The following is a 63,702-nucleotide window of genomic DNA, read 5'->3' on the forward strand; positions in this document are numbered from 1 at the left end:
TATGACAATATTAATTGTGCAACTGTTGTCATCTGTTTTGCCTAATATCTACACCCAATAATAACACAGCAGTCTCTTCCTATCCTTTGGGAAATTCCTCTTCCCAGACTTTTAATCAAATTAACAGAGTTCCTTGCTCCCTGTTCAGCAGCAAACGTGTCAATGGCTCATCACCATAGTATCCTGAGCCACACACTGAAATCAGTTCAATGAGTCCCACCCCCGGACATATGTACCTATTTTTATCATATTGCCTTCCAATAAATTCATACGGTCACTAGCCATATCTGAAAGTACCTACCAAGGATATGTTATGAGGTTAATTATTGTTTAGCTGTTTGACAAGGGTATTTTCCCCTATCATATTTATCTCATCTGATGATGTCCCGCATTTCCTTGTTATTTCTTCTCCATAACTGGAAAACATAAACTGTCTTTTAGTCCTAAAAATAACTTTTATTGCCATCTGGAATGTACTGCATTGTTGAATAAAGTATGGTTTATTTCAAAAAATCATTAAGCAGTACTTATTTCCAGGAACTGTGCTAGGAGGCACCGTGCATTCAGAATGGAGTAAGACATGTTCTTTTTATGAGGAACAGAACAGAGTGAGGGGAAAGTCATGCTGATAAATGTGTGCAATGGGGTTATGGGCATGTGGGCAGTGGGAGGCAATGCACTCAACCAATGGCAGGCAGTCAGGAAGGCTTCACAGAGGAGGTGACATTTGAGTTGCATCTGAAATATATACTAAGAAAAGCGTATTCCAGGAGGGGCAAAAAGCATCTGCAGAGAAGACAAATGATTCCTCACACATTAAACTTTCAAAGTGATTTTTACTCTTTTTCTTTTTGCTGCTATATTTCCATTTCTTCTTCACATTCTAATCAGGGTTTATAAATACATGGTACCTGCACCGCCACTCTCCCCCTTCTCCCTGCCATTGGCAGGCATCCATAACTTAAGACAGAATTCTTTCCTAAAGAGTCTACTTGGCCGGGCGCGGTGGCTCACGCCTGTAATCCCAGCACTTTGGGTGGCCGAGGGGGACGGATCACGAGGTGAGGAGATCGAGACCATCCTGGCTAACACGGTGAAACCCCACCTCTACTAAAAATACAAAAAAATGAGCCGGGCATGGTGGTGGCGGGTGCCTGTAGTCCCAGCTACTCGGGAGGCTGAGGCAGGAGAATGGCGTGAACCCGGGAGGCGGAGCTTGCAGTGAGCCGAGATCCAAAAAAAAAGGAAAAAAAAGAAAAAGAAAAAAAAGAGTCAACACTAGGTGCCATTAGAAATAATGTAGAAATTAATAATCATGATTAATAAAGTGTACATGACAGACATTTGCTTACCATTCCTACTTTGGGTGGAGATGTTATTCAGAGGTGAAGTAGGGAGGGCAAGTTCTAAAATGTTAGCCCTAGGGCACTAGAATCACTGGGGATTTAAACAAATTCCAAATCTCAGGCCACACATCTCTAGGGGTGGGAAAAAGGCTTCAGGATTTTTTGAAGCTAGCTCCCCAAGTAATTCCAATGTGCAGAGAAGTTTGAGAATTACTGCCATAGAAGTCTTTGTTCAAAAAAGTCAAATTCGTTACCCATGTAAAGGGCTCAAGGAATTACCAAATGGTACTCTTCCGGGAAGAGAATTTTCCAGAGCAAGAGGGAGGCCTCTGAACCTGAAGTCTGGTCACTAAGCGGATACCAGAGTAAAGACCTGAGGAGCCTGGCCAAAGAGCAGGATATCAGCAGCAGGGGGCAGAGCCAGAGGTGGCCTGCGGGCATCTTTCTGTCCCAGTTTTCATGACATGATGCCAAATCGACTTAGCAATGGTCATTTCTTATTTTCATTTCTATTTTTCAGAAATGCATAAGGACTAAGGGTGTCAGTGTAATCAGCATAACAACCACACGAGCTGAAGTTTGCTCAAGTCAACTCCCCCTGCCAAGATACTAAATTTGCCTACAGGAAAAAAGCCCACCAGGTACTTAAAAAATCAACGAAATGGTATTATGCTGCATTAAAAGAACATGCCCATGACACAGAATACCAGGTAGTGCTACCATGTATTTGAAAGTCATTTTGATGACACTGTGCATAGAGTTTTGGGTTAAAGATAATTGAGTATAGAAAACTATAGAAAACCTTGCTTTGGAAGTGGAGCCAATATCAATGTTATCCTAATCTCTTTGCAAAAAAAGAAAACTGTCTCTTAATTACACTACAATCGAATCGAGTCTTCAACTCTTATATATTCATTCAGAATTTTACAATCTCTCTCATGGGAGGAAATGTAAAAGGGAAGTTTTCAAGACCTTTTTATACCTTAATATCCTTTTCAACTTCTAATGTAAAATGTATTTGTCCTGACACAATGCTGTGAAATAAAGACCAATTCAGGAAGTAATGAAGTTTAAAAGTAGCTCCTCTTTTTCTGCATTGAGGACAATTTTATTGATTCAAATTAGAAAGTTCTAGTTGGGAGCAGGAGAAAAAGGAGGAAGAAGAGAGAAGCAAGCGATCTGTGACCTAGCGCTGATTATTGGCTGACCTCTAATAAAGGAAGAAGATTCGGATTTCTGGTGCCAAAACAAAAGTAATAAAGTGGAAAATGAATTTTTGCAATCCCCACACATCACTGAATTTATCTATTATCTTCTAGACAAAGTAATCCTACAAAAGGAAGTTCTATATCAAGGATTTTCACTCCCTTTTCATCTCTGAACTGAAAAGAAGGTGCAGTTTGCAGCTTCAAAATATGTAGATGATCTATAACTCATATTAGTGCTCCGATTAAAAATTATCTAATCTGTTCTTTGCTCCTTGCAAGTTTCATTGAAGCAGCGCCCCCTAACAGGCAAAGGCACGTGGTAAAATTCAGCTGCTGGTAGATTGTCCATCAACCAGCTCTGGGGATGTGCTGTCAGGAATGGAGCGCCCCCTGGAGGCCAGTCATCCAGCCAGTCTGTTCCCATCCATTAGAGCAGAGGCTCTCAAGTATGGTCCCTGGACGAACAGCATCGACACCACTTGAGAACTGTTAAGAAATCCAAGTTCTGGGCCCCACCATAGGCCAACTGAATCAGAAACCCCTGTGATGGGGCCCAGCAATTTACAGGCCTTCCAGGTGCTGCTGATGCCTGCTAATTTTGAGAACCACTGTATTAGAACACCTCATTCCCCAAATATGTCAGAATCAAGGTGTCATTGTGTTAAGAAATTAATTACACAGGAATGAACAGAGCTGAAATGTCTTACCTACACAGAGAATGAGCCAAGAAGTTGATATTTGTATTAAGTAAAAACACTGAACTACAATTTAGAAAATGTTGATACCAATGTATTTTTTAAAATACATTAAGGCAACTTTTAGCAACTCTTTAATTATTTCCAATATATAGTTTGAATTACTGTGTCCCTTAATGAAAAGGATAAAGGAATGTAAGTGACTCTACCATAAACACAGGAAAAGTTTGGATAATCTCAGTACCTACCACTACCAACAAGACCAATGATCCCTCCCCCTCTCTTCTCAGGACTGCCATCTGACTCAAACCAGTTCATGGCTGTTTGACTACAAAATGAGGCCGAAGTTGATCACAATCAAGGTGGAAATGAAAATAACAACCAAGAAAAACACTTCCTTCATTTTTAATGATTTTTTTATTTAACATATATAGTATATGTAAACAACTGGCATAAAATTCATAAAAATACAATACTCCTATGCAATATCACTTTATTCCTGACACATATTTTCATTTTCTCATTAATATCACTGCCTATTTTAACATTATACTTTTTTTGCTAAGCATTTTTAGAGGCTTATCTTTTCAAAGAAATACAGTCCCACTTTGTTTTCGAAAATGTCATAGCGATAGCTATTTTGATCGCCTCTTTGCCCATCCTTACCTTCCTCACACTAAAGCAAAAATCTTTTTAAATGCTAAAAGTATGCAAAACGCTGAGCTTTAATACTGTTTTGTCACGCCTATGGAGCCTGCTACCACCCTGCATTGCCATCAAAGGTGCGGGTGCTCCACAGCACTGGTGCTGTGAGCTGTGGCCACGGCTGCATAGCAGGGACCTTCAGGCCTCTGCTCCAAACTGGCTCCCCTAATATATAGCCACATTTTTCTGGGAGTTACATTCATAAACACTGCTACAAAGGATCCTTGTGGAAAAAGCTAATTTACACTACTTTTAATGGTTCCCAGCAAATGAAGCAGTTATAATAGTATTTTTAATGCTTTTGTCCTATACAGTATTTCTACTTATTACATGTGAACTTATTTGGAAGGAAATGACTGGGGGTGAGAAAAATATAAAATAACTGTAAAATTTTTAAAAGTTGTAACTGCTGGATGTATACAATCAGCCACACTCAGGTGAGCAACAATCACAGATAAGCAGAGCGCACCTCCCTCTCCCGACCCATGTCGACTCCCATCCTCAGCCTCAAGTGTCCACTGCCCCTTTTCCTGGACTGTTGTGCATCATCGCTCAAATGTTGCTTTTAATTCACAAATCATGGGCTGCTTCCCTATTTTCTAAAACTAGCAAAAGCCTAAGAAATAAAAACAGTCAACCAGCAAATGAGAAACAGTGGCCACAAATCTGAAGAACACTGCCAGAGTCCCTCTCCTGGGCCACTCCCAGGGAAGGAGCATCCCTGGGAGCTGCGACTCTGGGCTCTCGGCAGGGCTGGGGGCGGTGCTTCTCGGAGGGCACACTCCTCAGGCTTTGCAGCTGACTCAGGTCGGCAAGCTGCTGCTTTCCAGAGACCAGGCCTGACCTTGGGCTCTGGTAAGAATGTAGAAAGGGAACAGTGGCTTCCAGGAGTGGGCACCAGAAACCATCCCTGAGGACTAAGGTCTCAAGGACAATCCACAATGAGGTTAATCTGCCTGTGGTTAAGAAAGAGAAGCTGGATAATTAAATGTGTAGTCGGCCATAGTCACAGTTTGCTTAGAATTTAAAAGCCTAAAACCTTTTCTCAGAGCTATGAGATGTCATTGTTCTGAAGAATCTCATTTCACACAAATTAACTTTTAAGAAACAAAAATTCATACAAGGAATTCAAAGAAGGTGTAGAAATTTTTCAAAATAAAAATAAATAGAAAGAAAAAAACTAAAGAGGAAGACAAAATATACTCATTCTGTCAGGCCTCTGAGCCCAAGCCAAGCCATCGCATCCCCTGTGACTTGCACATATACGCCCAGATGGCCTGAAGTAACTGAAGAATCACAAAAGAAGTGCAAATACATGGCCGGGCGCGGTGGCTCAAGCCTGTAATCCCAGCACTTTGGGAGGCCGAGACGGGCGGATCACGAGGTCAGGAGATCGAGACCATCCTGGCTAATACGGTGAAACCCTGTCTCTACTTAAAAATACAAAAAACTAGCCGGGCGACGAGGCGGGCGCCTGTAGTCCCAGCTACTCGGGAGGCTGAGGCAGGAGAATGGCGTAAACCCGGGAGGCGGAGCTTGCAGTGAGCTGAGATCCGGCCACTGCACTCCAGCCTGGGTGGCAGAGCAAGACTCCGTCTCAAAAAAAAAAAAAAAAAAAGAAGTGCAAATGCACTGCCTCACCTTAACCGAGGACATTCCACCACAAAAGAAGTGAAAATGGCCGGTCCTTGCCTTAAGCGATGATATTATCTTGTGAAATTCCTTTTCCTGGTTCAGCGTGGCTCAAAAAGCTCCCCCACTGAGCACCTTGCGACCCTCACTCCTGCCGGCCAGAGAACAACCCCCCTTCGACTGTAATTTTCCTTTACCTACCCAAATGCTATAAAACGGCCCCACCCTTATCTCCCTTTGCTGACTCTCTTTTCAGACTCAGCCCGCCTGCACCCAGGTGATTAAAAAGCTTTATTGCTCACACAACGCCTGTTTGGTGGTCTCTTCACACGGACGCGCATGACACATTCCTCATACTGAAACGATGGTTTTTAGAACCAAAATTGTAACATAAAGCTTAAGGCTTTGTCTTATTAAAGACAGGCAATCTTAAAAGTAAAATATAAAAACTCCATTTATTATTATTCTTTACCTTTTTGACAGCAAAATTAGTCATGTTTTGTTGTATCTTAATAGTAAAAGAAAAATTACCATGTACTACAGTCTACTGTTCCACTATAAATGATGTCTACTCTAATATACATTAGTTTCTAGATGCACTATATTTGGGGTTGTTCAAAATAGTTTTTCTTTTTTTTTTTTTTTTTTTTTTTTTGAGACGGAGTCTTGCTCTGTCGCCCGGGCTGGAGTGCAGTGGCCGGATCTCAGCTCACTGCAAGCTCCGCCTCCCGGGTTTACGCCATTCTCCTGCCTCAGCCTCCCGAGTAGCTGGGACTACAGGCGCCCGCCACCTTGCCCGGCTAGTTTTTTGTATTTTTTAGTAGAGACGGGGTTTCACCGTGTTAGCCAGGATGGTCTCGATCTCCTGACCTCGTGATCCGCCCGTCTCGGCCTCCCAAAGTGCTGGGATTACAGGCTTGAGCCACCGCGCCCGGCCTAGTTTTTCTTAAAACTGTAAGTAAACATGAAAAAATTTTAAAGTGGTTTCAAGATATTAAAATATAAACATTTGAATAATGCTAAAAAATGAGAAAAATACAATTACCATTAATTTTTTTAAAACCAAATACCTGATAAGCAACTAAATGAGTAAACAGTACTTATTTGACAGAAAATGTGGGGAGGAGGAGAAGAGAGAGAGCAAGAGAGAGAGAGAGAGACATGGTAATGCCACATGGCTGGAAGTTAAGGGAATTTCCTAACCACAAGGTCCAAGAGTTTGGATTAATAATGGTCAGGAAAAGCTTCATTAACAAGAGAACAGAGAACAAAAAGAGCACAAGGAAGGAAAACAGACAGACAGTTCTACACAGCAAACATTCCAAGTCTGCCCCATCTACTGTAACTCAAGCTGATGACAGGGGCTGACGTGACTGAAGAACTTACAATAATCACTGAAATGTCCAAAAGACAACAGCGAGAGGCAGAAAAAAAGAAGCATTAAAAGTTCTTACACTATAAAATCAGCCCCTACATAGTCAGAATTGTCCTGTATTTTCATGTCACCCTTATCTCAACCCATTGTGTTTTCTTTATACAGGTAGCTTTGCTCACCTTAGCACAAATATCAAAGTCAAGTACAAGCATATACTATTTGCACAGCAAATTTAAAGGGTGCATTGAAACGGTAACCAATTGATGAAGGTAAAAGTCATTTTTATAATTAAAATGACATTCAAATTGACCAAATAAAACATTTTCTATTTGAAAACAGTTACCTACAAACGTTTTTGGGATATGAACAACACATGACTTAGCAAAACATTAAACCATTACTGATGTAGTTCTCCATAGGCAGCAGTTCATGTAGCAGTCATTCTTTTACAACTTCTAGGACTTTGTAAACACTGTTCTGGAATACAGTGGTGAAGTGAGGTTTGGAATCCTTCACTAAGAGGTTACATAAGGGAGTTTTCCCAGCATTGGCAGGATCTTCTACATCCCAAATTTCAGGCATACTGCAACCAGGCCTAGAAAAATGAATGTACACATTAAAAATCAATGTGCATTATATAACTGCAGATAAAGCAGGGCACTTCTTATATTCCTGACCTCATTTCCTTTTCTCCACTTAAATTACTTTAGTTTTTAAACAATCCTGTCATATAGCTATTTTATTTTATTTTATTTATTTATTTTTTTTTTGAGGCGGAGTCTTGCTCTGTCGCCCAGGCTGGAGTGCAGTGGCCGGATCTCAGCTCACTGCAAGCTCCGCCTCCCGGGTTCACGCTATTCTCCTGCCTCAGCCTCCGGAGTAGCTGGGACTACAGGCGCCCGCCACCTCGCCCGGCTAGTTTTTTTGTATTTTTTAGTAGAGACGGGGTTTCACCGTGTTAGCCAGGATGGTCTCGATCTCCTGACCTCGTGATCCGCCCATCTTGGCCTCCCAAAGTGCTGGGATTACAGGCTTGAGCCACCGCGCCCGGCCGCTATTTTAAGTTTTTATAAGCTGCCATGACTCACTTTAGGACAAGGTGAATGCAGCAAAGGTGACTGTAAGGAAAGAAACAGACCTGCAGATACATATATCCAGGTGTTGGGGAAAGAGACACCTCAGTTAAACTCTGCCACAGCTACTTACCAAGAATGTGGTTCTGGGCAGGTAGCTGCCCTTGGTCTTAGTTTTCACATTTGTAAAATGAGGAAATAAACACTCATGACATAGGTTTGTTGTGAGGATTATGAGAGATCAGGTATCTAGCGCCATGCCCAGCACACAGAAAAAAGTTATATTGATTTAAAAAATTATAATGAACAAATATGCTTAGTTCACAGGGAAGCTGCATTAATTGTACAGATACTCCTCAACTTAGAATGGGGTACGTTCCAATACACCCATTATAAGTTGAAATGCATTTAATACACCTAATCCACCCAGCATCACAGCTTAGCCGAGCTCACCTGAAACATGCTAGGAACATTTGCATTAGCTGACAGCTGAACAAAATCATCTAATGCAAATGCTATTTTATGACGAAATGTTGAATATCTCATGTAATTTACTGAATGCTGTACTGAAACTGAAAAACAGATGGTTGTATGGGTATTTGAAGTATGCTTTCTACTGAATGCATACAGCCTTAACACTGTCACAAAGTCAAAAAATCAGTAGGTCAAACCATCTTAAACTCGACAGTGGATATTCTAGAATGAATCAATTTAAAGAAATTCTGGTAGTGTTGAGCATACATCTTAAACACATAATTAAATCTCAAAAGCAATATATCTTTATAAAGAACAGAATAAGTAAAATTGGCATCATATGACATTTGCCTAAATAAGTCCTTCAAAATAACAGTACCATTTATTTTAAATCAATAACAGTTTTATAGATATAACTGTTGGATACTGCTATCTACCTTTTGAGGAATTTTTTTTTTTTTTTTTTTTTTTTTTTGAGACGGAGTCTTGCTCTGTCACCCAGGCTGGAGTGCTGTGGCCGGATCTCAGCTCACTGCAAGCTCCGCTTCCCGGGTTCACACCATTCTCCTGCCTCAGCCTCCCGGGTAGCTGGGACTACAGGCGCCGCCACCTCGCCCGGCTAGTTTTTTGTAGTTTTTAGTAGAGACGGGGTTTCACCATGTTAGCCAGGATGGTCTCGATCTCCTGTCCTCGTGATCCGCCCGTCTCGGCCTCCCAAAGTGCTGGGATTACAGGCTTGAGCCACCGCGCCCAGCCGAGGAATTTTAAAAAACAGAAAAATATATTGGAAAATTAGAGAGAATTGACAACTGCTCAAGTTTTGTCATAATTGCTTCCCCCCCTTTTTTTTATTTTTAAGTAAGAGAAAAAAAATTCCCAACAAGTCCCTCTTAGGTTTAGTAGCAGTCCCTCCCTCACTCTCCACCATGAGGCAAACACTGTACCTGGGTGTACATCATTTTCCCTTTTTAAATAACATCTTTAATTTAGAAGTAATCAGTCATTATAGAAGTATTAAAATATAGACCTACATACATTTTAAGAAGTGAAAGTCACCATCATCTCCAATAGCACTTCTCAGAGGTGACTTCTATAAACAATCCAGCATATATCCTGCTGGACCTTTTTTTAAAAAAATTATTTCAATAGCTTTTGCGAAACAGGTGGTTTTTGGTGACATGGATAAGTTCTTCAGCAGCAGTTACTGAGATTTTGGTGCACCCATCACCAGAGCAGTGTCAAGTGTACCCAATGTGTAGTCTTTTATCCCTCACCCCACCCCTTGCTTCCCCCGAGTCCCCACAGTCCATGGCATTCTTATGCTTCGCATCCTGGTAGCTTAGTTCCCACTTATAAGTGAGAACATACAATATTTGGCGTCTACTGGATCTTTTGTTATCCAATGTCAGACACATATACAGACACGGATATCATTATATACATAGATACCATGATGGTCAGTATTGAGTGTCAACTTGATTTGGATTGAAGGAGGCAAAGTATTATTTCTGGGTGTGTCTGTGAGGGTGTTGCCAAGGGAGATTAACATTTGAGTCAGTGGACTGGGAGAGGGCAACCCGCCCTCAATCTGTGTGGGTACCATCTAATCAGCTGCCAGCAAGCTAGAATAAAAGCAGGCAAAAGAATGTGAAAGGACTAGACTGGCTGAGTCTTCTGGCCTCCATCTTTCTCCTGGCTGGATGCTTCCTGCCCTTGAATGTCGGACTCCAAGTTCTTCAGTTTCTGGACTCTTGGGTCTACACCAGTGGTTTGCCAGGGGACCTTGGGCCTTCAGCCACAGATTGAAGGCTGCACTGTCAGCTCTCCTACTTTTGAGGTTTTGGGACTCTGACTGGCTTCCTTGTTCCTCAGCTTGCAGATGGCCTATTGTGGGGCCTCACCTTGTGATTGTGTGTCAGTACTCCTTCATCAACTCCCTTTCATATATACATCTATCCTATTAGTTCTGTCCCTCTGGAAAACCCTGACAGATGCTCTTGAGTTGTTTTTACAAAAATGGAATTATTCTGGGACTCTACTGAACAATAAAATGTGGCACTATTTTTCCATCTCAGTGCATAAAGACCTACTCTATTGTTCTAAAAACTGCTAGTTCTCATATGTATTAACCAGTTCTTTACAGACAGATACTTTGTTTCCCATCTTGCCATTATAAAGCAATGCAGCTACAAGCAGTCTTGTACCAAGCTCCCTTCTACAAGCTAAACCTCTAGAGCAATGGTCCCCAACCTTTTTGGCACCAGGGACTGGTTTAGTGCAAGACAATTTTTCCATGAACTGGAGAGTGGGGGCGATGGTTTTGGGATGAAACTGTTTCACCTCAGATCATCAGGCATTAGATTCTCACAAGGAGCATGTGCCTTAGATCCCTGGCATGTGCAGTTCTCAATAGGGTTCGTGCTCCTATGAGAATCGAATGCTGCCACTGATCTGACAGGAGCCGGAGCTCAGGCTGTAATGCTCACTCCCCCTGCACTCACGTCCTGCTGTGGGGCTGGGTTCCTAACAGGCCACAGCCCAGCACTGGTCCATGGCCGGGGGCTTGGGGACCCGTGCTCCAGAGGCAGCATGATCACTCTGCCAAAGGACTGCACAATGTTTTCTTACCTTCCCTTCATCAAACTATCCCCTAGAAATGTTTTGCCAATGCGAGGTCCCATGAAGAGGGTTCAAGTGCACACTTTTTGCACCCCCTTGCTGACACTGGTTTCTGCTGACATGGAACACCTATGATCATATGGCTGGACATGGGTTTCCTACCTTTTTTCTCATACACGTCAAGGCTGAACTGTTACAACACTGAGGGCCCATGGTGGCAGAGAGTGAGACACACAGAAACTAGAGAACGACCCACAGTTTTCCTGAGTTCAACAGCTTTTAGGAAAAAGAGAGGGCAAACAGCTGTCTTGAGGAGCTCTGGGTGCCTTGTGCAACACTACTTAGTCCTCATCTGAGTTTCCCAAAGTTTCCCCAGGCCAGCCATCTGCAAATAGCATTGGTGAAAATGTGAATAATTTCCTTCTAAATACATGTATTTTATGTCAACTCTATTATTGGAGTAAAAGAAAACAGAACTGTAGTTAATTAAAAACTAATCTACAACTTGCATGCAAATATATTTCAGTGTTTAAATATAAACACAGTGTCAAATATTTAAGGAATAATCAAGCTATACAATTAAGCCACTTGTAAATGAGATCATTTAAACATAGTGCTCACCAACTGCCAGGCACAGATTAAGCACTAGATGAATATTGATCCCTCTTTCCCTTCCTCCCCTATCTGAGTTCCCCATCTGCTTCCCCCATTCCGACAGACTTTCATGTCCCAGCAGTCTACAGGGGTTTCAGGCTGATCACAACTGAAATGGAGAGTGAAGGCCAAGGAGATAAGGAAGGTCCCAAACCTGGCAGAAAGCTTTGTCAAGACACTTCCTACTCTAAATGTAAACACTAGGTAAATATTAGTCATTCTTCACTTTCCCCTCCTATCTGAACTCCCCATTTGCTTCCCTGTCGGGACAGAAAGCACAGCTTCTGTTTTGTGTCAAGGTTGAAGCAGAGTGGCCCTGTCCGAGGTTTCCTGCCAGTGCATCATCAGCCTGGCTTAGATCTTGTACTAGATGGAGAGTGTTGTTTTGATGAGTGGGAAAACAGATGAGAGAGTCACTTTCGTAACTTCCTCCCACTCAACTCCTGCTGTGACAGACACAATAAATGGCAAGTCAAGGTCCAGACGGGGAAATCCAGCACCCCCTCTTCTGCACCCCACCTCTCAGTCTGAGTGCTCATAAGTGACCTGAAGTCAGTTCAATGTCTGCTATTTTGTTTAGTGTGCAAAGTTTATTGCCATACTTCCTGAATTTGCCTTCGTATCCCTTCTTGTGTGGGTAAAACAGTGCTCTGCCTACTCTGCAAACAGCATGAACCCGAATATGACACTGTTAGAGCTATGCAAATCCAGGGAGCTCTCCCAACACTCTACATCACAAAGCCTCTGCAACTTTCACATATTCAGGCTCTACGCGGTGGTCTAGGGAAAAATGAACTCTCGCATCAAGGCTCATTGTTAGCTTGGAGAAAAAAGGTTATGAAAATTATTTTTATGTTCCAGCAACTTACAGTTGTTTCAAGAGAGTGAAACCCACAGAAATAAAGAAGATCCCAATTCTGGTAGAAAGCTATGCTAAGAACTGAGTTCTTCCTATTGCAAATGTCAGCCTACCATTCATTTCATATAATTTCCTGATAAGATCGTCATAAGATGCTTAGAACTTTTCTGTCCTAAATTTATATAACAATGTAAAAGGTGAGTATGTGAATTTCATATATATTCACAAACGATTAAACCATTTTCTGAATTATTACAAAATAACATTTTCTATAAATCCTGACTGAATTCAAACCACGTAGCACACATTCATAGGAAAATCATTCTATAATCAATTATTTTAGTTTCCTTGTGAGCAAAGCTGTAAATACTATGTCACAGAACTATTTTTCACTCACTACTCAGTATTTAACAATGTTGTCTTAATACCATATGTGTCATTGAAATATGTGGTGGGCAAGTATGATCAAGCCACAAATATAACAATCTCTTGAACACTTTTGTTTAGTTACAGAGTAGTAAGAATTTAAAAAATATTATTATTCCACAAAATAGTGTTTATTTCTGATAAAATTCTTCCTATACTGTGCCCTTCATGAAGTGAATGTTTTGGTACTTTAAAAGCAGGCTACTGTCACCTGCTGTCCCGTCACTTATGTGCCACATTTCTAGATAGCTTTAGACTCATATCTGCTTTGAAGATCTTACTGTCACTTGCAGCTATACTCAGCTTAGTAAACATCTCTGTGGAAATAGAAACTTTTAAAAACTATAAACCCAAGAGAATGTGGGTTGCAGTAAAGTTATTTTCCCATTCAAATAAGATGTGAAACACCAGGAAAGAAAAGTTTCATTCTGAGTTGATGCCGACAGAGTATCCCATCCATCCACAGGACATGGTGTAGCACAGAGACCCAGTACGGATAATGAGGCCCCTGGTGCTCAGCTGCCTGACTTCACCAAAAGAGACTCCCTATTACTTGGTTTCAGACCCTGGAAGTCTTTTGAAATAAAATACATCCAATTTTAAATAGAATTTTTTTTTTTAAACATCAAAAGCAAATATGAACAATTTGGGAGATTATCAACTAGTGCCAATAAAAATCTCTTTAAGGTAGTATACACATACAAATCATTATTTAAAAAAAAATTTATAAAGACTAAAAAAGAAAGTCTCCAAATCACTATCTAAAAGGTTTTTTTCAGGCCAGGCATGGTGGCTCACGCCTATAGTCCCAGCACTTTAGGAGGCCAAGGCAGGAGTAGCACTTGAGGCCAGGAGTTTGAGACCAGCCTGGCCAACACGGCAAAACCCCATCTCCACTAAAAATACAAAAATTAGGCAGAGGCTGCAGTGAGCCCAGATCATGCGAGTGCACTCCAGCCTGGGCGACAGAGTGAGAGCCTGTTTAAAAAAAAAGTTTTTTCCACGTATACTTTATGTTATATACACACCCCCGTCAACAGCAAAGTATTTGCCATGTGCTTGAATTAACCTTCGTGTCTTCTGATTATAAAATGTTAACTGTGTTGATACTCACTTGGATCTTCTTACACACCATGACTCTTCTAGAATGTAATAGTTCACTTTTAACTTTATCAGTTCTCGCTTCACTTCTTCAGCTGCTTTCCGACTATACATTGAGTATACTATTTTCGTTCTGGCTCTTTAAAGAAGAATAATTGGGCACAAAATTTTCAAGATTAAAACGATATAATCAACACATTTGGAAGAAAGCACTGAATTAGACTAGATGACGATGAAGAGGAATCCAGTCAGGAGGAAATTCCCCATGGAAGTTCTGGCTAATGACATCAGTGAGGTCAAAAGCAGAAAGAGGACAAGTCGTGGGAGATGAGGGTCACCTTTAACGCACCCCTACATTTCCAAACTTGGTCATCTTTGTGTTTGTTCACCTATTTATTTGTCTTAAATTCTTCACTACTCCATCATATGTAAGAGCGAGGTACCCTGTGTGTGAACAGGGATGAACTACAGCAAACACAACTACAGGACTACTCTGAAGCTGCAACAGTACCAACTTCGACATCAACAGTAATTCACATTAAATACTTCTTCATTTAATTTCTAGATTTAAGAAAAACTAAACTTACAGGCCGGGCGCGGTGGCTCAAGCCTGTAATCCTAGCACTTTGGGAGGCCGAGACGGGCGGATCACGAGGTCAGGAGATCGAGACCATCCTGACTAACACGGTGAAACCCCGTCTCTACTAAAAACTACAAAAAACTAGCCGGGCGAGGTGGCGGCGCCTGTAGTCCCAGCTACTCGGGAGGCTGAGGCAGGAGAATGGCATGAACCCGGGAGGCGGAGCTTGCAGTGAGCTGAGATCCGGCCACTGCACTCCAGCCTGGGTGACAGCGCGAGACTCCGTCTCAAAAAAAAAAAAAAAAAAAAAAAAAAGAAAAACTAAACTTACTTAACAAAATTTTGTCTGTAAATTAGCTTGATGAGATTGATTTTTCAATGAAAAAGCTTATTTGTAAATGTACATGCTATTGTCATGCAAAAGAAGATGCTAATACGATTCACCTAATCAGGAGGGTGGAGCAAGATGGCCGAATAGGAACAGCTCCAGTCTCCAGCTCCCAGCGCGAGTGACACAGGAGACAGGTGATTTCTGCATTTTCAACTGAGGTACTGGGTTCATCTCACTAAGGAGTGCTGGACAATTGGTGCTGGTCAGCTGCTGCAGCCTGACCAGCGAGAGCTGAAGCAGGGCGAGGCATCGCCTCACCTGGGAAGCGCAAGGGAGAAGGGAATCCCTTTTCCTAGCCAGGGGAACTGAGACACACAACACCTGGAAAATCGGGTAACTCCCACCCCAATACTGCGCTGTACCAAGGGTCTTAGCAAACGGGCACACCAGGAGATTATATCCCACACCTGGCCGGGAGGGTCCCACGCCCGCCCATGGAGCCTCCCTCATTGCTAGCACAGCAGTCTGCGATCTACCTGCAAGGCAGCAGCGAGGCTGGGGGAGGGCCGCCCGCCATTGCTGAGGCTTAAGTACGTAAACAAAGCCACTGGGAAGCTCGAACTGGGTGGAGCTCAGAGCAGCTCAAGGAGCCCTGCCTGTCTCTGTAGACTCCACCTCTGGGGACAGGGCACAGCTAAACAACAACAACAACAACAACAACAACAAAGCAGTAGAAACCTCTGCAGATGCAAACGACTCTGTCTGATAGCTTTGAAGAGAGCAGTGGATCTCCTAACATGGAGGTTGAGATCTGAGAAGGGACAGACTGCCTGCTCAAGTGGGTCCCTGACCCCTGAGTAGCCTAACTGGGAGACATCCCCCACTAGGGGCAGACCAACACCCCACACCTCACACGGTGGAGTACACCCCTGAGAAGAAGCTTCCAAAGCAAGAATCAGACAGGTACACTCGCTGTTCAGCAATATTCTATCTTCTGCAACCTCTGCTGCTGACACCCAGGCAAACAGGGTCGGGAGTGGACCTCAACCAATCTCCAACAGACCTACGGCTGAGGGTCCTGACAATTAGAAGGAAAACTAACAAACAGGAAGGACACCCACACCAAAACCCCATCAATACGTCACCATCATCAAAGACTAGAGGCAGATAAAACCATAGAGATGGGGAAAAAGCAGGGCAGAAAAGCTGGAAATTCAAAAAATAAGAGCGCATCTCCCCCTGCAAAGGAACGCAGCTCATCACCAGCAATGGATCAAAGTTGGACGGAGAATGACTTTGACGAAATGAGAGAAGAAGGCTTCAGTCCATCAAACTTCTCAGAGCTAAAGGAGGAATTACGTACCCAGCGCAAAGAAACTAAAAATCTTGACAAAAGAGTGGAAGAATTCATAACTAGAATAATTAATGCACAGAAGGCCATAAACGAACTGACAGAGATGAAAACCATGACACGAGAAATACGTGAGAAATGCACAAGCTTCAGTAACCGACTCGATCAACTGGAAGAAAGAGTATCAGCGATTGAGGATCAAATGCATGAAATGAAGCGAGAAAAGAAATCTAAAGAAAAAAGAAGAAAAAGAAATGAACAAAGCCTGCAAGAAGTATGGGATTATGTAAAAAGATCAAATCTATGTCTGACTGGAGTGCCTGAAAGTGAGGGGGAAAATGGAACCAAGTTGGAAAACACTCTTCAGGATATCATCCAGGAGAACTTCCCCAACCTAGTAGGGCAGGCCAACATTCAAATTCAGGAAACACAGAGAACGCCACAAAGATACTCCTCCAGAAGAGCAACTCCAAGACACATAATTGCCAGATTCATCAAAGTTGAAATGAAGGAAAAAATCTTAAGGGCAGCCAGAGAAAAAGGTCGGGTTACCCACAAAGGGAAGCCCATCAGACTAACAGCAGATCTCTCGGCAGAAACTCTACAAGCCAGAAGAGAGTGGGGGCCAATATTCAACGTTCTTAAAGAAAAGAATTTTAAACCCAGAATTTCATATCCAGCCAAACTAAGTTTCATCAGTGAAGGAGAAATAAAATCCTTTACAGACAAGCAAATGCTTAGAGATTTTGTCACCACCAGGCCTGCCTTACAAGAGACCCTGAAGGAAGCACTAAACATGGAAAGGAACAACCGGTACCAGCCATTGCAAAAACATGCCAAAATGTAAAGACCATCGAGGCTAGGAAGAAACTGCATGAACTAACAAGCAAAATAACCAGTTAATATCATAATGGCAGAATCAAGTTCACACATAACAACATTAACTTTAAATGTAAGTGGACTAAATGTTCCAATTAAAAGACACAGACTGGCAAACTGGATAAAGAGTCAGGACCCATCAGTTTGCTGTATTCAGGAGACCCATCTCCCATGCAGAGACATACATAGGCTCAAAATAAAGGGACGGAGGAAGATCTACCAAGCAAATGGAGAACAAAAAAAGGCAGGTGTTGCAATCCTAGTCTCTGATAAAACAGACTTTAAACCATCAAGGATCAACAGAGACAAAGAAGGCCATTACATAATGGTAAAGGGATCAATTCAGCAGGAAGAGCTAACTCTCCTAAATATATATGCACCCAATACAGGAGCACCCAGATTCATAAAGCAAGTCCTTCGAGACTTACAAAGAGACTTAGACTCCCATACGATATAATGGGAGACTTCAAAACCCCACTGTCAACATTAGACAGATCAACGAGACAGAAAGTTAACAAGGATATCCAGGACTTGAACTCAGCTCTGCAGCAAGCAGACCTAATAGACATCTACAGAACTTTCCACCCCAAATCAACAGAATATACATTCTTCTCAGCACCACATCACACTTATTCCAAAATTGACCACATAATTGGAAGTAAAGCACTCCTCAGCAAATGTACAAGAACAGAAATTTTAACGAACTGTCTCTCAGACCACAGTGCAAACAAACTAGAACTCAGGACTAAGAAACTCAATCAAAATTGCTCAACTACATGGAAACTGAATAACCTGCTCCTGAATGACTACTGGGTACATAACAAAATGAAGGCAGAAATAAAGACGTTCTTTGAAACCAATGAGAACAAAGATACAACATACCAGAATTTCTGGGACACATTTACAGCAGTGTGTAGAGGGAAATTTATAGCACTAAATGCCCACAAGAGAAAGCTGGAAAGATCTAAAATTGACACTCTAACATCACAATTAAAAGAACTAGAGAAGCAAGAGCAAACACATTCAAAAGCTAGCAGAAGGCAAGAAATAACTAAGATCAGAGCAGAACTGAAGGAGATAGAGACACAAAAAACCCTCCAAAAAATCAATGAATCCAGGAGTTGGTTTTTTGTAAAGATTAACAAAATTGATAGACCGCTAGCAAGACTAATAAAGAAGAAAAGAGAGAAGAATCAAATAGATGCAATAAAAAATGATAAAGGGGATATCACCACCGACCCCACAGAAATACAAACTAACATCAGAGAATACTATAAACACCTCTACACAAATCAACTAGAAAATCTAGAAGAAATGGATAATTTCCTGGACACTGACACTCTCCTAAGACTAAACCAGGAAGAAGCTGAATCCCTGAATAGACCAATAGCAGGCTCTGAAATTGAGGTAATAATTAATAGCCTACCAACCAAAAAAAGTCCAGGACCAGATGGATTCACAGCTGAATTCTACGAGAGGTACAAGGAGGAGTTGGTACCATTCCTTCTGAAACTATTCCAATCAATAGAAAAAGAGGGAATCCTCCCTAACTCATTTTATGAGGCCAACATCATCTTGACACCAAAGCCTGGCAGAGACACAACAAAAAAAGAGAATTTTAGACCAATATCCCTGATGAACATCGATGCAAAAATCCTCAATAAAATACTGGCAAACCGGATCCAGCAGCACATCAAAAAGCTTATCCACCATGATCAAGTGGGCTACATCCCTGGGATGCAAGGCTGGTTCAACATACGCAAATCAATAAATGTAATCCAGCATATAAACAGAACGAAAGACAAAAACCACATGATTATCTCAATAGATGCAGAAAAGGCCTTTGATAAAATTCAACAGCCGTTCATGCTAAAAACGCTCAATAAATTCGGTATTCATGGAACATATCTCAAAATAATAAGAGCTATTTATGACAAACCCACAGCCAATATCATACTGAATGGGCAAAAACTAGAAAAATTACCTTTGAAAACTGGCACAAGACAGGGATGCCCTCTCTCACCACTCCTATTCAACATAGTGTTGGAAGTTCTCGCTAGGGCAATCAGGCAAGAGAAAGAAATCAAGGGTATTCAGTTAGGAAAAGAAGAAGTCAAATTGTCCCTGTTTGCAGATGACATGATTGTATATTTAGAAAACCCCATTGTCTCAGCCCCAAATCTCCTTAAGCTGATAAGAAACTTCAGCAAAGTCTCAGGATACAAAATTAATGTGCAAAAGTCACAAGCATTCTTATATACCAGTAACAGACAAACAGAAAGCCAAATCATGAATGAACTTCCATTCACAATTGCTTCAAAGAGAATAAAATACCTAGGAATCCAACTTATAAGGGATGTAAAGGACCTCTTCAAGGAGAACTACAAACCACTGCTCAGCGAAATAAAAGAGGACACAAACAAATGGAAGAGCATACCATGTTCATGGACAGGAAGAATCAGTATCGTGAAAATGGCCATACTGCCCAAGGTAATTTATAGATTCAATGCCATCCCCATCAAGCTACCAATGACTTTCTTCACAGAATTGGAAAAAATTGCTTTAAAGTTCATATGGAACCAAAAAAGAGCCGCATTGCCAAGACAATCCGAAGTCAAAAGAACAAAGCTGGAGGCATCACGCTACCTGACTTCAAACTATACTACAAGGCTACAGTAACCAAAACAGCATGGTACTGGTACCAAAACAGAGATATAGACCAATGGAATAGAACAGAGTCCTCAGAAATAATACCACACATCTACAGCCATCTGATCTTTGACAAACTTGAGAAAAACAAGAAATGGGGAAATGATTCCCTGTTTAATAAATGGTGCTGGGAAAATTGGCTAGCCATAAGTAGAAAGCTAAAACTGGATCCTCTCCTTACTCCTTATACGAAAATTAATTCAAGATGGATTAGAGACTTAAATGTTAGACCTAATACCATAAAAACCCTAGAAGAAAACCTAGGTAATACCATTCAGGACATAGGCATGGGCAAGGACTTCATGTCTAAAACACCAAAAGCAACGGCAACAAATGCCAAAATTGACAAATGGTATCTAATTAAACTGAAGAGCTTCTGCACAGCAAAAGAAACTACCATCAGAGTGAACAGGCAACCTACAGAATGGGAGAAAATTTTTGCAATCTACTCATCTGACAAAGGGCTAATATTCAGAACCTACAAAGAAGTCAAACAAATTTACAAGAAAAAAAAAAAAAACCCCATCAAAAAGTGGGCAAAGGATATGAACAGACATTTCTCAAAAGAAGACATTCATACAGCCAACAGACACATGAAAAAATGCTCATCATCACTCGCCATCAGAGAAATGCAAATCAAAACCACAATGAGATACCATCTCACACCAGTTAGAATGGCAATCATTCAAAAGTCAGGAAACAACAGGTGCTGGAGAGGATGTGGAGAAATAGGAACACTTTTACACTGTTGGTGGGATTGTAAACTAGTTCAACCATTATGGAAAACAGTATGGCGATTCCTCAAGGATCTAGAACTAGACGTACCATATGACCCAGCCATCCCACTACTGGGTATATACCCAGAGGATTATAAATCATGCTGCTATAAAGACACATGAACACGTATGTTTATTGCGGCACTATTCACAATAGCAAAGACTTAGAATCAACCCAAATGTCCATCAGTGACAGACTGGATTAAGAAAATGTGGTACATGAACACCATGGAACACTATGCAGCCATAAAAAAGGATCAGTTTGCGTCCTTTGTAGGGACATGGATGCAGCTGGAAACCATCATTCTCAGCAAACTATCGCAAGAACAGAAAACCAAACACCGCATGTTCTCACTCATAGGTGGGAACTGAACAATGAGAACCCTTGGACCCAGGAAGGGGAACATCACACACCGGGGCGTATCATGGGGAGGGGAGAGGGGAGAGGGATTGCATTGGGAGTTATACCTGATGTAAATGACGAGTTGATGGGTGCAGCACACCAACATGGCACAAGTATATATATGTAGCAAACCTGCACGTTATGCACATGTATCCTAGAACTTAAAGTACAATCATAACAAAAAAAAAGAATAATAACTGAGCTACTAAAAAAAAAAAAAGATTCACCTAATTACTTAGAAAATGAATAGCTTCACCTGCCTTAGAAACTGCATGAAAAATTAAATTAAAAAAAAGATAATTTAGACCACACGTCTCTAAATTATATTCTAAAGTCTCAAAAAAATCTAAAAAAAAAGAAAACACCCAAGATCATTCTAACAGTCTATACTGGTGAAAACCAGAATAAACTCCTCTTTGAATGGGATTCTATTTCAAATCATTTCTCCAAACTCAAGAAAAATCACCTATGAGAAAACCTTAATAAACACCCTAAGCTAAACTCTTCAGGGAGTTACAGGATGAAAAGAACTTAGACATTTTAGAGCCCTGTTAACCTGTGGGAAAGTGCTATCGTATGACTTCTTTTTTCTGCCTGGTAGAGAAGATGGCCCCCAATGTTGTTGCTTTCCTGCCCTGTGAAGCCTTAACGGATTTGTTTAGAGCTTAGCAGTCTTATTTCAGCCTTCTGCTCCCCGATTCGATAAGCCTCAGTTCATCATATCCTTTTGGAACATTCCTCATTCCTTTGCTGGCGTCCTCCACTCACTGTCTGTTTGCATCGAAGGTTTGTTTTGATGATGCAAGACTGTGCACTGACCTCAAGCCTGCGTCTTCATAATGTGGATGATTCACAATGGGCCGAAGTGCAGAGAGCTTAACACTTGCCATCGTGGGCATGGCACCCGCAAACACTGCATCTGGAAAGCAAGAGGAAGGTCTCAGGAAGACACTCAGTAAGGGTGAGAAGGGGTCTCCTTCAAGTTTAAATCAATTATTTCACAGGTAACAGAGTGGAGGCCCAGCAGGTTCATGACTTCAAGATTCAATGGCAGAACTAGAATGAAGTCAGATGGCTGATAAAGTAGCAGTTGGCAGCCAGGTCTGGGTAAACTATTTTCCTTGCAAAATAGAGCTTCATCATCTCATTATTAAAGATTTCTTTCTTTCTTTCAAGAAAAAAATCTTAGAAATCTTTCCTGAATCTAGAAAAGAAGTATCAAATGGACTACGAAAGCTTTATAGTAACAAGAAATTCTAGAAGATGATTTAGCATTCAAAAATTTGACACTCAGATGACAACAAAGACTCCCTTTCCACACGAGTAAAATAACACATTCTAGGAGTTTATTTCAAGAAGGAATGTGAAGGACTAATATTAAAAATTCATTAAGAAAATAAGCACAGTAAAAATTATTTTAAATGTGGCATTTATGACTGTGAATAAATTTTGAAAAAATTAAAATCTATAAAAAACGGCACAATAAATTACTAAGAACATACGTATAACATTTCCCCAGAAAACCATTTAAACAGGATTGATATTTCCTTTGTTTTAGATATTCTAAACGCAACATTGCTTAGAAAGAGTAAGATCAGTGGAAGTAACTAGGGTTTAAGAGTTTGCAGTGGTATACAAAATTGTGGGAAAAACAGCTAAAAAATATGGCTTTTTTTTTTTTACCTGGTTTAGTACTATATTTGATCCACTCTATAAGTTCTTCTTGTGGCAAATTGCTGAACTCCCCTACAATATTCCACTGGGTTTGCAGATTTGCTGAACCTTGTATTGACATTGCTGCTAATATAGCAAAAACAACAGCACCAGGATGTACTTTGCAAAAGAGCCATCCAAATAGCTGAAACCAAAGTAAGAATACATTGGTAATTGTTAGTATAAAGTAGTATGCATCTGTTATGCAAAACTTCTTCCCAGAGAAGAATGTGGCCTCTGCTGGAGTCCCAAAAAAGGGATTAATTATTCTAAAGAAAAAGCCCCAAAATAATAATCTTTGGGATCAAAAGAATTCTACCATCAGCCTCATATAAGTGGAACACAATGTAGGAAGCTCTTTTCTCAACCTGCTTTCTCTACTCCCAGATTCAAGTAAAGCCACAACCACCAACGCAATTTACAAGGCCCAGTGCAAAACAAAAATGTGGGGTCTCCTGTTAAAAAATTACTAAGACGTTCAAAACAGCAGCAGCAAATATTCAACCAAGTTCAGGGTCCTTCTGAATGCAAGGTCCTGTGTGACCAGCAGGAACCCCACATTTGCAAAACCTGCCCTAGTGACACTTTCCATTAGGTTGCTGCAAAAGTAATTGCGTGTTTTGCTATTTTGACAAAACCTGCAATTACTTTTGCACCAACCTATATCATCAGTCATGCTGTGGGATAAAGACTCAAAATTAAAGGCTTCCAACCAGCCTCCTCTCCTGTGCCAGCCTAAAGGGGTCAGAAAGGAGGAAAGTAGTGCCTTTCTAACAGAATCAACATTCTGCTTGGGAACCTCGAGGCTGGCTACTTTTTTCCACATTTAAATAGTCCACACTCCTTAACAACACTTTGTTCTCTTGATCTTTCTCTACATGTCTACAGAGCTAGATTTCAAGTTTTTGAGGGCTTATAAACACTGGCTTTTGACTTTTCTGTCCTCTACTCTATCCTCCATCCCCAGAGTGCACAGTGTAGGTGCTTAGTGACTATCTGCTACGTTTAAGGGAGGTGCTGCTGTTGTACGTAGGCTGGTTGACTGATGGAAAGGTGACACTATGAAGAAGCATAAATCTATGAATACAGATCAAGGAGGCAGTTATCCAGGAAAAATTAGCAGCAAACCACCAAGGAAGGCTTAAACTAAATTTTAAAAAGCACAAGTCAAGAATGTACATACAAATGTGTACCAAATGAAAAAAAAAAGTTTAAGTTTGATACAAAAAAATACCATATAATTTTCAAGCACTTATAACTTGAAATTGTTAGAATTCTTTGCGATATGAATGCCAAAACAAAAAAAAAAGTTACTATTTGTACAATTAAGCTTTGCTTTCTATCAGCACCTGCAGTAATCACCCATGAACTCAGTCTGTACTAAATCAGTGTTTGTTGTACACCAACAACTATTTTAAAGTCTTCAGAAAGATAGAAAATGATCAGCTTTGGCCCTTACCCTTTAAGAAAGATAAGTACAAAACCATGAAGAGCTTTAACTATAATCACTTAAAAGACTTTGTAATTCATTATTTTAGGGCTCAAAAATAAAGGCTAAAATTATTATAGTAGCTATACTCCAACATAACATGTTACCTGTCTTGAGCAGATCAGTGCTGCCATAACACACATGTGTGGTGTCAAGAAGAATTTTAGTCTCATAATTAAAATACCAAGGGCTGTATATGCTAACAATTGCAATGCATGATAAACCAGCTGAAAGAAAGAAGAAAATATTTTTTACTCCTACTGTTAGTGAAGTTTAAGAATACTAAGCTGGCAATATGTAGAAAGGGGTATGTTCTCCTTAGTAACAAAAAGGACTACTACTTAGGTTTCTGAAATTTCTAAATCAATTCTTAAAATTCACTTTCAAACTGTTCCATTTTAGTGGAAGGCTAAAATTATAAAGTCATTAAGGCAAGTGCTTCTGTGATTCTCAGAGTCAAACCTGTGGTTAATAAAGCCCACATTTTTGAATCTACCTTGATGCTACCATCAGACCAAGAAAAGACAGTGGTAAAAGAAATGACTGCTGCCTCAAGATTTGAGGGCTCCATTTTGGAACTGCCCTTAAAACCAGACTGGACCACCAGGAGATGGGAGCAGTAACCAACCACATCTCTGAGGCCTCCAGCAAGGTGAGCAGAGAGGAAAGTGATTTCCAATTGTGCAACAGACATCTCATATGTATGTCTAAATGGGCTCCAGAAATCAACTGTCAGAGCAGAACAAATGAGTTTCCTAGTTAATTTTAACAAATGAATGGTCAGTGAATCTGCATGTAGCATTCTCACAAAAAACACATACCTCGAGGCCGGGCACAGTGGCTCATGCCTGTAATCCCAGCACTTTGGGAGGCCAAGACGAGCGGACACGAGGTCAGGAGATCGAGACCATCCTGGCTAACACGGTGAAACCCCGTCTCAGCTAAAAATACAAAAAATTAGCCGGGTGCTGTGGCGGGCGCCTGTAGTCCCAGCTACTTGGGAGGCTGAGACAGGAGAATGGTGTGAACCCGAGAGGCAGAGCTTGCAGTGAGCCGAGATCACGTCACTGCACTCCAGCCTGGGCGATGAGCAAGACTCCATCTCAAAAAAAAAAAAAAAATGCCAGGGTATCTGCAAGATGATTGCTGACAATTGCCAACCAAGTTAGAAACTGGAACTAGAAAGGAAAGTACAAATGCATGCAACTTTAAGATAAGTAAAATTATAGTGATATTAAGTCTTTACCTCTCCATGATCAAACTGGTGTTTTCTGGAACAGAAAACAATGTATTTCTATCAATTCATTATTGAAGCACTTACTTCATATATTTGCATTTCAGCTTGCAAATAGGAGTTTTACAACTTCTGTAACATTCTCTCAGGACACATAGAGGCAAATCAAAATAACTAAAAGTCACATGCCAAAACTAGTGCTATACTCTTTTAAGAAAGTTAATGAAGAATGATAATGTTGTGTTATATCCTAACTATTTGACTAGATGGGTATTTATTAGGACAACAAAGGCACACTGTGCTGTCCCAGCTCCCTCACTAGTGATACCCCAGAAAAGCATGGAATGAAAAAAATCTTCGAGATTTTCACTAGGCAACCAAGCACAGATGACAAATAAGTGATTATATGTGTAAATCTGAGTTCAAGGGAGAAGTCTGGGTCAGAGACGGGAATGTGTGAGTTGACAACACACACCTTCTCTTTCTTAAGCACTGATATGTTCCCAAGACCCAGAGTAAGACCTGGCACTTAGAGCTCAACATTCAATAAACTGCTAATCCAGGTAGCATATAATCTAATTTGAGACTCTGGCCTCAAAAAGACTGATATATTAGCAAACTCAGGACACATAAGGGGGTAGTGAAGGAGATGAAACAGTTCTTTCTTTATTCTTTTTTCACACCAAGTAAAAACTATCCGTTACCATTTGTTGAGTACTTACAATGTTAATATGCTTAGTACATTCCATTCACTCTAATCCTACAACCATTTATTACCCCAATTTACAGCTGAGGAAAGGAAGTCACAGAGCTACTAAGTAGCAGCCAGGACTATATTCGGACTGACTTCAGAACCAATATACTTTTTACTACATCATGCTGCCTCTATCCCACTTTACTTCCTGGGTCTTTGAGTAAAGAGAATATTGGTATTCATGTCTTTGATAGTTAAAATTTATGTCCTACTCTTCCCCTTTTTACACGGGCTTTCGTAGTTATGCAAAATAAAATGTCAACATGCCACTCCTCTTCCAAAAAAGAGCTCTGATCCTATTTGAACTGAAAACCCCATGAAACTCAATGGTTCCCTGTCATTATTTCTATAGGTAAGTTATTCCTGAAGGGACAGCTGTGTTTCTGTGAAAAGTTCTGCCTTCCTCTTCCAGAGCTGCATACTAGAGCTGACACTTCGTAGCTTCTTCCTCAGCTCTTCAAAAATAATTGCACCTCAAATGAAGAAAAATTTTGGCATTGTAAACCAGAACCTTTTCTCTCCCCCTCAGTCCTCCACTCAAATGTTACAGGTATAAACAAGGGCATAGTTACAGCAAATTGTTTCTAAATGAGAAAAAGGATTCTCTCAGGAGTATGTGCAATAATTTATCATTATGTTGGCAGAGACTTGGAGGTGAGGGAATAAGGGTGTGTATATTCAAATTATAAAATATAGGGTCATGCCTATAATCCCAGAACTTTGGGAAGCTAAGACAGGCAGGTCACGAGGTCAGGAGTTCAAGACCAGCCTGGCCAATATGGTGAAATCCCGTCTCTACTAAAAATACAAAAATTAGCCAGGCGTGGTGGTGGTCACCTAGCTATTCAGGAGGCTGAGGCAGATGAATCGCCTGAACCCGGGAGGCGGAGGTTGCGGTGAGCCGAGATTGTGCCACTGCACTCCTCCAGCCGGTGCAACACAGCGAGGATCTGTCTCAAAAAAAAAAAAAAATATATATATATATACACACACACACACAACACACACACACACACACACATATAGATACATACACTGAACAATCCTTGTCCTCCAAAAATCCCACAAAAGAATAAAAGCAGAGTTAAAACTACCTTCACTCCATCCTCCAATCCCACACTCTTAATAACAGGATTTATCTTTCCAGATCACTTCTATGCACAAACACACAAAAATCTCCAAATTTTAAACAGAAGTATAATTATCCTATACACACACACACACACACTGGCAATTTTAAAAATTCAATAATGTATACTGGACCTATTTCCATAAAGATGGCCTAACATTCCACTCTATGATTGGATCATAGGAGATATTTTGGATGTTTCCATTTCTCACATTACACACAGTACTATCAAAGGCATTTCTCCCCATCATCTCTGTATTTCTGTGAGCATCTCTAGAGGGTAGACTTGCACTGGTGGAACTGCAGGGCTGAAGGACAGGGCCACCATATGTTTTACTGTGTACTGCCAAACTTCCCTCCCATCCACCACCTCCCACTCTGGCAAGCATTGGCTATACTATTAATTTTTAGAAATACGAGAAGCGAAAAGGTCTTCACTTTAACCTGAATGTCTTTACCACAGGATCAAGACTACCTTTTCGTGTTCATTAGTCATATGTAAATACTCATTCAACTACTATTTTTTACTATCTTGCAGGCACTGTATATAAACTGTTGAACAAAAATGATGCTATCGGCCTCTCTAACTCTCAGATTATAAACATACTCTCTTGGTTAATTTTGGGGTTTTATTTTTTTCCTATACCTAATTCTCTGCTTCATCTGAAATTTATTTTCTGTGAAAAGTGAGAAGTATGAATCCAGTTTTATATTTCCCTGCTCATTTCCCAAAAGGCAGTCCACTGGCCCTAAAATCACTCACATAATAATTTACTTTCCCTGCTGAACTGAAGTACAAAACTGTGTCCTTCGAGTGTAGATTATGTGCAGGGCTACTGTCAGATTGTACTGGATGACATCTGAAGGATGAATAAGTGATGTGCTGTGTTCTACACAGATAGGAAATAAGAAGAAATGCCAAGAAGGGAATGGACCACAAAAAAATATATATTATCAAATATTAGGTACACAACATGTAAGTATAAAATTAATACACTGTAAATATCTATTTAATAAATGAACAGAGGAGGTAATAAAATTCTTCATAGCATATTTACCTTGCATGTGTCTGTTGTTTAGCTAAGACACCCCACATATCACTAATAACCTGTAAACAGATTTTGAAACACTTTAAAAAGGCTGTGTTGGGAAAAACAATATTTTAACTAAAGTATCTTCTAAACTGTAAAACTTCTAATGAAAATATAAGTATAGAGATAAGAGAGAACTCAGAAAATAATAATCACAACAACATAATCTTATATTTGTGTAGTATCTGATCAAAGCTAATATTCAATAGCCCTGTTGGGTAGATGATATCATCCTCATTTTGTAAATGAGCAACAAGCTCAGATGGATTAAACGATTGCCCTGTAGGCAGACAACTACTAAGAAGCACTGCAGTCTTGAAACCAGATCTTCTGGCTTCAAATTCACATTCAGTGCTACTTCCACCATGCCAACATTGTTGGCAACACCTCTCCTTAACAGTACACACAGAAAACTGGAGAGTTGGCTCAAAGGTTGATAATCACCGCTAGAAGCATTCAAAACACAGTCACTGTGCTTTCATACTTAGCAATAACAGGAGGTCATCTAATCTAAAATCCTATCTCCAGTAAATATTCTCTAAAACACTGCTGACAGGTTGTAATCCAGCCCTTAGAAGAACTACTCAGCTGCTGCTTGAATCTATAACACTTTCCTTATTAGTCGAGATCAGTTCTGGTCAAAAGTCCTACTGCCTGGAATTGGCCATGATCCTAAGGAGCCAGATTGTGTGTAACCTTATTTTCAAGGGGCAGGCTTTTAACACATTTCAAAATAATTATCCGCTTTCCATCTGAATCTTTTCTTCTTTAAACGAAACAGCCTAGCTAATGGTTTTCATCATCTTTCACCACTCAGGATCCTGTCTTTTGCATATGTTCTGGATGGCCAATGCTTAGTATTTTTTGAGTACCCAGTAGGTGCACATCCACATAAAGTGTATAAAAGTGCAAAGCACACACAAAGCCTGGCGCACAGCAGGAACTGACTATTAACTGATTAGAGATGAAAAGTGCTGTTGGAGTACACAGCTGAATACCACATGTAGCCCTATGACAGGGAAGGTGCAGAGCCCGAGTCTCACTCTTCCCTAGATTTTAAGTGGACATGATGTGAGGCTCCTAACAACATCTTTGATCTTTCAGTTCCGTATGTTAAAATGGGGATAACATTTGTCTACCCGACAGGGCTGTCGAATAACCAATTTAAATACTTAGGTGAAAATGTTCCATACAAAGCAGAGTACAAATACATAATATGAACAATTGTTATCATACAGAATAGTCTACAAATAAATGAAATTGTGTTAACACAGAAATCACTGGCTACAGATCAGGAAACTTTTAAGGTCTGTCATTTCTTTTTCCATCACAGATTAACTTCTACTCATTCTCTTAAGACACATTTGGTTACAGAGTGCACAATTCTTGAAAGAAAAAAAGAAAGGGAAAATCACACTTCCTTTGACCTTATTTATATCTGGGCTTAGAATTTTATTATCAAAGCCAAGTTGGGGACCTAAACATTTTATCTAGTTCATCAACACATTGCAAATACTCCGTTTTTTTCTTTCTGATTAATAATAAACACAGGAGTTACTGCACACTGCACAAATCACTTAGAAAGGTATATATTCAATATTTTAGGGAAATATTACATTAAAGGTAGAAGCCAGTAATAATTTACACACGCAAGTTGTATCTGGGTCAATGTGGTCTCTGATCATGTCTTCCAAAATACATGACTATCTAAACTGGAGCCATCCTTTTCTGATGTCTGTTTTATGCTAGCAGATAGAATATTTTGAAGATATATAAATGTCTATCAAAAACTATCATTAAGAAAACACAGAACATGTTATAGTAAGCCCATACAAAACATTGTATCATATTAATATGTGGCCAAGTATATGCAAGTACTATGTAAAAACAAGAAAATACTCTATTATAAGAAAGAGCTCTTAAGTGATAGACATACCTTTCTAACAATAGCAATAAACACTACAAGAACAACCGGAAGCAATAATGTCTTTGTGTATCTCAGTGGAGTCTGAAATTCAAAGAGATGTTTTGTTGAAAGAAATATTTTAACCAAACAAAATTTCATTTCAAATAATGAAATAGGTACATTTCTGAAAGTAGAGAAATATGAACATTCACCAATCTACCCACTGCCTGCCATCATAAAAAGGAAGGTGCATTTCCACAGAAATGAACTGCCCCAAAATGCTGAGTTGAAATACTAAAAACACGGTACCTAAACCCCTGTAAATGTGACATGTGACTGAAGAGATTACTGTTTGCATGCTACTTATCGAACTAGAGAGACCAACTTAATAGTCATCTAAGGTACGTAAAGCTCCTTTAAATGGAATAAGCTTTTCCTGTATATTTTGTGGGGGATAAAAGTATTATCCTTGAAACACACGCGCACACACATTCTCTTTTTCTCTCTCATGCATAAACAAAATAATGATCGACGTTTGAGGGGAACAAAAGACTTTTACATTTTCTTTAGTAGCAGAAAAAAATAGAAATAAGTTTAATAACAAAGCCCTACACATTGTGATCTTGTGCACCTCTCAGTTATCTCTCCACCCAAAAAAACCACTGTTAAAATTTTGCTCTTTTACACTTTACTTTTATGTGTGTTAATTATGGCTTAATAAGACTATATCATTTTGTTTACTCCATTATATATCTTAAGCATCTTTCCATGTCAGTATGATACCATGTTAGCAAATAGCACGCTATGGGTATTGTATGGGTGTACCACACAATACACTGTATGGGTGTACTATAATTGGAACACATGTGGGTATTGTATGGGTGTACCACACAATACACTGTATGGGTGTACTATAATTGGAACATATGTGGGTATTGTATGGGTGTACCACACAATACACTGTATGGGTGTACTATAATTGGAACATATGTGGGTATTGTATGGGTGTACCACACAATACACTGTATGGGTGTACTATAATTGGAACATATGTTCCCTGAACTGACACTGCTCTGTCTCTACAGCACAGTCCCGATGAATTCAGATACATACAGTGATGCGGAATGGCATGCTGGAAACAGCTTTGCTATTTTCTTCAAATTAGCTGAAATCATGCTATGCCTCAATAAATTATTTCTCTCATCACATAACTTATGTTTAATACTCTCAGGCTGTAGCAGTATGTATGATGTTCTCAGTAATGTTAAAGAACCTTCACCACATCCTAACTCTCTAATATTTGAAGGAGTCTTGATCCCCTATGAACACGCATTTCAATGTCTTACAAGATATGCTTCGCTTGTTTGTTTCGGCAGGTGTAACACTAAAACTCATATATCTTTGTCAGTCATTGTGTGTCAAAACCATTTGCCGGAACACAATAAATGAAGACTGACAGGCCACTGGAGCAAAGAGTACCTCTGCAGAACACACTCAACTCCGAACGGCTGGTAGATAAAAGTTTCCTGTGTGGTGCCCTGGCATCCACTGGTCTGGAACTCTGGACACTGGGCTAACACGGTGGGATCATGAGGGAAACTAACATGTCAAGAGAGTATTGTTGGCCAGTTTTATATACACACACACCACTCTGAAGGAGTGACACAGATAATGTAATTCATCAGTACACATTGATGGTGTTAAAAATGCACATATATACATGTCTGTTGAACTAAACCAGCTCATAAAGTATTGCAAATTAATATTTTATTTATTTAAATATTTATATATTAAAATATCAAAGTACTTTCCTATGTATTATCTCATTTTGTCTTCACAATATCTGTTTATGGCATGCTACTAGAAACTAGTAAACTATAACACGAGGAATGAGAGTTGCTTGTTCAAGAACATCAAGCAAAATTGCAGGCTTCTGTCTCACAATCCACTAAACTACTCTCTGCTTTCCTTCTAAATCTCTGAATACAGTTTTAGAAAGAAAAATGCTGTTGGAATGAAAAGCCTGGACTTGATGTTTCAAAACAAATATCTATTTAAATAACCACAAAATGAGTGGAAATGTAAGAGTTTGAGAGCTTGACTAAATTAATGCTATCACAGAAAAATGGCAACTTGAAATGCCTCTGTGTTTACTCACCTAGAAAACCACTGCTCGTCTGAATGTGTTATTTCTAAATTATCAAAATGAGTAAAGGCCATATATTCCAGGGAGCTGCACTAATGTAAATAGAAAAATCTTCCTCTAAGCTGCCAGATTTTCCTTTTCCATCAAACTGAGATAACAGCACATAAAGAGTCTGATATAAGACGAGCACCCTTTATGAAAAATGTATGGACCAAAACCTTAGGAAACAGAACTAGAAATCACATCTTACCTCTTTTTCCATAAAGTCAAACTCCGCTGCACAAGTATACAACAAAGTATCAAAATCCTTATAACTGAAGAATTTTGATGTTAATAAGTTGCCAATATGAGCCTGGTAAGAAATAAAGTTACCATTACATTAAGCCATACACTGCAATAATATATTTTAATTTCAATAGTATCTGAAAATAGTTTTCATTACATTACACAGTCTACTGTTCCCATACCAAGGTTGCTTTTGTTAAAGAAGGAAATGCTATACCCTCCACCTTCACAGTTCCCTTCTTTTGCTGAATAGTGATAGCTCCAACGACACCCTACCTTCCACACTCATCAACATCCCAAAAGCTTTTTCCTTTGGGTTTTCCCAGTTTACTGTGCTAAACCTGGTGTAACAGGCTACACAGTATCTCCCTTGCTGGAGCCTACCAGCAGCTCTGGGCTTGAGAACACATACTGACATCTCTTAATCATAAAAGCACAATGGGCTATGGGGTAAAGAAAAGGAAATACTAATTCTGAAAAGGAGATTGAAAAGAGTACTTGAGTGAAGTAGAAATGGGCAGGTATTGGAATAAAAGGTTCTTTTTGACTGATAATCACCTCTCACATAATTATTCACGTTATCAAGCATTCTCACTCACACTGCCACATTACCTCCCACAAAAAGCCATGTGAGGAAGGTGGAATTATTTTCACTTTATAAACAAGAAAACTAGGGCACAAAGACAGAATACATTTGCCAAATGTTCAAGTTCACTATAGTCTACAAAAGCAATGACCAAAGAAAAGAGGAGAAATTATATCTAGGACAAACCATGACTAAATTCTATATGATATCTACATGAAGCAGAAGGAACAGGGTAAGAGTAGGAACTAGATGGTGGCAGGTATGTGATGAAGCATTTCAAAATACTGTGTCTTCTTGGGAGAAGAAATGTATGCTGATAAGTTTAAGAAATATAAGAATATACGGCACCTAAAATAGCAGAAGAAAACAAATCCCCAAACAAAATGAACGAAATAAGTCCTAGTATTATAACAATTAGCATATATGTAAAGAGCATAAATTCACTAATTAAGGGGCAGATGCTCAAATTGGACTTAAGGGGAAAAAATCTAATATTATGTTGTCACCAAAAGAAATACTTAAAAGTATACTGAAAGGTTGAAAACAGAAGAATGGAAGAAGATATACCATGTATGTTTAAAACAAATCTGTTAGCAATTATAATGTCTCACAAAACTGAATTCAGGCAAAAAATACATGAAAAGAAACAACTATATTATTTATAATATTATATTATATATTTATTAAAAAGCAAGATTATACATATTGCCAACAAAAAAGCAAGATTATACATATTGCCAACATATCTGCAGTTAAAAACATAGATGCAAAGTACACAGAATAAGAACTGACAAAAACTAAAGGAAGAAATAGAAAAGTTGACAGTGTTCATTGAAAATGTTAAACACTGCCTCCTTGAATAAAAAAGTTGACAAAAGTTAACATAAAAGGTAAATACAATCAACTAGCTCACAAACAGAGAATATAAACTTCACAAAGAGAATACACATTATCCTTGAACACAAGTGAAATATTTTTGAATATTCACATACCATGCAACAATAAATTCCAAATATATACATATATTTGATTATAAATGCAATAAAACTAGAAAATAACTAAAAATTGCTTTAAATTTTTTTTGATTAGAAATTAAATATCATAAAACTTAACTTTAAAAAAAATCACAAATAGCCAATGTATAAGATACATAAAGAAGTACTACACACTTATAAGAAAATTTTAGCTTTAAAAGCATTGATCAGAAAATAAGAGAGGTGAAAACAACAGAGCTAAGCATTTCCCTTGGGCATCAGAAGAGAGGAAACAAAAAGATCTAAGAATAAGGACAGGAATTGGTGACAAAGAGAAACACAACAAAACCACAGAGGACTTGAAAAAGGTATAACTTTAAAAATATTAAAACAACAGACCTCTAGAGCAAGTCCAATGAAGGAAATAAAAGATGCAAACAAAAAGCAAAACGAAAAAGGGAGAAATAACTATGGACTCAACATAATTAAAATAAGAAGAGTAGGCTACACAATTTGCTAATAAATTGTAAAACCTAAGTAAAATGGATACATTTCTGGAAAACCATAAAACACCAACAAAAATAAATAGAAAACTTAAATAGAACAAAAAGCATTCAAATATCTGAAAGAGAAATCAAGTATTTTCCCTCCCAAAAAGCCCTAGACTGAGATGGTTAACATAGATGAATTATTAAACTTTCAAAAAAAAAACTTTCCCAAGTTGCCAGAAAGTAGGAAAGAAAAGAAAACAAAACAAAACAAAAAACACAAAAAACAAAAACCACAACAGCTCTTAATGGGAGACCAATATTAATTCCAAATCCAAACAAGGAGAAGCCAACCAAAGAACAAAAAGATCACTTCCCATATATGCATATACACAAAAATTCCAGTAAGAATTTTAACTGACTAAACTCAAAAAGCATTATCCATTTGATGACATATATAAAATGGGCAAAATTCCTCTAAGGACATAAACTACCAAAGTTCACTCCAGATGAACTGGAGAGCTTCCTAATGAAATTGAATTTGTAGTAAAAAAACTACACAAAAAGAAAGCTCCAGGTCGTGAGGGCTTCACTGTCAAATTCTACCAAACATTTAAGGAAGAGATAATACCAATTCTACACAAAAATCTCTCTGAAAACAGGAGACAGAACACTTGCAAATAATTTTAGGAGATGACATTACCCTGAAGCCAAAACCAGACAAAATCATTACAAGAAAACTACAACGAATATTCCTCATGAATAACAGACGAATATCCTTAAAAATATTAGCCAACCAAATCCAGCAATATAGAAAAGAAATACTACATTTGAGCAGGTGAGGTTTATCCCAGGATATAAGCTAGATCAACACTCGTATATCAAAAAATGTGTCAACTTCCAAATACCGCAGAGTGAAGAAACTGGTATTTCCCATTCTCCAAAACAACCTTAAAATTGGACAAAATTATAAAAAAAAAACAACTCGTATCGGGTTCTAGAGATTAATCAAAAGGAAGCAACGACATGGGAAGCATTCATTCATAAAAAACTGATAAACTCTGGGTAAAAACAGTGGGAGTCTGCGGCATTTTTAGCTAGGTTGCTCCCATCCACCTCGGTACCACCCCCATCTCCCCCATACTGTTAGTGCAACAATTCTTTTGAAGGGGGCAGGACAGAGTATGGCTGGTCATAAAAAGAACCTTCACTACTGGAGCAGGCTGACCCGATTTGGGGCAGACAGCTAAAAGCCTATGCTCAGAGGCACTGTCAGTAAAAGTAGAGAACTCAGTAGGAAATGAAAGGCTGGGTAGTAGCCTTGCCACTCTCTTCCTTTAACCAATGTCAAAGTTAAGAACTTATGAGCCAATGCCCTTGATCAATGTTACATATTTCTAAAAAGACTAAAGTTACAACTAAGTTATTTCTAATTTGCAAATAACATAGTTTTCAGCATCTTTTTCTTGGCCCTGGCATAATTTTAGGCTATGACAGAAAATGACAATAATTGCTTTAACCTGAATTAATACCTTAACTGGTTCATTTTCCCCCAGTGAGGTAAAGAGATTCCATAAATGCAGGACTAGGGTTATTTCACTTTTCTTTCTGCTCATGCTCTGCATACTGGCTGTCACCCACCTTTCAGCTCTCATCCTCAGATGACTTCCAGGATCCTTCCCTAATGCTCCTCCTGTGTATTCTTGCAGTACTCTGTACTTAATTTTTCATCATAGCCTTTATTATGCTGTATTATAACTGCTAGAAATTGTCCCTATTTTCTGAATTTTCTGCTAGACCATACCTTACTCAGTTTTGTATCTCTAGGATACCTTCCATTGTCAGGCACACAGGAGGTACTAAATGAATGAATGAATGAATGAATGAATACATTTTCAACTATAGTTTTAAAGTTTTAAAAATCTTTCCACAGATTGTAGACCACCCATTTAATGGTCCACGTGCTTTCAATCTTTTAAGCAAAAACAACCCTTGTTCTTACGAAAACCTATATGAAAGAGATTAAGGTTAAAGTGCCCTGGGTAAGAGAGGCTAGGAGATGGGGGAGTACACAGCTCTCAGGGAAGAGTCCTGGGAAGTCCTAGGACTTCACATAACCCAGTTTCAAAACCGTAACATTAATCTAGTACAGAAAGAAGAAAATCACCAATAAAAATAAATTATAGGAAAAAAAGTAGTTTATTTTTTCCATGTTGGTTCTTGTGCTGCTTTTTTAAATTAAATCTTTGACAGCCTCCTGACTGAGGATGTGCTGATTAAAACACCAAAATAGAATAGGCAAAGCAATTATGGACAGGGAGAATTCTTAAATTTATAAGACAGACTTCTCCATTTTATCTTCCCTTCAACCCTAATACCAAAAGCAAACAAACATCTCCTCTAAATAAGACTAACTTGGATTAAATTATCTATAAAGGCTTATAAAAGACTTTTACAAGTAATGACTTGAAAACTGGGGAGAAAAAAGAATGAGACTATAATACGATCTCCAGCTAAGGCTCTGAAGATGGTGTCTTTACCAGTTAAAAAGAAGCTAGAGAAAAATATCTGCATAGACCTTAAAATTCGATCTTTAATCTGTAGAGTTTTCCTGCTTTAAAATTTTAGTGTCATAGAAGGACCAATACAATAAGAGATTGTTTTAAGAAACTAATTTTGGAGAATGAAAATCTATATACAATTACATTTACTTTCTATTATATTAAATAGATAAAATAATAGGTGAACAGACTTCACCCTAGAATTTCATTTTAATAGTAATACTTGAATAACTCAATTTATTCTTAGGCTATTCGATTCAAGTCAAGTTTAAGCAAAAAATGCACTTACGTCATCTGCAATACCAAAAATTTTAGATGTCAAGTATTTAAGTATGACAGTTCCAAATAACCAAAAACATCCTTGAATAACCTAAAAAAAGAAAACAAAAATAACTCTGATGCTTCATATTCCATAGACACAGGCTAGGAAGAAAAAAATAAATGCTTTAATCATACATGAAATATATATTGCTGTCTACAAGAGAAAATGCTAAAAAATGCATCTCAATTTAAAATCAAGCGTGTTGCTCAAAATCAAGGGGCAATAACTAAAAATAAAAATATAATCATACAATCTTATCAAAATTAATATATTTTATAGGAGATTTATACAACCACTGCAGTTAAATTCCCTTTAACAGATTTTCATACATGCACTGTTTCTCAGATGAAACATGAGTAATAAATAAAACTGGAATTTTTTAACTACATACCCAGGATTAACTTTAACTTGCTTCATAAAAAGGGCAGTTTGGTACATTAAAATTGAGCCCTAATACACTATGAAACTGTTGGATCCCCTGAATTACACAGATCATTTTCTTAAAAGTAAAACATAAAACCAATGATATATTTTAGAGAAGAAAAAACATAAGCATTAAAACAGATTTATTCTTACCCATAAACTAAGTTCAGATACATTTATTTTCAGGAAATGTGGTTTCATTGCCAGAATACCCTGAGTAGAGAAAATAACATAATATACATAGTTAATACTTATAGACATAAATTCAAGTACCAAAAAATTCTAAATAATACAGATTCTCAAGTATATAAAATTTAGCACATGGTCACCTTTCCACATACCATCCACATGCTCATTTCTATAGTCAGTGACTTCAAGGTACAGCCCTATTATCCAAAGTCAATTAGGTGAGTGCATGACTTTTTAAAGTTGAAAAAAGAATCACCATATGTAAATGTCTATGACTGATTTGACATACCTGATTTATCTCTGAGCCAAGAGGTATATAATATTTTCAGAATTTTGGACAACAGTCATACAGGGATAAGATTTTCCTTTAGCTAAAAATTACTGACTCTTAGGATAAACAACAAATGAAATTTTAATGGATCAACTAAATACTTCTCTGAAGTATTTTTCAGGTGGTAATGCTCCCAAACTGTATTACCCTTGGGGAGCTAAAACTACTTCAAACATGGCAAAAATATGATTAGAGATCCAGACATAAATACTTGAAACCAAATTAAATCTTTTTGGAAGTTTCTAAATACCTGAAAATACAAAAGGTAATACAATTCAGGTTTCAAAGTGATTAATTATAAATATATACAAATGTGTTTATAGTTAAATATGCACAAACATGCTGTATTTCCTGTTATCATTTATTTTAATGCACCAAAATATATGGAATACACATAAATATACTTAATTCACACCTAAGATGCACCTCAGTGTGAAGCATGTAGCAGCATACCTGACATACAGAACTGAAATGTCCTACAAAATGTACTTAAATTAGATTTTATTTATATGTAGTATTTGATTCAATGGTTTCCCTGTCCATAGTACCAAGATTCATGTATTTTATCCTGGGTGATAGCAGTACATGACAAAGTACATATGTAAAACATACAACTGCGTACTTTGTCATCTTTCCTAATAATAAACAGAGTACACAGAAGTGAAGAACTATACTTATTAATCCCAAAGTTATGATTTTTCTTGTTGTTGTTGAAAATATAGCATCTGGCCGGGCGCGGTGGCTCAAGCCTGTAATCCCAGCACTTTGGGAGGCCGAGACGGGCGGATCACGAGGTCAGGAGATCGAGACCATCCTGGCTAACACGGTGAAACCCCATCTCTACTAAAAAATCCAAAAAACTAGCCGGGCGAGGTGGCGGGCGCCTGTAGTCCCAGCTATTCGGGAGGCTGAGGCAGGAGAATAGCGTGAACCCGGGAGGCGGAGCTTGCAGTGAGCTGAGATCTGGCCACTGCACTCCAGCCTGGGCGACAGAGCAAGACTCCGTCTCAAAAAAAAAAAAAAATATAGCATCATGCTAATTGCTGATTTCTGCAGCTAAGTATACTCAAGGCACAACCTGAAAAGGGTGGTGGCCCAGACTGGGAAGAGGCATATTTTTGAGAAATGCGTTTTTTTTTTCTTGAGATAGAGTCTTGCTCTGTCACCCATGCTGGAGTGCAGTGGCGCGATCTCGGCACACTGCAAGCTCTGCCTCCTGGGTTCACGCCATTGTCCTGCCTCAGCTTCCCAAGTAGCTGGGACTATAGGCGCCCGCCACCACGCCCAGCTAATTTCGTGTATTTTTAGTAGAGATGGGGTTTCACCTTGTTAGCCAGGATGGTCTTGATCTCCTGACCTTGTGATCCGCCCACCTCAGACTCCCAAAGTGCTGGGATTACAGGAACGAACCACTGCACTCGGTCAAGAAATGGGTTTTTTAAAAAAATATTATTTGTAAAATAAATGAAAACGGAGGTTTCAAATGTAATGGGTTCTAGAAATTAAGAAACCCCAAATGATCTAAGTAACTTAATTACTCAAGAAGTAGAATATATTCCAATTATGACAGTGCAATAAGCTTTTAAAGTCATTGGGAAACTAAAGCACATACACTTTAAACATAAGGAATAATAAGTTTGCAAAACATTTTAATGGAAACACACCAAAAATGAGGCAGTCTGTAAATTTCAGAAGACTTTTAGACTTACAAAGTCAATCTGCCAGCTGGGCGCAGTGGCTCACACCTAATCCCAGCACTTTGGGAGGCCGAGGTGGGCAGATGACCTGAGGTCAGGAGTTCGAGACCAGCCTGACCAACATGGAGAAACCCTGTCTCTACTAAAAATACAAAATTAGCCGCGCATATGCCTGTAATCCCAGCCACTCGGAAGGCTGATGCAGGAGAATCGCTTGAACCCAGGAGGCGGAGTGAGCCAAGATTGCGCCATTGCACTCCAGCATAGGCAACAAGAGCGAAACTCTGTCAAAACACACACACACAGACACACACACACAACAAAACAAACAAAAAAATAAAGTCATCCTGCCAAATGTGATAGAAGGAATTAGATGACCTTCCATCAATTTGTTCTAATTCTGTAAAATAATCTCTCCATAATCTAAAGATGTTCTTGGTAGTGATTTAGCAAAATAAAATTGAATCATCACCGTATTTAAACCATCTGAACAGTCCATACAAGTAGACAAGGGGCAAAAAACAAACCAAAAAAACCCAAAAAACAAAAAACAAAGTAACCAAGGCCTTGATCTTCTGATCACAGTGGAATGTAGAGGGGTGGCTGTTACAAAGATTGCAATGATAGGAAAGGGGTTCAAAAAGTGGAGCAGTAGTAGGATAAAAATGGCAAGGAGGAAGGGAGAAGAAAGCATAGAAACCTTTCTGGAATGTTACTAATTTTTCCTTTTTTTTTTTCTCCCTGTTTTAGGAGTACTTGAACACCATCACATCTAGAATATTCAGTAAGACACCTAAGATGGTTCCTACAGAAAACCCTCATGAATCCTAAGTCAGTGAAGAAAAAATTGCTAAACCACTAGTTTCAAAAATAGCCATATAAGTGTTAATACTTACCCAAATAATTACCAAAGAAGCAGCATAATAATAATAACATTGAGTTCCCAAACATCAAAACAAAGCAAAGTGCAAGAGAAATCTGGAAAAATCCAAGAAAAAAATATAAGTAGTGCACATAAAACAAAAAACCTTTGTTTTTTATTGTGAAAACTGCACATGCCCATAATAAACAGAATTCCAACTGTTCAAAAGGGACTATAAGATTAAAACAGCCCATTCTCCATACCACACTTCACACTCCCAGAGATAACCATCAACAGTTTCCTGTGCCTCCTTCCAGATAACATGTATAAATTCTAGTTTATATATTTTGTTAAACCACAAATGGACACTTACCCCATAAGCTATACTATTTCTTGCTTTTATTCATAGTATGTTTCACAGAGCTTTCCATATGCATGCAAGCCAATCTAATAACACATTCTGCTTCATAACTGGAAAAAGCATTCTATTCTATAGATGTACCCTAATTTATTTAACTAGTCCTCTGAATACTGCTAAACACTTAAGTGCTTTCCACTTCTATTTTGTTTTGTTTGGATCTTCCTAATACAAACACGGCTATGATAGACATCCTTATGTGTATACCTTATGTACATGTCAGTACATTTACAAATAAATTACTAGAAGTGAAAATTGATGGATCAAGGATATACACATTTTTAAATTCAATACAAATATTGACAAATTGACTTATGAAAAGATTGTGCCAATTCACTTTCCCACCAACTGGGCAGGAGAGAGTTCCTATGGATAGATATTCCGGCAGCATTTGATTATTCTTTTAGATATTTGCCAATCCAGTAGGGAAAAAATGTTACTTCATTATTTCACTTTTCCATTCTTTTAATAGTCGATGAAACACAGCACCTTTTATTCTATTTGCTGGTTATGTTGTTTTGTGTGTATGTGTGAACTGCTTATTCCCACTGCTTATCTGTCTATTGGGCTTTCATTATTTTCCTTAACAGGTCTCTTCAGATATTACAGAACATAGCCCCAATATCCAGAATCTAAAAGGAACTTAAACAAATTTACAAGAAAAAAAACAAACAATCCCATCAAAAAGTTGGCAAAGGATCTGAACACACACTTCTCAAAAGAAGACATTTATGCAGTGAACAAACACATGAAAAAAAAAGCTCATCATAAGTGGTCATCAGAGAAATGCAAATCAAAACCACAATGAGATACCATCTCACGCCAGTTAGAATGATGATCATTAAAAAGTCAGGAGACAACCGATGCTGGAGATGATGTGGAGAAATAGGAACGCTTTTACACTGCTGGTGGGAGTGCAAATTAGTTCAACTATTGTGGAAGATAGTGTGACAATTCCTCAAGGATCTAGAACCAGAAATACCATTTGACCCAGCAATCTCATTACTGGGTATATACTCAAAGGATTATAAATCATTCTACTACAAAGACACATGCACACATATGTTTATTGCAGCACTGTTTACAACAGCAAAGACTTGGAACCGACCCAAATGCCCACCAATGATAGACTGGATAAAGAAAATGTGGTACACATACACCATAGAATACTATGCAGCTATAAAAAAATGATGAGTTCATGTCCTTTGCAGGGACATTGATGAAGCTGGAAACCATCATTGTCAGCAAACTAACACAGGAACAGGACACCAAACACCGCATGTGCTCACTCTTAAGTGTCAGTTGAACAATGAGAACACATGGACACAGGGAGGGGAACATCACACAGCGGGGCCTGTTGTTGGGGGGGGTTGCCTAGGGGAGGGATAGCATTAGGAGAAACACCTAATGTAGAAAGATTGATGGATGCAGCAAACCACCATGGCACGTGTTTACCTATGTCACAAACCTCCACTTGCTGCATATGTATCCCAGAACTTAAAGTATATGTATATATATGAACCTAGCCCCTTATCAAGTAAATATATTGTAAATATTTTTCTCAGTTCATTTTTGACCTTTGGGGTATTTTTTGTATTATGGTTAATCTTTATGTTAGCAAATTTATCTTTCATTTCCTTTAGGTCTTTGGATTTACCTGTCATTTAAAAAGGCACTAAAAATAAAATAATCCACATTTTCTTCTAGAAGTTTTATTTTTGATCCATCTATATCAATTTCCATGTGAATTTCAGAATCAGCTTATCAAGCTTCAAAAACTAAAATTTTTATTACAATTACTTTATTCAATAACATATGTTATTTATAGTTATATCTGTTCAACATTGAATCTTTAGATCCCAAAGCAATACATGTTCCTTCCATTTCTTTAAATCTTCTTTTACATGCATTAGCAAGTACAGTTTTCTTTATATAGATCCTGCATACTTTCTTGAGTTTATTCTAAAGCATACTATTTTTGCTGCTGTTGATAGAATCTTCATATTTTCTGATTGTATATAGAAATGTTATATTAAATATGCATCAATGAATATGATTTCATTGTTTCCAGTAGTAGTTTATTTGGATTTCTCAAGTATTCAAAATGATATCAACTACAAACAATGATATTTTTACATTTTCCTTTGAATTATCTTTTAGTCAATCGTATTAGCTGACATTTCTGCAATAATGTTAAGTAATAAGAGAGGCAGTAGGCATATTTATCATGCTTCTGGCATTAATGGAAATAGGAAATTGTTCTATTGTTTCATCATTTTATGTGATATTCGTTTTTATTTTGAGGTGTGGGTATCTTAAATTTCAATGAAATATCCATCACTTGATTATGGTCCTAAACACCAAAAATAGATGTTGACTTTTATCAAACACTTATAGTATCAAAGGCAATTACTACATTATGGATTTTTTAAACTTCTTAAAGTGATAAATAATATTAATAGAATTTCTAATATCAGCACGTTTCTGCATTCCTGGAATGAGGCACTTAGATACAAATTTAATTATATAAAAAATCTATCTGAGAAAAACTACACAACTTCAATGAAAGTAATCAAAGAACTTTATAAATACATGAAGCATTTTTCCACGTACAGGAAGATTCCATATTGTCTAGATGTCAGTTCTTCCCAACTTGATCTAGAGATTCAACACAATCCCAAAAATGAGCCTAGCAAGTTATCAGTAAAGTGATTCTGAAGTCTATATGGATATATAAAAAACCCAGTATAGAGCCAACTCAATACCAAAGAAGAGCAAAGTCAGAGGACTGACACTACCCCACTTCAAGACTTATTATAAAGTGACTGTAAACAAGACAGTGTGGTATTGGTGAAAGAAGACACAAACAGATCAAGGGAACAAAATAGAGTCCAGAAATAGACTCATATATAGAGTCAACTGATATTTGATGAAGGAGCAAAGGCAATACAGTGGAGCAAAAATAGCCCTTTCACAAAAGGTGCTGGAACTAGAGATCTACATACAAAAAAACAAATCTAGACTTACACTTTACACTCTTCACGAAAATTAACTCAAAACAGACAATAGATCTAAATGCACATTGCAAAACTATAATGCTCCTAGAAGATAAAATTGGAGGAAACCTAGATGATCTTAGGTATGGTGATGACTTCTCACATAAAACAACAAAGGTATAATTTATGAAAGAAATGACTGATAAAAGCTGAACTTCATTAAAATTAAAAACGTATGCTCTGTGAAAGACAGGACAATGACTGAGAGAAGGTATTTGCAAAAGACACATCTGATAAGGGACTGTTATCTAAAATGTACAAAGAATTTTTAAAACTTGACAATAAGAAAATTAACAACCCAAGGAAATACGAGCAAAAGATCTTAATAGACACTTCACCAAAAAAGATACACAGATGGCCAAAAAAAGCATATTAAAAGATGTTCTACCAAATTAAAACAATGAGATACCAATAAACATCTATTAGAATGGCCAAAAAAGCATATTAAAAGACGTTCAACCAAATTAAAACAATGAGATACCATTACACATCTATTAAAATGGCCAAAATCCACTGTGACACCATCAAATGCTGACAAGGATGTGGAGCAGCAGGAACTCTCATTTATTGCTGGTGGTAATGCAAAATGGTTTGGCCACTTTGGAAGACAGTTTGACAATTTCCTAAAAACTAAGCATACTCTCACCATACTATCCAAATATCACCTTCCTCAGTATTTACTCAAATGAACTAAAACATCCATGTAAAAACCTGCACACAGATGTTTACAGCAGCTTTATTCATAATTGCCCAAACTTGGGAGTTAACCAACATGTCCTTTGATAGGTGAAAAAATAAACAGTGGTACATCCATATAATGTTAACAATAATCAAGATCGAAATGAGCTATCAAGCCATGAAAAGACTTGGAGGAAACTTATTTGCTTTTTACTAAGTGAAAGAAGCCAGTATGAAAAGGCTACATACTGTATGGTTTCAAACACATGACACTATACAAAAGGCAAAACTATGGAGACAGTAAAAAGATCAGTGGTTGCCATGGTTAGGGGGATGGAGGGATGAACAGGTGGAGCACAGAGGAACTTTATGGCTGTGAAACTGTTCTACAAGATACTACATGGTTGACAGATGTCATTATACATTTGTCAAAACCCAGGCCAATTGTGGTGGCTCACATCTGCAATCCTAGCACTTTGGGAGGCCAAGGCAAAAAGATCCCTTGAGCCCAGGAGATTGAGGCTGTGGTGAGCCATGTTTGCACCACTGAACTCCAGCCTGGGTAACAGAGTAAGACCCTGTCTCAAAAAACAAAAAACAACAACCACCCATAGAAAAGTGAAGCCTAACGTAAACTACAGACTTTGGGTGATTATGATGTGTGATATAGGTTTATCAATTGTAACAAATGCACCACTCTGGTGCGGGATGTCAATAGAGGGCTAGGTTGTGCATGGTTGGTGGCAGGGGGTATATGGTAACTCTGTACTTTCTGCTTAATTTTGCTATAAATCTGGCTGGGTGCGGTGGCTCATGCCTGTAATCCCAGCACTTTGGGAGGCCAAGGTGGGCAGATCACATGAGGTCAGGAGTTTGAGACCAGCCTGGCCAACATGGTTAAACTCCATCTCTATTAAAAATACAAAAATTAGCCGAGTGTGGTGGCACATGCCTGTAATCCCAGCTGCTCGGAAGGCTGAGGCAGGAGAATCGCTTGAACCCGGGAGGCAGAGGTTGCAGTGAGCTGAGATCGTGCCACTGCACTCCAGCCTGGGCGACAGAGTGAGATCCGTCTCAAAAAAAAAAAAAAATTTTGCTATAAACCTAAAACTTCTCTGAAAAATAAAGATTTTTAATTATGAAACAAAAACTACTGAGAGATATCACTTTATACCTATTATGATGGCTACCATGACAAGAGCAGAAAATAAATGTTGGTGATTACAGGGAGAAAACAGAACCTCGTGCACTGTTCATAGGAATGTAAAATACACAGCTACTATGGAAAAGTTTGGCAGTTCCTAAAAAAAATAAAAATAGATTTACCATATGATCAGTCCAGCAATTCCACTTCTGGGTACATACTCAAAATAATTGAAAACAAGATCTCAAAAAATATTTGTTCATAGCAGCATTATTTACTATAGCTGAAACATCGAAGTAACCCAAGTATCCGTTGACAGACTGAACAGATAAGCAAAATCGTGTGTGTGTGTGTGTGTGTGTGTGTGTGTGTGTACACACAATGGAATCCAAGTATCCATGGACAGGTTGAATGGATAAGCAAGATCTAGAGTGTGTGTGTGTGTGTGTGTGTGTGTACACACACAATGGATTATTTTTTAGCATTAAAAAGGAAGGAAATTCTGACATGTTTCGACATAGAAGAAACTTGGAGACAGTAGGCTAATTGAAGTAGGCTAGTCACAAAAAGCCAAAAATTCTATCATTTCACTTACATGACATACATAAAGTAGTCAAAATCACAAAGACAGAAAGTAGATCTTCCCAGCGACTGGGAAGATGAAAGAATAAGGACTTTAATGGGTATAGAGTTTCAGTTTTGCAAGATGAAAAATGTTCTGGAAATAGATGGTGGTGATGGTTGTAAAACAATGTGAATGTACTTAATATCACTAAACTGTATAATTAAAAATGCTTAAGGTGGTAAATTTTAAGTTACATGTATTTTACCACAATAAAAAATGGAAAAATAATTTTTTGGAAATAATTCTATATTTTTCTTTTTATAACTATAAGAATTTAGGAATTTATAAAGTGATAATGGCAGCTGACAGAAAATAGTAAGTCATATAATAAAGTATGTATCATTTACCCATGGTAGGTTTTACTACAAACTATGCTGGGTAATTTTATAATTTTATAACTATAACTTTTAGTCAAGGCCCTCAGCCATAGTTGCCTATGTGACCAGCCAACTCTGAAGGCTTAACATTTAATCTGATTTATACTACAAAATAAAAAACTATTTTAAATAGTTTGGGAAAAAAATAAGCCAAGTCTAAAAAATATATAATTATTGTCTAACTCATTCATGAACAAGGATGTAAAAATCCATCAAAATAACAGCAAACTGAATCCAGCAACATGCAAAAATTGTGTTTAGTCCAGAAAAGCAAGTTTATTTAATGCCAGAAAATTAATTAATGTTAATTCATTACAGTAACAGATTAAAGAGGGGGAAATACACAGAATCATCTAAACAGATGTAGAAAAGCATTTCATGAAACTTAACATTTATTAATTTCTTTTTAAAAGTGCTCAAAGCATGATAAGGACATGTTAAAAGGAAAGAGAAGTCAGCTTGAATAGTTGGACAAGTGTGGAACAATTTGAGCATCAACACAAATAACAAAAATAATGGATTACACTGCACTGACTAAAATAGATGTCATTTTCTTTTGGACGCAAGACAAACTGGTAAAAGATCTCAATAAGAATTTACAACAATGGAAACATGAAGGGCGTATAAACATACCAAAAGATGCTCAGCTTCATTATGAATCAGAGCAAATGCAAATTAAGGTTACAAGAGACCATTTTACATGAACCAGATTGATAAAATAAAAAAGGATGTAGAATAACATAAGCTGCTATTGGAATCATACATTGCTGTTGGAAGTAGTCCAATCAACGTTAGAAAAACAATTTGGTATTTATAAAGTCGAATATGTACCTAATTTACCACCCAACAAGTTTACTACTAGGTAAAACACCCTAGAGATACTCTCAATGTAGGTGCCCTAGGAGATAAGTGAAGAATCTACAGCATTATTTAAAACTAAAAAAAGAAATTGGGGGGAGAGGAGAGAACCTAAACGTCCTTCAACAAGAAAATGAACAAATGAATTATACTTTATTTATATGATGGAAAATATATAGCAGTGAAAATATTTGAATTCTAGTTACATATAAGTAGCAGAAATCTGAGTGAAAAATAGTATTTATAAAATGCCACTTGTATAAACCTTACAAAGAATGTGAACATTTAATAAAAATATGTATTATTTAGTAATCCACATATAGTAAACTTATAAAGAAAAGCAAATTGATTACAATTCAAAAAGTCAGAGTAGTGGTTACCTCTAGGAGCAGTGAGGGGATGAGCTCAGGGCATACAGGACTTAAAAGTAATGATAAGATTCTATTTTCCATTTGGAGAATAGGCTCCCGGCTGTTTATTTTATGACTGTGTTTATAACTTCCTTACACATTATAAATGTTCTTTTATATGTATAAATTATTAAGAAAATGAAAATGGGATATTATGACAACTGTAAAATTATCAGGAAAAGAAAACATCAAAATTATAAAAACTAATGAGAGAGAAGACAAATGTTTGTTTTTAAAGGACAACCATTCAAGAACATCAACCAACCGGCTTTTGGGTCTTTGTTCTAGCTGTTCCACCAACCTAGAGATCAGTTTCTTTGATATCTACTTGGGCTAACTCCTTCTCCTTCTTCCAATCTCTGTTCTACTCCCCCTTCTCAAGAAGACCTGCCCTGACCACCTCATTTGATTTTTCCATCTCCTACCCCCTGATCTTGGTGCTCCTTATTTGCCTTACCCTGACCTTTTCTTTCTTCTAAAATCTTTTTTTGTATTTTTTTACAGAGATGGGTTCTCACCCAAACTAGTCTTAAACTCCTGGGTTCAAATGCCCTCTTGCCTCAACTTCCCCAGGCCACCATGCCTGACCTAAAATCCTTATCACCTTCTAATATCCTACATAAATTTACCCATTTACTATGTTTATTATTTATCTTCTGTCTTCCCTCCTTCCCCCACTCTGTTAGAAAGTAGTAATATGAATGCTGGTGTGTTCCACATGCCTGGATAGTTGACGCTCAGTAAATGAACTTTTTTTCTTTTTTGTAGAGACATGGTCTTGCTATGTTGCCCAGGCTGGAGTGCAGTGGCGTGATCATAGCTCACTGCAGTCTCAACCTCCTGGGTTAATGCAATCCTCCCACATCAGCTTCCTAAATAGCTAGTACTACAGGCATGTGTCACCATGCTAGGCTAAGTTTATTGTATTTTTGTAGAGATGAGGTCTGGTCCTGTTGCCCAGGCTGGTTTCAAACTCCTGGCATCAAGTGAACCCCACCTTGGCCTCTCAAAAGTGTTGGGATTACAGGCGTGAGCCACCATGTTGGGCCCTTCTACTTTTAACAAGCAACTCCTGGATAATATATCAGTCCCAAGTTTCTGTTTCATAAATTATTTCTTTTACTGATAATGCATAAGTTGGGCACAACTTCAATCAGATAATATGACCCAAATTAATTTTTGTGAGTGGTCTATCAAAACAAGGTCTGCTGATTATATCACAATGTGTGAACATTTGTTTTAGTTATGAAATTGTTACAACTAGTTCCAACCATGAACAAATCAAACATTAATTAGGAGTTTATTTTAAGGGCAAACTCAATGGAAAAGAACAATAAAAAATTATTACCATGTGTATATAAATGATCTTCCGTAATTTACATATATCAATGTACCCGACAACGTACACTGCAAATAATGATGCAATCTGAAATTTAAAAAGAAATTAAAAGTAAAAAAGATAAAATGAATAGCCACAAGAATGAAGAATATATTTATTGTTGTTTCAACTGATTTATATCTACACACAGTGAGTTCTTTTGTTTTCCTTTTATCTGCCAATTTATTATTACATATAGTCAATATATTAATATAGAAAATAATGGTTGATTTTTCTCTCTGATACACAGCTCTCTCAATCATGTGAATTGTCTACTTTGTCGATTGTCCCAAACAATACTCATTTTAGTTTCAGGTCAACCCTACTGTCAACATGTACAATTAAAAAGTGCCTTGTCTAATCAAAAAAGACGGAAATGTAATTATAACGTGACAACTAATACATAATTGGGGAAGGTACATTAAACTGAAAAATAATTATGCAATGCATGTGTGCATAAAAATACCTTAATTTCTGCTTGACAGTTACTCTTTACAAGTATCTCCATTAGCGTTCTTTCATTAATACAAATATTCAAGAGTTAGTTATAATCAAATTTATCAATTTCAAATTGAGTACTTTCGCTGTAAAGGTATTTTTAATTTTCTTTTCCATTTGGAAAACAATTGTATGTTATACATCACTAATTCTAAGAGTATTGGAATTATTTAGATGAATTAATTGATTAAATGATGATACAGTATCTTTTACATAGAGGTAATATGTCAGACAATGCCTCTATACCCTTCCTCATAGAGAAAGCAATTCAAATTAAATTCTCCCGGTCCTACTACAAAAGCATAGCATAAACAGATTGCAAAATAGCTGAATACTTAAACATATAACTTAAGTTTCATTCATCAAGTTTTTTATCTCTAAAGCAATCTACAACAAATTTTTCCATTAGTGAGTAAAACAACACAGTTTCCCTTTATTCAGAGTTACCCATGGAGAATACTGCATTTCTTAGGGTACCTGATATGACATAACAACTGTGGGGAAGTGTGTGTTATTATTCAACATAAGCCCCACAGGGACCTTCACCTCCACAGAAAAGGAGGCAGTGTCCACTATCAGGAAGCAATGAGAATGCTCCCTTTTCACCCCAAAGGCTAAGCAACACACAGTACATTTACAGGGTAGAATTTTAAAGAGAGAATCTCAGAGACAATTTTAAACCAGAAACTGATTGAAAATGTCATCAAACTAAGTTAGACAAAGGAGTCTACAAGACAAGATCAAAGTAAAAAGTAAGTACAAATAAAGCCTATTTTTAAAAATAATGATAAAACCAACTAACCTTACTGACACCTGCTAAGTACCAGGTACCGTGTTAAGAATCATATACATTACTTCATCTGGTCCTATCTGAACCCAATAAAGTAGGTTCTTTTATTATCTCTATTTCAGAAATGAGAAAATCTAAACTAAGAAAAGTTAACTATTTTATCCAAGTTAAGAGGTTACTGAATAGAATTAGGACTCAAATCCAAGTCTAACTTCATTTCCCAAGCAAGACGTTCTAAAAAATATTAAAAAGCAGCCAGGCGCGGTGGCTCACGCTTGTAATCCCAGCACTCTTGGAAGGCCTAAGCAGGCAGATCACGAGGTCAGGAGATCCAGACCATTCTAGTTAACACAGTGAACCCCATCTTGACTAAAAATACAAATAATTAGCCGGGTGTGGTGGCACACACCTGTAGTCCCAGCTACTTGGGAGGCTGAGGCAGGAGAATCGCTTGAACCCAAGAGGTGGGGATTGCAGTGAGCCAAGATTATGCTACTGCACTCAAGCCTGGGTGACAGAGCAAGACTCCATCTCAGGAAAAAAAAAAAAAAGCAACTCTTCAACTGCTTTATACAAATACACCAGGTACAATAAAAAAAAATAGTAGGCAGGGAAAAAAATAAGTATGTAATTCACTCCCTCTCTCAACAAATGACCTCCATTTATAGTGGGCAAGAGTACATGGAAAGACAATAGATAAATTTCCAGACAGGTAGAGAGAATTTTATAAGAGATGAACTGGTAGCTACTTATCCTATAACCCTATGTGTCTTTATTCTACATGCAAGAATGTACACAACTATTCATAAAAGAAACATTTTACGTAAGAGAAATACTATAGATAACTTAAGAGAAATACTTAAAGTTATAGCACTAGTCCTCTTTTAAGCACATTAACAATACTGAATAACAAAGATAAGCATTCTTACAAATTTGAGTTCAATAAATGCATTATGTTAGGAAGTAAATAATTAACAATCATTAATAAATAATTCTATATATTTCTCTACGCTGAACTTTCTTTTGTTCAACATTCCTAGAAAATGTTTTAGGACTTAGAATCATAGAACATCTCAGCTATAATTTTATGCAAATGAGTTGACATAGTCAAAAATGCTAAGCTTAAAACAGCTTAAAATATAATCAGCTCACCTGAGTAAGAAGTACAAATTGAGCAAACTGCCAAGGAAGCATGAAAAATACACTGGAAATGCAGAGTGCAATCACACTTCCTCTATAAAGTTTTGTAGCCCTTGAAAAGATAAAATAAGCATTAGTAAGTTTAAACACAAAATAGTCTAGCATGGCTCCAAACTGCTGCAAATTAGAATCTCTAAATATATATGATCTGGTTATAACACAACATAAACATAAAATGAACCAATGGGTTAAAAATTATACCTCCTGATACTCAATTACAACAATTTTCTTTGAAAGGTAAACACCCATTATTGCTAACAACAACACAGAAGGAGGGTGGCTGGGTCAGTATATCCATGAACATTTTTTTCAAATTATATTTTGGTGAATCTATGACTGAATATTTAAAAATACTGATTCAACAGATTCATTAGTTAGAAAGGCAGAAGATGCCTATGAAAAGATGACAGCAGTATATTCTAAGTGCTAAGTATTATACAGACAACTAGTGCAAGAACGCAGAATAAGAGCTAAGCAGCCGAGAGAGATTTTGTAAGCATGTGAGATACAAAGTTGGGTCTGGCAGGTAGGAGAACACAGAAAAGTGGGGGAAAAGATATGGGGGCCATTCTGAAGCAATCTTTAGAGATCTCATTTTGGCACTAACTTGTAATTTAGGAGATTTTTAGGAGGGTAAGATGATTTTATCCTCTAAATCTGCAAGCCAACACAAAGCCCCCACACATGTCCATTTTCAGAGAAGTGGAGTGTGCATGTTAATATACTGAGGTGATGAAGTGTAGGCAGCTCGGATACAGTAAAGACATCCTGGTTAAATAAACCTACCTGGAGCATAGAGCACCATTATGAAAAGCCTTTCTTCACTTCTGGAAGTATCCCTTCCCCAAAGGACATCCCTCTCTGCTATTTTCATCCAATAAAAGTACTTTTAAACTCCAGATAACCTTTTAATGAGTTATGAAATCAACTTATGGAATAAAACTCAGCATTTAAAAATGGAGATCAGCAGAGTGAAACAGAATATATATGACTATATCCTACTTACAAGGGGTTCTATTCTGTGACACTTTTGTTTCAGTTGTGTGCATATATGTATGTGTATACTAAACCACAGTATAAAACTTATTATTTCTTACAGATCATAGTCCAAAAGTTTGAAAGCCACTGTCTAAAATAAAGCATTTCTCTACTGCTTTTGAATACTAAATATGATTTTCATTTTATGGGTAATAAGAGACATTAAGATTTCTGAGCAGAATTTATTACCAATCTGGCAGCTGGGTAAAGAATGCACTATGGGGAGATAGGAATGAACAGAAAACAAAGAAAATCCAATTGGTGATCAAAATAGCTCTGACCCAAGACAACAGAAATGGAAACATAAATATTGCCAAGAATAATTAAAAAAAAAAAAAAAAGCTAGGAACAATCAAGAAAAAGCTAAGCTGTGCTAGTATTAGGTGATTATATAAACTGAATTTCTAAAAATGCTTAAAATGCAAAACTGGACAAAACCAATTTGTTAAAATATACCACTAACCTTATTTATACATGATTCCTAGCATTAAGGAATAGTCTCTTTTCCAGTTTTATAACAGTATCCTCAGCACTGCAGCCTGCATCAACACTGCTCAGCTTCTCCTTGGCTCCCCCAAGCCATCACCACCCACCACCTCCCTCTCATGTCACAATATGTCAACTACAGGTAGAAACCAAGAACTAAAGGTAATGGCTGCTCTTCCAAAGGAGACAATGTCAGTAAGAAGGATGAAATATCAGAAGATGAAGATGGCCAATAGAGAGAAGGTTGCTATCCTTCAGAAAAAAGACAAGATGTCTGCCAAAACTTCAAGAAAGGAAGGTTAGCAGGTTTTTCCTTCTAAAAAGACTGCAGTGTCCAGGAAAGCAAAATGAAAGCCCACACTTCCAAGCAAGCAGTCACAGCCACACCAGGCAAGCAGGGAGCCATGCCAACTAAAAAGCATAACCAGGAAAGCCATCACATCAAAAGTGACAAGCTGCCAATGAAGATGGCGAGGAAGATCAAGATGGGATGGATCTGAACCAGGAGTGGTGAAAGCAGCAGCTGATTCAGCTTCAGATGGCCAGGAATATGAGAAGGGAAATGTCAACCAGAATATAAACAGAGACAAGGAAGACGGCTCTAAAGAAAGGAAAGTTTCTAAAACTTTTCAGCAAAAAGTAAAGACAGGTATGAACAGGTGGGTAAGGCTGAAAATGACAATGATAAGAAGCTAAAGAAGACATAAAAGGCTTGTCACAGAAGCATCTGGAGCCAAAAACAGAGAAGGACCCAATAGAAGGCAGCCCTTGAAGGCAATAAACAGCAACTGGAGAGGCCCCATCCTAGAAGGCAGAATAATGGCCTCCAAAAATATCTGTGCCCTAATCCCTGGAACCTGTGAACATGTCATGTTGCATGGCAAAGGGGAAGTAGGGCTGCAGATGGAATGAAGATCACTAATCACGTGACCTCAACAGTAGGGAATGTATCCTGGATTATCCAGGTGGGCCCGATGTAACCACAGGGTACATAAAAGTGGAAGACAGGCTGAAGAGGCTGGAGTGAACTGACAAAGAAGGACCCAATCCACCACTGCTGGTTTTGAAGATGAAGAGCCACAAGCCAAGAAATGCAGGCAGTCTCCCAAGAAATGCAGGCGGTCTCCCAAGAAAGGCAGGCAGCCTCCCAAGAAAGGCAGACAGCCTCTAGAAGCTAGAAAAGGCAAGAAAATTGATTCTCTCCCCTCCCACCTTGCGTCTTCCGGAAGAGTGCAGCACCTCCAATACCCTGATTGTAAAACTTTGGAGCTAGAGAACTCCAAGACAGTAGATCCCAGTATGTGGTGACTGGCTACACAGCAACAGGAAACTAACACCACCTTCCATGGTGCAGATGGACTAAAGGAAGCAGCGCTCAGTCCCCGGAGCAGCATCCGCACAGCTACTCAGGGACAGCTCAGATCAGTGAGTGAAAGAAGAATCAAAGTTTGCCTTCACTGGATTTAAGACAGGAGCAGAAGTAGAAAAGCAGGAAGGAACTAGAGACTGATGGGCAGTCTGCTGTCTGCACTATACTGGCGAAAAAAGCCATGGTCAAGAATGTGAATGTGGAAAATCAGCATCTGTGGTAGTGAATCAAAGACTCTTGCAGCACAACACTTCTTACAGAGATGTTTGAGAAGGGACCGTTGCTCAACGTGCCTCAGAACCAACAGGGGACAGCTAAAGGTTATGAATTCATAGAGGTTCACCTTATATGAAGGTGCCAAAGAATTAAACTCTATAAAAGAGTTTAGGGGACAGCAATAAAGCTGGAGCTACACAGACTTTAAAAAGCTAATGCAAAAACATTACCCATCCCATGTTCTATGAAAGGTCTGTCTAAAGACACTACTACGTAGGAGACTAAAAGCCATGTGATGCTTCTATGCTTGCTGTAACAATCAGAGGGAAATAGATTGCCCAAAGGGTTTGGCATAACAGACTTCAACAAAGTTCTTCCGAATTCGGAGGATCACTGAAGGGAGTTATCAGTCTGAGTCATCTTCAGATTTTTATCAGGCTTTGTTCCATTTATCCATAGCCCCCATTTGGTTTCATTTTTACCCTCCGGAGCAAGGCAGCTCAGTATTTGTCAGCAGAAAGGGAGATACCTGTGAATTCTGTGAATTACACTTTGCCCCAAAGGATTGTATGTTACAGGATACACTGTAGCATAACCAGCCTTCACCTTCTTTTTGCTCATTTTCAGGAGGTTATAGTGGTAACAGAAGAAGACTTGAGAAAGTAGAAATGACAGAAGTGAAAGCAAATTTGCTCCTTCTCAAGCAGTCACTGTGGACCACCAAGAAAAAGGAAGAGGAACAGAAGGCTGACAGAGGAAATGGTACTATTTTTAAGTTATACTCTTAAAATATTTTTACTAATAACAGCATCATATTGGTTAATTATTGTATTATGTTGACTTTATTATGGAAGCTTAAGAAATTCTAGTTTAAATTATTTAATGCAAAAAGAAATAAGGTTAAATCAAAGTTACCTGAGAATATGAGTCATAAGCAGTATTTGAAGAACAAGAAATGCATATGAGAAGCTTTCAGGGAGAGGTGGTGTCCACATTACACAGGTACACTGAAAAAAAAAAATTCATAGTATAGTATACTTGCTAAATTTACAAGACAGACATTCCAAGTAAAAATTGCTATTTATAAATAAAATAAAATTATTTTTAACAAATAATTTAAATGGCGTGTTATAAAACAAACTACTGGACTTTATTCCACAAACAGCAAAACTAGCATGTGAGAAATATTACTGACAGAGAAACACGTGGCTTAAGATCATGTAAAGCATTAGTATCATGAATTGCCAACAAGAAAATACCAAAAAAGATGCAACTACATCTTAAAAGGAAAGGGAGGAAAAGTACCAGCAAGAAACTGTTCTGCCAAATTTCAGAATATTTTGAGTTGATTATTTATCTACTGTTTGTCTTCTTTCCCATGAATTTCAGCAAAACTATCCATAACCAGTACTTGAGAACTCTTTGTAGTCATCAATTTTAGTATTTTCATTCAGTGCTGCTACAAAAGAATATTCCATTTTTGGTTTTACTTCTTTGCCTAAGCTACCCTGGGTTGCAAAATATTTTAAAGTAGGTGGTGGAATCAAATTAAGTAACAAAAGTCCTAAAATTGTTAAGCATAAACCTTTCTGAAAAGCTCACTTTGGACATAATTAAGCAATGTACTATCACAGTTGTAATAACGTCATTTTTCTGTATATATACTAAACATATTAGTAACTTCATCCTTCCATCAACAAAAAACAGCATAGAATTAAATACAAGCAATCTGATATTATTAAGTCACACTAAAATAATGATGTCTTTCAATGCAAGCAGGGGTATCTAAAAGACTCCACAAAATGAAAAAGACCATGTCAGAAATAAGTGTTTCCTATATTTTAGCTCTACCTCAGACTACTGAATATTTCTAGTACTGCTATAGAAAGACTGAGCTAATTTACTCTTTTCTACCAAGCTCACCATCCTTTATGAAACTGACATACATATCTATTTATGAATGAACTACTCCCACAAGGGAATGCTGAAAAGATTGAAAAGGTCTGCTGATAATGTATAATGTTACTAGAATGCAATTTTTAAAAGCTGTTTATTAGATTAACTGGAGAGTTCAGTATGATTGACAGTAAGATACATGGGAAAACTGCATTTCGTTGCCCTTTACCATGCTTCGCAGATAACGTCTGTTACAGATTGAAGGTTTGTGGCAACCCTACATCAAGCAAGTCTATCAGTGACATTTTTCCAATAGTATGTGGTCACTTCACGTCGCTGTGTCACGTTTTGGTAATTTTCACAATATTTCAACCTTTTTCATTATTACTATATCTGCTATGGTGATCTGTGATCAGTAATCTCTGATATTACTATTGTAATTGCTTTAGGTGCCTTGAACCATGCCCAATAAGATGGCAAACTTAACGGATAAATGTGTGTGTTCTAACTGCTCCACCGATCAGCCACTCTCCCATCTCTCTCCCTCCCAACAGGCCTCCAAATTCCCTGACACACAACAATATTAAAATTAGGAAAACTAATAAGCCTACAAGGGCCTCTATGTGTTCAATTAATAGAAAGAGTTGTTCATCTCTCACTTTAAGTCAAAGGCTAGAAAGGATTGAACTTAGTGAAGAAGGCACGTCAAAATCTGAGAAAGGCCAAAAGCTAGGCCTCTTATGCCTAACAGTCTGGAATGCAAAACAAAAATTATTAAAGGAAATTAAAAGTGAAACAACCTTATTGCTGATATGCAGACAGTTTTAATGTTCTGGATGGAAGATCAAACAAGCCACATTTCCTGAAGTCAAAGCCTAATCCAGAACAAAACCCTAACTCTCTTCAATTCTATGAAGGCTGAGAGAAGTGAGGAAGCTGCAGAAGAAAAGTCTGAACTAGCAAAGGTTGGTTCATGAGGTTTCAGGAAAGAAGCCATCTCCATAAGATAAAAGTACAAGGTAAAACAGCAATGCTGATGTAGAAGCTGCAAGTTATCCAGAAGATCTAGCTAACATAACTGAGGCAGGTGTCTGCACTAAACAACAGATTTTCAGTGCAGATGTAAAAGCCTCCTACTGGAAGAAGATGCCATCTAGGACTTTCCTAGTCAGAGAGGAGTCAATGGCTGGCTTCAAAACATCAAAGGACAGGCTGACTCTCTCGTTAGGACCTAACGCAACCAGTGACTAACTTGAAGCCAATATTCATTGACCATTCTAAATATCCTAGGACCCTTAAGAATTACCCTAAACCTACTCTGCACGTGATCTACAAATAGAGCAACAAGCCTAGATGACAGCACATCTGTTTTAGCATGATTGACTGGATATTTTAAGCCCATTCTTGAGACCTACTGCTCAGGAAAAACAATTCTTTTCAAACTATTATTGCTCACTGACAATGCACCTGGTTACACAAGTGCTCGGGTGGAGACAGATGAAGTGATTAATGTTGGTTTCATGCCTGCTAACACAGCATCTGTTCTGCAGCCCATGAAGCAAGGAGTCATTTCAACTTTCAGATCTTATTATTTAAGAGACACGTTTCATAAAGCTCTAACTGCCACAGTGATTCCTCTGATGAGTCTGGGAAAATGAAATTTAAATCTGGAATGGATTAACTATTTCAGATACCATTAAAATCATTCTGATTCATGGGAGGATGTCAAAATATCATCATTAATAGGACTTTGGAAGAAGTTTATTTCAACCCTCATGGGAGACTTAGATGGGCTCAAGACTTCAGTGGAGGAAGTAACTGCAGATGTGGTGGAAATGGCAAGATAACTAGAAGTGGAGCCTGAAGATGTGACTGAACTGCTGTAATATCATGATAAAACTTAAAGGATAAGGAGTTGCTTCTTAAATGAGCAAAGAAGAGTGGTTTCTTGAAATGGGATCTACTACTGGTGAAGATACTGTAAACATTGTTGAAATTAAAACAAAGGATTTAGAATATGACATAAATGTAGTTGCTAAAGCAGTGGCAGGGTTTGAGAGGACTGACTCCAATTTTGAAAGTTCTACTGTGGGTAAAATGCTATCAAACAGCATCACATGCTACAGAGGAATCTTTTGTGAAAGAAAGCATCAATCAACGCAGCAAATTTCATTGTTATCTTAAGAAATTGCTACAGCTATCCCAATCTGCAGGGGCCATTGAAAATAATATGCTGAGAATAGATAGGGCTCAAGGACAGTATCTCTAGCTAGTTGCACTTTCAATGAACTCCAGTAGTCAAGGATACTATCTCTAGTTGAACTTTTAATGAACTCTAGTAGGCGCCAAGAAGGCAGACAAAATAAGAAAGAACTTAGAAACAAAGAACTAAGCAGTAGGTTATATCTGGGTGCAAAAAGTTTGTTTTGTATTATGTCATTTTTGCTGACGTGGGATTTATGGGGTATAAATAAAGTGAGGCGGAGGCTTTAGGCACGGGCCTCAACACCAATCCTCAGCAACACCTCTGTCAGCAGCCGTCAACATCAAGGTAAGACCCTCCATCTGAACAACTTGCTGAAGGTTCAGGTGATCACTGGTACTTTGTTTGTTTGTTTAGAGATGGAGTTTCATTCTGCTGTCCAGGCTGGAGTGCAGCTGCACAATTTCGGCTCACTTAGCCTCTGCCTCCTGGGTTCAAGCGATTCTCCTGCCTCAGCCTCCCAAGTAGCTGGGACTACAGGCACCCGCCACCACACTCGGCTAATTTTTTTGTATTTTTAATAGAGAAAGGGTTTCACCATGTGACCAGGCTGGTCTTGAACTCCTGACCTCAGGCAATCCGCCTGCCTCAGCCTCCCAAAGTGCTGGGATTAGCAACTTATTTTTAAATTACAGTATGTACATTGTTTTTTAGACATAATGCTATTTCACACTTAACAGACTATAGTACAGTGTGAACATAACTTTTATGTGCACTGGAAAACCAAAAAGTTTGTATGACTTGATTTATTACGGTATTCACTTTATTGTCCCGGTCTGGTCCTAACCCTGCATATCTCTGAAGTATGCCTGTATGATCAAAATTTGTAAAGTCATCAATCTCTGTACAAAAACAAATATTCAAACAAGCAAGTATTCAAACTATGCAATGTGCAATTTGAGAATTTTCTTCATACAGACGTCTCCCCCACATTTGTTACCCACATTCAATGACATTATCATCTCTAAGAAATCTGTTTCACTTAATAGCTGAAGTCACTCAGTTCACCAAAACTGAATTACATCCTCTGAAAGTAGGGACAAGAAAACCCAATTACAGGACTGTAATGAAGGGCAAGGTCTTCTCCCTCCAAAATTCTGAGTGTATGAAATCAAATGTCCATGAAAGTGCTTTCTATTGTTTCTCCAATAACACAATGTGCTTTACTAGATCTGGTACAAACATAATTGCCATTTCAGATGATCCTATATAATTTGAAAATAGTGAAGAGATTTGATTTAGTCATGCCTTATGTTTCAACAAGTAAATATTTTTTCTTTATCTCTAATTTTAAATGTAAAATAAAAATAGTGTGACAGTTTAAAATGTCAATGCTTTTTAAAGGCATTATTTTGAAATTTGAGAATTAAAGGAAATATACATGTGAACTGCTTCAAAAAAGGGTTATACAAATGTATGTTATCTTTAAGTACAAGAAATGCATTTACTGTGAAAATCAATAAAAATCTTACGTTGCAGAAACTGCAATCATCTAGTATATAATTTTTAGCACACATTTCATAACACTGATTATATTGCAACATAATACTGTGTAGATATTAACAACAGGCTTTTATTTTCTGCTTAATAATTTTTAATCATTCACTCAAGAATCAATAACTAAGGAATCTCAAAAACAGCTTAATTTTCCGATCTCTATTTTCAATCTATTAACTTATACTACTGGAAATACAGCATAATCTAATTGATTTATCTTCATAACTTCAAAATAAATAGAAGAACAACTGACTAGTGAGTCATAAATTGTGGTTAGTATTAGTATCAAACAGATCATGTTTAAGATTTATTCCAAGAGTTTTTACTAGAGTTGGATCAATCCTAACTTGCTACTATAATGTTTAGGTTTAAAACAAATTACTCACCTCTGACTGCTGCTTTTCTTTATTGACTATACTATTGCTTTATATTGCTTAATATTAACTATAATAATGCTTTAAACACTATATGAGTGCTTCCTTAAAAGACTGCTGGCACTATGAAGGTTATGCTACCTCTCTTCAGAGAATGTTATAGTTGTTAAGAATCCTGCTAATCCTGCCATCCACATAGAACCATAAAAATGCTAGGTTTAAGAGACATGGCTTGAACATCTTCTGTTTGATGCTACTTAGGGGAGTCCTATTATTTAGGAAGACTCTTAGTTTGGAGCAGGCTTTGAGGATCTCAGGGCGCTGTATCTTGATAATAAGTAAGCCTGGTTGCTTTCTTAGAGTTTTGGTCTATTTTTGTACCACACACGGGTTGAGTATTTCTTATCCAAAATGCTGGGACCAGAAGTGTTTTGGATTTCAGTTTTTCAAATTTAGGAATATTTGCATTTTAATTACTGGAGTTCAAGACCAGCCTGGTCAACGTGGCAAAACCCTGTCCCTAATAAAAGTATAAAAAGTAGCCAGGTGTGGTGGCACACACCTGTAATCCCAGCTACTCAGGAGGCTGAGGCATGAGAATCGCTTGAACCTGGCAGGCAAAGACTACAGTGAGCCAAAATTGTGCCACTGCACTCCAGTCTGGGCAACAGAGTGAGACCCTGTCTCAAAATAAAATAAAATAAAAGTCTAATCTGAATCTATTAATGAGGAAACAATCAGACAAATCCAAATTGTCAGACCTCTACAAAATAATTAGACTCCTCAAAAATGTTAATGCCATGAAAAAAAAAAGAGAAACCGTTTGAGATAAACTTTTCTAAGTAAAATAACAACTAAATGCAATGGATGATCCTTAATCAGATTCTGGAATCAAAATAAAAGCATCAAAGAATTTATGGGAATAAACTATAAAAATGAGAATATGGGCTGTATTAAGATATTATCGTATAATTATTAGTGTTAAATTTCTCAAGTATGACAACAGTATTACGATGATGTAGGAAAATGTCTTGCTTTTAGGCAATATATTCTGAAGTATTTAGGGGTGAGATATCATATCTGCAGCTCATTTTCAAATGGATTAGAAAAATGTCTGTGTCAGTGTTTGTATAACAGAGACAGCAAATGTGTCAAAATATTAAAACTGGTAAATGAAAGTGAATCTAGAGCATTTCTGTAAGTTTCAATTTGTTCAAAATAAAAAGCTGGAGAAAAAACAGTAGAGAAAAATGGACTTTTCTTGTACTGCCTTTTTAGTACAAGATTTACAGTGGAACTAGACATAGCCCAAGTGAAGATACAGAACAGCTGTTGGCTCTACCGTCACACCTGGGAACAACTGCATAATTTAGGTACAGATATGCCATAGGCAGAGAGTCTTTGCTGGAACCAAACAACTTCTAACCATATAAACAAGAATCTGAAAAAGCTACAAACACAAAAATGAGTATTTGTTGTGACAGCCACCCCTCCCTCAACCTGGGACACACATAGACATACACACACATGAATCTGGCGGACAAAGGAGTTAGGGAGAGTCAGAACCCAGTGAGATCACAATCTCACACAGCACTTAGGTTCCAGGGCCTTGTCACGGCTGAATCTGGAGATGGATTAAAATTAACTAAAAAGCTGAAAAGTAACCCCTTCCCAGTTTAAAGAGTGGTAAAATCCAAGGAATCGTCCCCTGAGTTGAGCACCTGGAAAGCTGGAGATGGAGGTGGGATTGTAAAC

The 63,702-nt window shown here is 37.9% G+C and overlaps 1 protein-coding gene across 1 annotated transcript; it reads right to left on the reverse strand.

Moving 5' to 3' along the window:
• Positions 1-7,294: 7,294 nt before the first annotated feature.
• On the reverse strand, positions 7,295-56,944 carry LOC117084135 (probable C-mannosyltransferase DPY19L1). Its single transcript, XM_033212542.1, is given in 16 exon segments — positions 7,295-7,556; positions 14,181-14,306; positions 22,016-22,115; positions 22,880-23,054; positions 24,506-24,625; positions 25,645-25,669; positions 28,574-28,623; positions 30,543-30,614; positions 32,909-33,010; positions 37,842-37,922; positions 38,451-38,510; positions 41,411-41,441; positions 41,443-41,492; positions 50,291-50,368; positions 52,761-52,860; positions 56,833-56,944. Coding segments are annotated over 16 exon segments (1,407 nt in total). The 5' UTR covers positions 56,913-56,944; the 3' UTR covers positions 7,295-7,399.
• Between the last annotated feature and the right edge of the window lie 6,758 nt (positions 56,945-63,702).

This window comes from Trachypithecus francoisi, unplaced genomic scaffold (genome assembly GCF_009764315.1).
Source record: "Trachypithecus francoisi isolate TF-2019V2 unplaced genomic scaffold, Tfra_2.0 Contig00444, whole genome shotgun sequence".
Lineage (NCBI taxonomy): Eukaryota > Metazoa > Chordata > Mammalia > Primates > Cercopithecidae > Trachypithecus > Trachypithecus francoisi.